This window comes from Hibiscus syriacus, unplaced genomic scaffold (assembly GCF_006381635.1).
Source record: "Hibiscus syriacus cultivar Baekdansim isolate YM2019G1 unplaced genomic scaffold, ASM638163v2 tig00110888_pilon, whole genome shotgun sequence".
NCBI classification, from domain to species: domain Eukaryota; kingdom Viridiplantae; phylum Streptophyta; class Magnoliopsida; order Malvales; family Malvaceae; genus Hibiscus; species Hibiscus syriacus.
This window is the reverse complement of record NW_024062898.1, coordinates 516,857-588,945: the sequence shown is the minus strand read 5'-3', so window position 1 is coordinate 588,945 and position 72,089 is coordinate 516,857. Positions and strand designations below refer to the sequence as shown.

At 34.5% G+C, this 72,089-nt stretch overlaps 3 protein-coding genes, 2 long non-coding RNA genes and 2 pseudogenes across 5 annotated transcripts; 1 reads left to right on the top strand and 6 right to left on the bottom strand.

The window, feature by feature from the left end:
* Nucleotides 1–17,728: 17,728 nt before the first annotated feature.
* On the bottom strand, nt 17,729–37,270 carry LOC120144316 (annotated as a pseudogene).
* Nucleotides 37,271–38,692: 1,422 nt separating this feature from the next.
* Nucleotides 38,693–42,902, top strand: LOC120144289 (annotated as a pseudogene).
* A 2,432-nt stretch (nt 42,903–45,334) lies between these two features.
* On the bottom strand, nt 45,335–46,077 carry LOC120144328. The gene is made up of 3 exons (XR_005518024.1): nt 45,980–46,077; nt 45,790–45,901; nt 45,335–45,598 (listed from the first exon to the last, which is right to left on the bottom strand). It is a non-coding gene; the product is annotated as an uncharacterized LOC120144328 (long non-coding RNA).
* Nucleotides 46,078–46,961: 884 nt separating this feature from the next.
* Nucleotides 46,962–59,682, bottom strand: LOC120144315 (altered inheritance of mitochondria protein 21-like). The gene is made up of 6 exons (XM_039158412.1): nt 59,021–59,682; nt 58,420–58,868; nt 48,698–48,983; nt 48,501–48,600; nt 47,173–48,418; nt 46,962–47,065 (listed from the first exon to the last, which is right to left on the bottom strand). The coding sequence occupies exons 1-5, from the start codon at nt 59,680–59,682 to the stop codon at nt 47,306–47,308; spliced, it is 2,610 nt and encodes an 869-aa protein (XP_039014343.1). The 3' UTR covers nt 46,962–47,065; nt 47,173–47,305.
* LOC120144294 (aspartic and glutamic acid-rich protein-like) lies at nt 59,677–62,288 on the bottom strand. Its single transcript, XM_039158399.1, has 6 exons — nt 61,708–62,288; nt 61,491–61,607; nt 61,302–61,409; nt 60,681–60,935; nt 60,499–60,597; nt 59,677–60,409 (listed from the first exon to the last, which is right to left on the bottom strand). The coding sequence occupies exons 1-6, from the start codon at nt 62,248–62,250 to the stop codon at nt 59,732–59,734; spliced, it is 1,800 nt and encodes a 599-aa protein (XP_039014330.1). The 5' UTR covers nt 62,251–62,288; the 3' UTR covers nt 59,677–59,731.
* Nucleotides 62,289–62,492: 204 nt separating this feature from the next.
* Nucleotides 62,493–63,527, bottom strand: LOC120144314 (iroquois-class homeodomain protein irx-3-like). Its single transcript, XM_039158411.1, has 2 exons — nt 63,401–63,527; nt 62,493–63,205 (listed from the first exon to the last, which is right to left on the bottom strand). The coding sequence occupies exons 1-2, from the start codon at nt 63,525–63,527 to the stop codon at nt 62,493–62,495; spliced, it is 840 nt and encodes a 279-aa protein (XP_039014342.1).
* Nucleotides 63,528–70,384: 6,857 nt separating this feature from the next.
* Nucleotides 70,385–70,754, bottom strand: LOC120144296. The gene is made up of 2 exons (XR_005518023.1): nt 70,672–70,754; nt 70,385–70,565 (listed from the first exon to the last, which is right to left on the bottom strand). It is a non-coding gene; the product is annotated as an uncharacterized LOC120144296 (long non-coding RNA).
* Nucleotides 70,755–72,089: the final 1,335 nt, after the last annotated feature.

Sequence of the window (72,089 nt, the reverse complement as noted above, 5' to 3'; positions counted from 1 at the left end):
GAGTTGGAAAGGAAGAATTTCAATACCATACTTGAAGTAGAGCAAGAAGTTGCTAGCACTTGGATGCAACGATGTAGAAACAAGAATGTCCAAATACAGAAGCTTAATCAAAAGACTCAAGAAGCACGAACAAAGCTTGAAGAGGATCTGGATCAGTCTAGAAACAAAAACTCAGAGTTTAATACTTACATTTTGCAACTTGAAGAATCCTTATTCCAAGAGAAGGTTCGTCTAGGACCTAGTGATCTTAACAAAAGTTATGAGGTGAACGCTTCACTACGAAGATGAATCCGAGATCTTGAAAAAACTCTGCACAGCTGTCAAGTCAGAATCACTGAACTAGATCAGACTCTCAAGGGAACTAATGAACAATGACAAAAATCTACTGATTTCCATGAAGAAAGAAATGAAGAAATAAGCAGTATGGTATTCGAGGCCATGGTACAAATGAGTGAAGTTGTCAGATATATTGGGGAGTTAGCTACTGAAGCAAAGATTATTGAGCATCACGTTGATCCAGTTTCTAAGTTCGGAAAGAAGATGTCATGGCTGATGAAAGAAATCATAGAGCTTAATAGGAAAGTTATGTCGTATCTGTAGTTATGAACTATTATAAAAACTTTTGTATGCCGATGAAAGTTGTTCTATGACAGTTAACTTTTTGGGATCAATACCTTTTGTATAAATTCCCATTCATACATTCATTATTCATTGCATTATTTTCTTTATAGTTTTTATTTTACATTAAGGTAAACATTCATTAATTAAAATTTGAAAAAATAATATCAAAAGGATTTTCAATCGCAGTTATTCTGGCCAAACAAGAAATTCAACATCACTACAGTACTAGACAAGCTACCAAGAAAATCATGGAGGATAAAATACAACGTCTCGAGGAACAATATAATAAAGAACAAACAGAAATGAGATTGATGTTAGAAAAGATTGAATCCAACATTGCAAATTCACAAGACAGTATGATTAGAAAAGATTGAATCCAACATTGCAAATTCACAAGACAGTATGATGCAGAAAATAGAAGAAATGCTTAGGAAGCAAGCTACCATTGGAAAAATTCATGAAAATCATGTACTTTTCGACCAGGAACCTATGTATCCTTTAGGTTTCACGCCGGAACCGGTTTATCATTCTGGTATCACACCTGTGCAAATCCATGCTCGTACTTCAGCACTTCAAGAAACCAAACCAAATGATAATCAACAAGTGGATCCCGCATCTTCAAGCAAAAATCCGCTTATATCAGATGTCAATATAGGGGATTTTAATGCTGAGCATCTAATCCTAGATTTGAATGAGCTGAATAAAAAAGAAAAAGTAAATGAAGAATTGACCAGACAGAAATGCTTAGAGGAACGAATAAAATCCGTAGAAGTAACTGAATCATTCTATGGGTTTGACGCTAGTGAATTGAGCTTGGTCTCAGACCTAATCCTCCCCATCAAGTTCAAAATTCCTGAATTTGATAGATATGACAGTACTACATGCCCTTTGTCCCATATTACCATGTTTTGCCGCAGAATGGTAGGTCATATGAAAGACGAGAAATTGTTAATTCATTGCTTTCAAGATAGTTTGACAGGACCAGCCTTAAAGTGGTAGACTCAACTGACCAAAGCCAACATTAGATCATGGAAGGATCTGGCAAAGGCGTTCCTAGAACAGTACTACCACGTGACAGATATGGTCCCAGATAGATGGACTCTCCAAAATCTGGAGAAAAAGAATAATGAAACATTCAGACAGTACGCTTAGAGATGGCGTGACATAGTGGCCCAAGTTCAACCACCTTTATCGGAAAAAGAAGCCACAGTAATGTTCGTCCACACTTTAAAGGCTCCCTATTTAAGTCATTTAATGGGAAACACAACCAGAAATTTTGCAGATCTGGTCATTTCTGGAGAACTCATTGAAAATTTCATGAAGAGTGGCAAAATTAAATTAAATGAGGGGTCTAGTTCCAAAGGACCCATGTACCGAAAAAAGGAGAACGAAGTTAACAATACGAATTCTTACAACAAGGATACCTCGAAAAGTGTTACGATAACCCAGCCAAGGGTTAAGAATGAAGAAACAAACACTAATAGAACGAAATCCATAGGATCTCGTAGGGAAAATGAGAGGTCTTCTTTTGCACCATTACCAGTACCCTATGCTGAGATCTATGATTCACTGTTAAAGGCAGACGTTATAAGGCCCTATCCTTTGATCCCCATGCAACCACCATTTCCTCCATGGTATGATATGAAAGCACACTGTGTTTATCATGACAGAATTACGTATCACTCCATTGAAAACTGTTTGGCATTCAAAAAGGTGGTCCAGAATTTGATTAATACTGGAAAACTGGAATTCAATTCACCAACTACATCAAATCATCCACTGCCAAATCATGGAGACAAAAACATGAATGCGATTCAGGAAGAGAATGGCAGAATGAAAGCCAAAATTGATGTTTTTGAGATTAAATCTCCCTTTGGGTGGATATTTCAACAACTCTCCCTATCTGGTATAATTCAATAACTATTTGAACCAAAGAATGATGAAGGCGACAATTATTACGAATATCATCAAGAAAAAGGACATAGAATTCAATTATTCCCTGAATTCAGGGATTTGGTGCAAAAACTGATGAATGAAAAAGAGATAGAGTTCTTTGAAGAAGAACCAGGAAAAAGAGAAGATGACGTTTGCGCATCAGAAGATTCTATGCCTAAACAGAGAACAAGTGATCCAGTGATCATCACTGTGAAATCATCTACAGTAAATCCTACTCCAACAAAGTCAAAAGTGGTCATCAAAACTCCTGTACCATTTTCATATAAGGATACCCGTAGGGTACCTTGGAATTATACCACCAAATTTTCAATGGTAGAAGGATCTGTTTCTCTGAAAAAAGCAGATGAGAAAGTACAGAATGTGGATTCGACATCAGAAGCAGTAAGTGAAGTCGGGTTCTTTACAAGAAGTGGGAGATGTTATTCTCCCGAGTCATCAAATACATCAGAACAGGCAAAGGAAAAAGGAAAAGCTATGGTAATACCCCAAAAGGTATTTAATGATGAATCCCTGCCAGCAGTCAATGAGCCTGTAACAGAGAAACAAGCTCAAGAATTTTTGAAATTTCTAAAACATAGTGAATATAGTATGGTTGAACAACTACATAAACAGCAAGCACGTATTTCAATTCTTGATCTATTGATGAATTCAGAAGTACACAAAAATGCTTTGATAAAAGTTCTTAATCAAACATTTATTCCTGAAGATATATCTCTCAACAAGCTTGACATGATTGTGGGGCACATAGCCGCTGATAATTACAACACGTTCACGGATGATGAAATACCTGAAGGCGGAATGGGATCAGTGAAAGCTCTGAACATTACCACACATTGTCATGGTCATGTATTACCAGGAGTACTAATTGATAATGGATCTGCTCTTAACTTAATGCCTTTGGTTACATTACAAAGGATGCCGGTGGATAAATCGCGCATGAAAAGTTATCAGAATATAGTGCGAGCTTTTGATGGCACTTAAAAAGAGGTGCTTGGAAAAATGGAAATACCTCTGCTGATCGGACCAATCGTATACAATATGACTTTGTGGTAATGGATATCCACCCTACATATAATTGTTTATTAGGGAGGTCTTGGATTCATTCTGCAGGAGCTGTTCCTTCTTCATTGCATCAGAAGCTGAAGTTCGTTGTTGACGGTCAACTGATATGTGTAGGAGCTGAGGAAGAAATCATTGCCTCTGTAATGAGTGATGCTCCGTATATTGAAACCAATGATGATGCTCTCGAATGCTCTTTCTGAGCTTTGGAATTTGTTAATGCAACCTTATTGCTGAGGGAAACAAAATTCCATATCCCAGATTTTCTGATTGCACCAAGATGACTGTACGTCAGACTTTAGGCATCGGAGCTAAAACCAGAAAAGGCTTGGGAAAGAATCTTCAAGGGAGTTCATTTCCCGTAAGTATGAAGATGAAGAAAGATCATTTTGGGCTTGGATTTAAGCCCAACTTTCAGTAAATGAACAAAGAGATGAAAAGAAGAGGCGAAAATAGAAAGACAAGATTAAAGGGAGAAGAAATTCCTTGGGAACACATGACTTTCCCTCATTTAAAGTCCAATTTCAAATCAGGAGGAATGGTTAATGTAGAACAACAGCTTGTTGATACTCTTAAAGAAGAAAAGTTGAAAAAGATCAAAGAAATATTGAAGAATCTATGAGAGGATTATTTATCAACATGATCACGAATGACAACAAGACTGGCAAATACTTGGCTGGGATTCGCCCTTGTCTTCCTAGTGAAACACTCAACAATTGGACCGCTAAAGATCTCCCTGTAGTTTTTAGTATTAACACAGAGTAATACTCAGAACTAATTGTTTATGCTTTAGCCCAGGAATATGAAAACTTTTTGTTATCTTGTAAGGAATATAAAAAGTTGATATGATGCCAATCAAAATGCAAGTATATGAAACTCCTGCACATTGCTATAGTGTGGAAGAAGAGGCAGATGGAAAACCATGATATTATGATATCTTGCAGTATATCAAGTATCAAAGCTATCCACAAAATGCATATGAGATTGATAAAAGAACCTTGAGAAGAATGGATGTTGGATACTTTCTTGATGGCAAGACTTTGTACAGAAGAAGTAATGATCAAATGCTATTGAGATGTGTAAATACGAGTGAAGCTAAAAGAATCATTGAGGAAGTACACAATGGGATATGTGGTACACATGCAAATGATCTTTTCATGGCTAGAAAAATAATGAGGTATGGATTATTGGGCTACCATGCACACAGATTGCATTAATTTTGCACAAAGATGTCATAAATGCCAAGTATATGCAGATAAGATTCATGTACCTCCATCGCCTTACATGTAATGACTACACCTTGACCATTTTCTATGTGGGGAATAGACGTCATTAGGGCAATCACACCAAAAGCATCAAATAGACATTGTTTCATCCTAGTGGCAATTGATTATTTTACCAAGTGGGTTGAAGCTGCTTCATATGCCAATATTAAGAGGTCTACAGTTTGCAAATTTATAAAGAAAGAAATAATCTGTCGGTATGGGCTACCAGAGAGAATCATTATAGATAATGCTTTGAACTTGAACAACAAAATGATGACTGAACTTTGTGCACAGTTTAAAATCAAGCATGCAAACTCAGTAGCGTATCGTCCAAAGATGAATGGGGCAGTTGAAGCAACAAATAAGAATATCAAAAGAATCATTACAAAGACTACTGAAACTTACAACGATTGGCATGAGAAGCTACCTTTTTCCTTATATGCATATCGAACTACTGTGCGAACATCTACTGGGGCAACACCTTTTCTTTAGTCTATGGGATGGAAGCACTCTTACCGATTGAAGTTGAGATCCCATCACTTCGAATCTTGAGAGAGGTAAAATTGGATGAGTTTGAATGGATCCAAGCTCGATTTGATCAGTTAAACCTTATTGATGAGAATATATTGAAAGATATTTTCCATGGACAGATGTATCAGAAACGGATGATGAAGTCTCATGACAATAAAGTACATCCAAGAGAATTCCAAGAGGGTGATCTAGTGCTAAAAAAGATCTTGCATATACATAAAGATTTCCGTGGGAAATTGATGCCTAATTGGGAAGGGTCATATGTTGTAAAAAATGCCTTTTCTGGAGGAGTGTTGATCTTGGCATAAATGGATGGAAAAGTTTTGAGAAACCCAATAAACTCAGATTCTGTCAAGAAATATTATGCTTGAAGAAAAAAAATGATGAAGAAAAAAAAGAAAAAAATGAAAATGAAAAATGATAAGGAGGGTCAAGATGAAAACCCGTAAAGGGCGTCTTGTTACTAAATGAAATATTTGAGTTAAAAACCTGAAAAGGCTGCTCAAATGCATGTTAATATTAGGCATCTGGCAATTAAACCCTCTTAAGAGCTTGATATTTTGGGAGGAACTTTACATCTACAAGCATTCTGGCAACGTTTGAGATATTCCAGACATAAGCTTACCTCAGTACTCTAAATTATATCAAGTTGATTAGTTTAGAAATACTTATGCTAATAATTTGTTGAGTCAGTTGAATTTTTATCATTCCTATGTTTAACATGACTTTGAATACATTTTATATATTATTTATTCCAAGATTATCTTTTTGAAATTCAATTTCTTTTGTTCGAAATTCAATTTATTTTTCACATAAACATCCTGTAAATAGATTAACATAATCTTAAAAACAAACAAAATATTTCTAACTATTACTTTATGTTAATACTTTTAAGTACATGGAATTTAAAGTAAGTCTTATTGACATTTGCAATCACTATTGAAAAGCAAGCAAGTTATGTCCATCATAGAGTCATTTGGAAGCGGAATAAGAGGATATATGTTCTCAATTGGCAGATTATGAATATAGCCCCTTTTTCCGTGCAGCAGCACAAAAATACTTCGAATCTACAAATTCTAGCTCTACATCGTATAAGTACCATGACATTTTGGTCCAAACACCAATTGGAGCAAGTTCCACGTTCTCATAGTAGAAATAAGGAGGCCTAATAGCATCTTCTGGAAGTGTTCTTTGAGTTATCTGATCTAGTTCGATAGGAACCCAAAACCAATCATTGGATTTAAAAGATGAACTGCATGATCGTCTTCATTAAAAAGCTTCTTTTCAAGCTTCCTCTACTTCTTCCTTTTCTAAGAAAAGCATAGCCCAAGTTTCGCCTTTTCTTGTAATTGGAGTCATTGCATAATGGTTTCTTATCTTCTACCGGAAGAAGTGCGTCAGCAGCTTTAGCCATTTGAGCAGCACATATAAAATCTGTCAACTTTGTAATTGATGAATCCAGACCATATCTCTCTATGACTATTGAAGAATCAGCATATGAGTACCCCATTTTCGTCAAGTATAATAGTTTACTCTCCTCATCAGAATCAGAATTCAGGATTTCCTCGGTATCAGAAGAACTATCAATATCTGTGAAATCATCCTGAAAGATCGCTTCATAATCAGATGAGTAGTTATCAGAATCAACATGTTGCATGAGTGCGGACTTTTCAAGAGCCTATACCATTGAGTTTTGTTCTCTAAGTGGTTTTGTGACATCATGCAAAAATTTAGGCATATCTACATCTACACTCTCCAAAGATGATAGATTCTCTTTTCAAAGAAAAAAGATTTATTGGTTTTCTACATAATTGAAGAAAGACCGAGTTCACCACTTTGAAATCAAATAAAGATGAACTTAACATTTATGCATCATATTTAGACATTTGCAAAATAGGTCCATTTTCATTCATTTTATCCATGTTATATATTTGACAGGAATTTCAAAGATTTTAGCAAATATTCGAATCCATCACTCAATAGATCAACTTTTCCAGAGAAAGTCCATAATGAGAAAAACTTATCTGAAGAGGAAGAAGAAGTTCATAATGAGAAGAGCTTGTTCAACCTTTTGCATGACTCTATCACAGAAGGAGATAGATCAACATCAACTTTAACAGAGAAAGTTCATAATGGGAAGAACTCATCTGTAGAATGAAGAAGAAGTTCATAATGAGAAGAACTCGTTTAACCTTTTGTTTGAATTCATTACTCAATGGATCAACTTTTCCAAAGAAAGTTCATAATGAGAAGAACTCATCTGAAGAAGGAAGAAGAAGTTCATAATAAGAAGAACTTGTTTAACCTTTTGTTTGAATTCATTACTCAATGGATCAACTTTTCCAGAGAAAGTTCGTAATGAGAAGAACTTATCTGAAGAGAAAGAAGAAGTTCATAATGAGAAGAATTTGTTCAACCTTTGTTTGATTCTATCACAGAAGGAGATAGATCAGTATCAGCATTTCCAAAAGAAGTTCATAATAAGAAGAACTCATCTGAAGAAGGAGAAGAATTTGTTCAACTTTTTGCTAGATTACATCACAGAAGGAGATAAATTGTCATCTCCAGTGAAAAAGTTCATAATGAGAAGAACTAATCCCAAAGAAGAATTTGTTCAACATTGTCATCATAATCAAGTGAAGTCAAATGAAAAAAAAAACTTATTATCTTTTCGTCTTTGCCCTATTCTTGTTAACACAAGAATAAACAAAAAGGGGCTGCTGAAGATACTCGTTTTTTTTTCATTTGATTATTATTTATATTATTATATATTATTATTATTATTATTAAAATATTATTTACAAATAGGCCCAAATTACATGACCCAATTACAAAACTCAGAGCCTAATGGAAACCCTAAACTACTTAGGGTTTGTATCATCCCATCCCAACTGCCTCAGCATCACAGTCGTTGGATCTGGCTTTGATCCAACGGCCCAGATGGTTCCAGACCAAACCCTAGGGTATGATACCCTAGGGCAACCACGCGGCGCTGCCTCAGTTATCTCCAAACTTCTAGCTACCACGCCTCTACCAAGTGATCCAACGGCATTGCCGACGGTCAGCCACCCCATGTTGATATCTCACTGCCACGAGCCTTTCTTGAAGCTTCCAGGATCGTCACACAGCCGCCCACGTCGAGCTTAATGGTGAGTCACCACCATAGCTATGACTCACCGAAATCCATTCCTTTAACCGGTCCGAGTGTCTCAGTGATGGCTATAAACTCCATCAACCACCTGCAAAAACGAAGGACGGAGAGAGAACCCAGCAATACAAAAGAAAACACGACCACCAAGAACCACCAACAACACGAAGCAAAACCCAAAACAGAAAGAGAAGAGTGAGAAACTTACCGGGGAAGACAACACCTTGATCTGAGCCACCACTGGACTCCAAGCGCCACTAAAAAAACCTTCGAAAATCGAGGGTACTTTTATAGATTTGCTTCAATCGAGAGCTTTTTAAGGAAAAACAACACTGAAATCGGCCTTAGCAGGTTCCCTCCGGTGAGGGAAGTGTTGAAAACATTTTGATATTTCGATATAACAAACTAAGTTTAAATGAATTTTAAGATTTTACAAATGATTTTCTAAGTATATTCGATTCAATTAAGCGAATATCAAATTATTACTCCAAGTCTTTCAAGATCATTTCAAACCTTACTAAATGTGTAAAATTATGTTTTATACTTAAACTATTTTTGAAACAATTTTCACAAAGTATTTTGAACCAAAATCAAGCCTAAAATCAAATTTTCAAAGTGATGCACCGATTCACCAATCCATGCATCGATGCACCATGGAATTAATTGAACATCGAATGCATTTTATTTATGCATAATGCACATACCATGCATCGATGCACTTAGTGCATTTGATGCATCGATGCACAAGACCATGCATCGATGCACTCAGGCTATTTCAAAACATCGAATGCATTTCATGCATTGATACACTCTTAGTGCACCGATGCACTGAGAGTCCAACGATCAAAATATTTGAATTTTACACTGATGCACCGATGCACCTAGGGTATGCATCGATGTACTGACGCTCCCATCTACTTTAATTAAATTTTTTCACACTTTAACTATTGACTCCACTAATCATCCCCAATATTCAAATCATTTGAAAGAGAAAGCATCAAACCTCAAGTTTGAGCATTTTCAGCATATTTTTCATTCAATATTCATTTTGCTTTCAAGAACACTACTTGTACTCAATTGTATTCATTTTTTAGTGTTCTTTTCTTTGTTCTAAAATTGTGCAAACAATCTACCTTGTGAGAATTTCCTTGTAAGTTTGCAAATTTGTAATCTTCTCTTTGAGAAAGAGTGTTCTCAAGAATTGGGGTATATTCTTGAGGGTGTTATAAGGTTATCTCTTTGGCCTCAAAAGAAAGAACAAATTAGTGAATTTGTTGGAAAATCCTTAGTGTGGATAGCTAAGGTAGTGGACGTAGACTTTGGTTGAGAAAGTCGAACCACTCTAAATCGTTGTGCAAATCTTTTCAATTTTCTGCAAAAGCTTCCACCGAAATTTTTAATTGCCAATTCACCCCCTCTTGGCCGATTCCGTCGATCGATTAACTCAACAATTGGTATCATAATCTCACTCATTTGAAGGTTTAATCGCCTTTTGAGTCGATTCGGGAAGAGTTACATCGATTGTCAAGTCATCAATGGCCTCTACTTCAAATGTCGACTCTGATCTTGATTCGATGCCCGTCAACAAGCCTCTTTTCTTCAATAGAGCTAACTATGCCTATTGGAAGAATAGGATGATGTATTTCATTCAAGAAAGTGACATGGGAGCATGGAATGTTGTAGAAGACGAATATATCAAGCCTCTCACTCATCCAAGATTGTGGAGTAAAAGAGAGACAAGAATGTTCCAGCTCAACTCCAAAGTAATCCATATCATATTTTGCTCTTGGACTAGATGAATATGGAAGAGTTCCATCTTGTACAACCGCCAAAGAAATATGGGATAAACTACAAGTCACTCATGAAGGCACTGACGAGGTAAAAGAATCTAAAATTAGTCTTCTAACACATAGCTATGAAAATTTTAGGATGAAACCAAATGAAGATATCAAAGCTATGACGGATAGATTCTCAACGATCAATGGTCTCAAATCATATGGAGAGATCATACCAAAGAAAAGCTTGTGAGGAAGTTAGTTTACTCACTTCCAAAATCATGGCAATCCAAGAAGACTGCAATCATCGAGGCTAAGAACCTAAAGTCCTTAACTCTTGAAGAGCTAATCGGTTCCCTCCTCACTCATGAAATGATGCTTGAAGATGAGGTGGACCTCGATAAGATTGACGAGACACCAAAAGAGAATGAGAAGAAGAAAAACATTGGAGTTGCTCTCAAATCCACAAAAGATGAGAGTGACTCGGATGAAGATGACGATGATGAGGAAATGGCATTGTTTGCCAAACGGTTCAGAAAAATGATGAGACCTTACCGAGGAAGAAAATTCAAACGAAATGAAGGCCTAAAAAATGAACCAAAAGAGAAGGACCCTATCATTTGCTATGAATGCAAAAAGCCGAGGCATGTCAAATATGATTGCCCACAATTGAAGAGAAAGAGTCAATAAAAAAATAAGCACAAGGCTCATGTGACTATATGGAGCAATGAAGAGGGTTCCGATGAAGAGAAACAAGAAGTAGCAAACTTGTGCTTGATGGCATTCGGGGAAGATTCTAAGGTAACCTCTAACTCATCTGAATTTGATGATTTATCTTATAATGAGCTATTATAGGAATATAAATGGGTTGGCTTCAGATGAGAAATTGTTTTTAAAATATAAAAATGATGTTTCAAAATTGAAAATTGAAAATAAACTCATATCCAAAACCATCACGATCTTGAAAGTAAAGTCAAAGATTTGCAAATCAAACTAGAAGAGTTTGAAAAGAAAATTTGGATTTGCAAAATTTACTTTCAAAGGTTAATGATGATCATCAAAAGAAAATTGATGATCTTAAAACTGCTTTTGATAAAGATGGAACAAAACGTTTTAAAAATGGAGAAAATTCAAAATCCAAATTTGTTAAAAAGTTTTAAAAACTAAATCATAGAGGTCCTCGAAGAACCTCTAATAGAAAAATCGTTAGAAGTATATGGGTTCCTAAATGACTCATTACTACTAAAGATAAAGATATCCTACACAATGGATACCTCAGGGGACTAGGATTTTGGAAACTAATGATATGGACCCAAAAGAATTTGGGTACCAAAATTAGAAATTAATCTATTTTGTAGGAAAAGGAGCATTGCTACAAGGCACAGGAATCAAATTCAAACTCATGGTACCTTGATAGTGGATGCTTAAGACACATGACCGGGGAAAAAAACTGGTTCATAGTGCTTAACGCCAAAAATGGAGGAGAAGTGACTTTTGGTGATAATTCAAAAGGTCACATCGAAGGTATAGATACTATAGGTAATACCTCTTTCATACAAATTAAAAATGCTTTATATAAATGGATTGAAGTATAATCTTTTGAGTATAGTCAATTATGTGATAAAGGATTCAATGTCATGTTTAAAACTAATGGTTGTAAAGTTATTGACATTGCATCTAATCGAATTATGCTTGTTGGTCATAGAATATGAAACATATACATGGTGCATTTAGACTCTATTGATATGACTAATTTATGCCTAGTTGCTAAGGATGAGCATGATAGTTGGTTATGGCATAGGAGACTAGGACATGCTAGTATGAGTGTTTTGCAACGGCTAATTCAATGAAATTTAGTTCGAGGGTTGCCTAAGCTTAAATTTGATAATGATAAAATCTGTGATGCTTGTGCTAAAGGAAAACAAAAGCGAATTTCTTTTAAATCCATTAATGATGTATCAACTAGTAGAGTATTACAATTGATCCATATAGATCTTTTTGGGCCAACTAGAACTACTAGCTTGGGTGAAAACAATATGCATTTGTCTTGGTAGATGACTATTCTATATATTCTTGGGTTCTATTTTTAAGTACTAAAGATGAAGCATTAGAAAAATTCATCACGTTTTCAAAAATAATCCAAAATGAAAAAGGTTACTCTATAACTAGTGTTAGGAGTGATCATGGAACTGAATTTGAAAATCTTGGATTTACTGATTTTTGTAATTCTAATGGTATTAGCCATAATTTTTCAGCACCTAGAACCCCTCAACAAAATGGAGTTATTGAAAGGAAAAATCGAACTTTAGAAGAAATGGCTCGAACCATGCTTTGTGAAAACAATTTGGCAAAATATTTTTGGGCGGAAGCCACAAATACCGCTTGTTATGTTATTAATCGAGTAATGATTAGGCCTATTTTAAAGAAAACTCCATATGAACTTTTCAAAGTAAAAAGCCTATCATTAGCTATTTTCATCCTTTTGGATGTAAATGTTTTGTTTTAAACAACGGTAAAGACAATCTTGGCAAATTTGATGCTAAAAGTGATGAAGGAATTTTTCTAGGTTATTCATTAAATTCTAAAGCTTATCGAGTATTTAATAAAAGAACTTTAGTTGTAGAAGAGTCTATACATGTTTTCGATGATAACCTCCTTCCGAGGAAGGATTCTTGTGAATGATGATGTAGGTGTTACAAATACAAATGACGTTAGACATGACGTTGGAGAACCATCATCAAGGAAGAAACGAAAAATGAGGAAACTCATGATCCTCTCGAGAATCCAACCATTGATGAAAGAGAAGTGTTTTATCCAAGAGAGTATAACTATGTCAAGGATAGTGAAATCATAGGTGATCCATCCAAAGGGGTAACAACTCGATCTTCTCTTAGAAATATATGTAATTATGTTGCATTTATCTCATGCATTGAGCCTAAAATTAAAGAAGAATTAAATGATGAACATTGGATTATGACTATGCAAGAAGAGTTAAATCAATTTGAGAGAAGTAAAGTATGGACATTAGTTGAAAGGCCTAGTAATAAATCTACTGTAGGTACTAGATGGGTGTTTAGGAATAAGCTTGATGAAAGTGGTAATATAGTGAGAAACAAGGCTAGACTTGTTGCTCAAGGCTATACTCAAGAAGAGGGTTATGATGAAACATACGCTCCCGTAGCTAGGATGGAAGCAATTAGTTATTAGCATTTGCATGTTTTCATGAATTTAAATTATTGACATCTTAGTTGCATTATGACCAATTTACCATTTCACATTTGATTTGAATATTGATTATGAACACTAATGGCTAACCTCTCTTTTGATCTTTGATCTTAGCAGCTTAAGCTATATTCAATTAAAATGTTTAATCAATTGGCTATGTTTTTCAAAGCCTTCTTTCACTCAGTTTTTGAGTCTTTTTGATTTAACAAAAAGGGGGAGAAGTGTTAAGTGTTAAAAGTTTTAAAGGGGAGAAGTGTTATAGTAAGGGGGAGTAATTTCAAAATTGATTTCAAACTTATTTTCAAAGAAATCTTAAAATTACTCAAGAGTTTTGTTATATCAAAAAGGAGGAGATTGTTGAAAACATTTTGATATTTCGATATAACAAACTAAGTTTAAATGAATTTTAAGATTTTACAAATGATTTTATAAAGTATATTCGATTCAATTAATCGAATATCAAATTATTACTCCAAGTCTTTCAAGATCATTTCAAACCTTACTAAATGTGTAAAATTGTGTTTTATACTTAAACTATTTTTGAAACAATTTTCATAAAGTATTTTGAACCAAAATCAAGCCTAAAATCAAATTTTCAAAGTGATGCACCGATGCACCAATCCATGCATCGATGCACCATGGAATTAATTGAACATCGAATGCATTTTATGAATCGATGCACATACCATGCATCGATGCACTTAGTGCATTTGATGCATCGATGCACAAGACCATGCATTGATGCACTCAAGCTATTTCAAAACATCGAATGCATTTCATGCATCGATGCACTCTTAGTGCACCGATGCACTGAGAGTCCAACGGTCAAAATATTTGAATTTTACACTGGTGCACCGATGCACCTAGGGTATGCATCGATGCACTGACGCTCCCAATTACTTTAATTAATTATTTTCACACTTAAACGGCTCTATTGACTCCACTAATCATCCCCAATGTTCAGAATCATTTGAAGGTATATTTAAACAAGCTTAGAAGCCATTGATCAATAACAAGAAACAAGAATCAACAAGAATTAAGAGAGAATCAAAGAGAAAGCATCAAACCTCAAGTTTGAGCATTTCAAGCCTATTTTTCATTCAATATTCATTTTGCTTTCAAGAACACTACTTGTACTCAATTGTATTCATTTTTTAGTGTTCTTTTCTTTGTTCTATAATTGTGCAAACAATCTACCTTGTGAGGATTTCCTTGTAAGTTTGCAAATTTGTAATCTTCTCTTTGAGAAAGAGTGTTCTCAAGAATTGGGGTATATTCTTGAGGGTGTTGTAAGGTTATCTCTTAGGCCTCAAAAAAAGAACAAATTAGTGAATTTGTTGGAAATCCTTAGTGTGGATAGATAAGGTAGTGGACGTAGACTTTGGTTGAGAAAATCGAACCACTCTAAATCGCTGTGCAAATCTTTTCAATTTTCTGCAAAAGTTTCCACCAAAATTTTAATTGCCAATTCACCCCCCTCTTGGCCGATTTCGTCGATCGATTAACTCAACAGGAAACTAGAGAAGCGAGAGAATTTTAATTCTCTCTCAGTTAGAGAGAGAAAGTGAAAGAAGAGAATGAGAAATTGGCCTTAAGGCCGTGTAATTGAGGCTTAAATACCCCTCCCCGAACGACGTCGTTTTGGGAGGGGTCTGTGTGTAATTATTAAAAGTTAAACCTTGTCTGCAGTCCATTAATTTTGTAATTTACATTATAGTCACTGGAATCAAATTCATAATTATTTTAATTCGACCTCTTAATTTGTTTATTTTATAATTTAGTCATTAAAATTACTTTCATATAATTTTAGGGAAAATAACTGAAATAACTATTATAATTTTGTTAGATAATATTCTAGTCCCTAAATCATGTTTTAATTTATGTTAATTTGATATTCGAATTTAATATAATTTTATTTTAATCACTAAATTAAGTAATATGTAAAATAACATGGTTAAACCCTGTAATTTTAAATAATTAATTACGAATTAGAATATTTAATTTTAACATGTTCTAATTTAGTCATTAATTTTAATTACTAGTTTTATTATTATTTTTATTTTCATTTATTTTAGTTATTGTTTTAATTTTTATGTTTATTTCCAATATGTTTAATTATTATTATTAATATGAAATATAAAAATAATATTATTTATTTATTTTTCTTTCTATTAAAATCCTATTTATAAATTTAATTTTATATAAAAAATAATCATAATTTAATTTCTTTTTCAGTATTAAGAAATGGCAGTCTTAAAGCAACTGGATGTCTATTTTTGATATTTTTAATAAATATTTTAAATTATATATTTTAATTATTTTTAGATAAATATTTTATTAATATTTATTTTTTTTTAATATTAAGAAAGGAGCTGTCTTAAATCACCTAGAAGTCCTTTTCTGATATTTCTAAATAATAAATATCTTATTTATATTTAAATTAATATATTTTCATAAAATTATAAATTTGAAATAACAAGATTATAAATTAAATATATCTTTGAATTTTTAAATTTCTGATAATAGAGACAATTTATAATTAATAAAGTATCGATTTTGGGCGTTGTGGGGGTGTTAATCCTTCCCCAAACGTAATCGACCATGAATCCTTTTTTATTATTAAAAAGAACGAATTTTTAGTTAAAACGCAAACCAGTTTATCTTTTAACTGATGTTTTCTTAAAAACTCTTTTAAAAGATAATTTTTAGGTATTCGACCTACCTAACCCAAAAGGCCGATGGCGACTCCCAAAACATTTTAAAAACCATTTATTCATATCACTTTTTACCGCTAAGTAAAAAATTTCGTGCCCGGACGAAAACCGGTTACGACACCCTCTTTTCTAAATTCTAGATTACTAATACACTTGCTGGTTAACTTGGCTTCAGATTAAATTAAGTTTGTCTTTTTCTAATTAGAATTGTTTAGGTTTTGAAGGTCAACTGGTCTTCCATCGGTGATCACTGAAACTCAAGGATAAACAATGCAAACATTTATCTTCTGCAGCACTTTTATAACTTAAAAAGGAAAATCCCAATGCATTGAACTAAATGCTTTTTTCAAATCAACATTTCGGTGTCAAATGCTTCCTCCCATAACCATTGTCGATCCCTTGAGCTAAAACCACATCCTCCACAAGACTTCTCCCCTACCAAAAAAAAAAAACTCTGATTTTTCTTTAAACATAATTTTAAAAAGTATCTCTCACGATTGATTAAATAAATATTTTAGATCTCACTGAACCCCACAATTATGTAATGAACAGACCAATTTATTAATCTACACGGATTAACAGTTTTGAAATTGACACGGCTGAACTTCAGAAAGGATTAAGAAAATAGAGAGAATTTTGAAGACAACACTGATATTTCATTCATAAAATTCTGAACATTACATATATATGATTCTATTTTTTCCCTTGTACTAATTTAATTATTTATGTCAGCTGTGCGTCCTTGTTGTGGTTGCCTGGTGAGTGCCTATAGAAGGATGATGCAACTACAGTCTTACTGGGTCATAGAGAATGATGGCACCATCCGAGTTCTTTGACTTCAGGTTAACTCCCACGTCCTCACCAGGTAACTTCAGCTTCCCCATTTTAACTTCAATTTCGTAAACCTTAACTCTTCCCCATTTCGACCTCAACCCCCAATTCCTTTGCTGCAATCCCCAGTTCTTCTCCCAAATTAGCCCAACTTTCCCATTTCAACCTCAATTCCCGTAATCACCGACTCTTCCCCCATTTTGACCTCAATTCTCAATTCCTTTCCTGCTATCTCTAGTTCTTCCCCCAAATTGCCAATTCCCTTTTCTGCAACCCTAAAGCCCCTTCCTGGGTCGTAACACATGGATAATCCTATCGATTCAATTTCATTAATTCCCCCAAGTTAGGGGGTCTTCTGTGCTATAAAAAAATCCGACTTCATGTACTTTGTAATAACACCAGATCCATCCGTCGTTAATATTTAGGTAAGATTGCCCTTTAAGTAAACTAATTAACAAATTAAGCAGGTAATCTCTAACCAATTCACAAAACCTGCATGTCATAAACAACCATCGAATCAATATATCAACTTTGAACTTCCCTAAAAGACTAATAATATTGCTATCTTTCTCCAAAAATATTTAACGAAATTTACCACCAAAGCTTTCATGGAGCTGCTAGAAAGTAATCCTTTATGGTTTTCCGTTTCAATGAGGAAGGAGGGCTTAAAACCGAAGATGGGCTGTTCTTCATCAAAGCTTCAGGCGTTTTCTCAAAGGCTGTTTCGTTTGAATCCGAAATTGAAAACAGCTTTCTCTTGTGGGTTTCTGGAGTTGATGGTGGGTTGTTTTGGATAAGGTGCAATGATTCATCTGAAGAATTTGAGCTGCCTGGCTTTTCATTATAATTCATCACTAATTTTCTACTCTCTGTGCTTGGAATTGCCTGGACTCTTCTTCGGATGGAAGATGGTGATCTTGAGCTTGAACAATGGTTGGCTTGAATGTTCCATATCCTAACTGTGAAATCATCTGCAGTGGTTGCCATCTTCCCGATCTCAGATGGGCACCTGCGAAAGTACGACAAGAATTTTAAAGATTGACATTTTAAACCTAGCTAATAGCAGTAAGCAATGAGAAGAATAATGGAAATTATGGCCGCAATAAAATGAAAGTTACCAATCTACTGCAGTAAGTTCACCATGGTGATTCTTCAAGATGATAGGTGTAGACATCATTTTTTTCATTTAAATTTATTATTATTATTAAATTTATTATTATTATTATTATTAAATATTATTATTAGTATTATTATTATAATAATAATAATAATTATTATTATTATTTATTATTATTATTAATATTATATATTATTATTATTTAATAAATAATTACAAAACTGGAAGCCCATTTACAAGCCCAAATACCAAGCCCAACCAGAACCGACCCATACCCAAATGGAAACCCTAAACTGATTTAGGGTTTCAGCTAGGGTTTTCAAACCCTAGCCCCCAGCCGCCGTCAACATCATCAGCCGTTGGATCTGGCAAGATCCAACGGCCCAAAAGAGTTCCAGATAGGAAACCCTAGGGTTTCTAGCCCTAGCAGCCAGCCGTTTCTAGATGCTTCCAGCCGTCTCCGATGAGTCCAGGTGGTCCAACAGCTGCTGCCGACACTCCAGAACGTCACGAAGCTACCCACGTTGAGCCCTATGGTGAGTCACCACCATAGCTATGGTGACTCACCGGGCCTTTCATCTCTGGAACCGGTCCAACGAGAGCCTCGGTGGTGGCTATAAAAGCCACCCCACCTGCAAGAAAGAGAGGGGACAGCCACAGAGAGACAGAGAACAGAAAAAAAAAAAAGAAAACCAAGAGGAACACAACAGCAACAAAGATCGAGAGCAACCACAGTAAAGTCAAAAAACACAACAACCAGTATCAAAAATAAAAGAAAAGAGAAGAGAGTGGAGCAGCTTACACTTGTAGGAGTCTCCAAACTGCCGTTCAAACCACCAAAAACCGAAGGTAAAAGCCTAGATCTAGGCCGAATAAAAGACTTTTAGGAATAAAAAGGCTCAAAATCGGAATAAGGAGAGTGAGACTTTTATTTTTGTGTATTTTGATATTTTCCGGCCACCATAGTCGGTGGCCGGCGGCGGCCAACGACGCCGGAACAAGGTGGCAAACGGTGGTCGGTTTCCCTCAGGCGAGGGAAACTTAGAGAGAAACGAGAGAAAAAAAATTTCTCTCGTTTGAGAGAGAGAAGGGAGAAAGAAGAATGAAAGTGCTGGCCCTTCGGGCCAGCCGTTTGGGGTTAAATGCCCTCTCCCAAACGACGCCGTTTTGGGAGAGGGGTATTTCTGTAATTACCCTCAAGGGTAAACCCTTTCCGCAACCCTCTATATTTGTAACTTTGCAATTTAGTCACTGAAATTAATTTTTTAATCATTTCAATTCGGTTTTATAATTTTATTTAATTTATAATTTAATCCTTGCCTGCTTATATAATATTTAGGGTAAATACCCATTTTAGTCCTTACCAGTATTAAATAATATATTTAGGTAAATATCAAATTTAGTCCCTTATAGTTTAGTATTTTTTATTTTAATCCTGTATTAATTAATTAGGTTAAATTACACTATTAACCATTATCTTTCATAATATTTCAAATTATTATCTTTATTTTTGATACTTTATATTTAGTTTTATAATTTTAATTTCTTTTATTTTGATCATTATTTAATTACAATATTATTTTGTTATCACTTTTATATTTTAATTATGGCTTTAATTATTATTTTATTATTATCTTAATCTTATAAATATATTTATATTAAATATTATAAAAATTATAATTTATCTAAATCATTTTTATGAAAAATTATTATATTTTTAATATTTATTTATTAATATCGAAGAAAAGAACTGTCTTAAAACACCTAGAAGTTCTTTTCTGATATTCTTAAATAAATAATTATCTTGTTTTTTTATAAATTATAAATTAATTATTTTTTTAAAAAAATGTTTTTTTTAGTTATTTATTTATTAATATCGAAGAAAAGAGCTGTCTTAAAGCACCTAGAAGCCATTTTCTGATATTTCTAAATAAATAAATAATTTATACATATTAACATATTTTCTATAAATTATTTAAAATAACATAATTATGAATTAAATATATTTTGAATTTTTAAATTTTTAATGATAGAGACAATTTATAATTAAAAAGTACCAATTTTGGGCGTTGTAGGGGTGCTAATCCTTCCCTAAACGTAACCGACACGAATCCCTTTTTATTATTAAAAAGAACGAATTTTTGGTTATAAACGCAGATCAGATCATTTTTTAATTGATGTTTTTTTAAAACTCTTTTAAAAAAATAATTTTTAGGTATTCGACTTACCTGACCCAAAAGGCCGATGGCAACTCTCAAATTATTTTCAAAACCATTTATTCACATCAATTTTCCCGCCAAATAAATTTTTCGTGCCCGGACGAAAACCGGTTACGACAGCTTGGCGACTCCGCTGGGGACCGTCAAACTTTAAAAATCAATTGTCTCTATTAATTAAAAATTAAAAATTTATATATTTATTTTTTAATTCTTTCTTGTCAAATTTTTTATTTATTTATTATTTTTATAATATTTATATGTTTTATTTTATTTGCAAGTATTTTATTTCATTATTTATTTTTTTTCTGTTAGAGGTTTGAATATTTCTCCTCACACACAACACTTGCATTGCATAACATAAAGCTCTATAATTGAGTTTGTCCCTTTTAAGTGGGAGTGAAAGCGACGTCTTCGTGAGAATTTATTCTCCGTGTCAGACCTAGCAAGTAACTTTCGGGGTTCATATGCTCTATGTCTTCGTGAGAATTTATTCTCCGTGTCAGTCATAGAGAAATGTATCCCCTCGAATTGAACTCGATCCGTTTAAGTCTGTAATGGACTAGGATTGAGGGTTGACAGCCCAAGGGGGCACTAACAAGGATAATTCGAGTACCTTACTCCTAGAACTAAAACCCTACATGTAATAAAACTTAGAACTCCTCCTGATCTAAGACAGTACTGAACCTCTGTTCTTAGGTGTACACAAAGGAGAAATAAAGCTTTAGCTTTTAATTTTTTAATATTTTATTTTTTCTGAATAAATGCCTACGAACTAAAAATCATGCGGTTAGGTTAAATTTTCCAAACAAAGCATGGAACTAGAAAGCATGAGGTTAAGATTTATACCTTGATAGATAGATTTTTTTCATTAGTTAGTACTAACTATTTTATTTTTTCTCATTTCTTTTGTTTGCATTGCATGAAGCATAACCAAAAGGTGTTTACTTGAAAGACTGTTCATCATATTGGAAAGAAATCGTAAATGGACAAAAAGTTTTATGATCAAACAAAATATGATGCGGCCAAAGAAAGACATTCTGAGGAAACTCCGAGGATAGAAGCAAGCTATGCACCCAAAGATCGTATGACCATTAAGGAGCAAGAGGAGATACGAGAAATAAGAGAGCAGATGACCAAGATGATGGATAGAATATATGTGTTGGCCAAAGGAGAAGAGATTCCTGCATAGAAAGAGAGAGAGCTCAATGAACCTAACCCTGCAGTTTCAGATACACAAGGGACTTCGATTCTTAACCAATTTGAGAAATTACAGACAGTCATCATTCGTATTCACAAATCGTCTGGAGATACCAAAGAAATGGTGACGACTGTACAAGTTCCCAGAAAAGAGAAGAAATCATGTAATCAGAAATCATCAAAGTTTGGTCTGTTCCCGACATCTAAAACTCAGGTTCAATCCAAGACAAAAGGCGGTTCTCATCTTGATACTATCCCCATATCATATAAAGAGTTGTATGAGAAGCTACTTGAAGCACGAGAAGTGGATCCATATTATATAAAACCGTTCCAACCTCCGTATCCAAATTGGTATGACATCAACGTTCATTGTGAATATCATGCCGGAGCTCAAGGACATACCATCGAGAATTGTCTTGCCTTCAAACGCCGAGTCCAAAGTCTTTTGGATCATGGAACTTTACAATTTATGGTAAGTAATCGACCTAGTTTGGTAACCGAGGGTCCTGATAGATTAATACCAAAAGTCTTCAAAGGTAAGAATATCAGTAGGGGCGTCCAGAGAGAAGACGATTTGCTGAGGTTTGAAGCTCAAATACGTCATTTGAAGATTAAAAACGATAAATTGAGCACCAAAATGGAAACCATACATGAAGACTTCCAGAAGGTCAGTCAAGCCTTTCAAAATGCTGGTATAGGAAACACCCCAGAAGAGTGGATAGCAGGGGTCACTAAACTGAAAAAGAGTTGCAGCATACATGAAGATCTTCTCCAAAAACTTTTTGAACACAAATGTTCTCTCGCAAAGGAAAATGATCAACTCCAAGAATTAACATAGGAGATGAAAGAACCCCAGAATGTCATGAAAGAAGCTGCAGTCCAGACAAGCAATATGGCCCATAAGCTGATAATCTAACTTGGTTTTAGAGAAGAAAATGGGAAAGTTATTCCCTATATGTAAAGTTTTGTTGAAGTTAGGATTAAAAGTTGTCCCCTACATGTAAAAGTTTTGTTTGATGTACTGAAGCTTTTGTGTTCAATGAAATCTGTTCTAAGATGATCACTCTTAAGTAACACCTTTTCATACATGCATTTACATTTTGTATCTGTGCATTTTCATTTTGTATTTTTACTTTTTATATATTTGAATTGCACATTTTGCATTCTTATTTTTCCATTTATGCATTTTTCACATTTTTATTTAAGTACTGTTATGTACTTTAATTACAAAAACATGTAAATAATTCATGAAAGGTTTTGTAACAGTAAAAACCAAGATCATTCATTCATCTTACTGTACCATCATCATGAAAACAATGGAGCAATCTTATAAGGGACTACAAGATCAGTGGCTAGAACAATTGACAAGGTTACCTCAGGATATAAGGAAAGAAACATCAGATTCAGTACCAGAGGGATCAAATCAAATTATTCAGTATGTGACATCTGATAAAGAAGAGATAATTTATAAAGAGCAACCATGCTGTCAGATTGAAGAGTCAAAAATGGTAAAACCCTCTGGGGCATCCCAATTGAACCCAAAGAATAGCATTGTTCATTATTCGCAATATGAGGAAAGATTCAAGAAGATGGATGAAGCAATCAAAAATATGAAATGTGTTGATACTTCCCACAAAGAATTAGAAGCAAGAGAGCTTAGCTTGGTTCCAGATTTGATTATTCCCCATAAATTCAAAATGCCTGATTTTGAGAAATATGATGGCACAAGTTGTCCTCTAATCCACCTGAGAATGTTTTGCAGAAAAATGGGAGGATATTTAAATTCTGATGACTTGTTAATTCACTCTTTCCACGATAGCCTTGTTAACCCAGCAGTAGTCTGGTACAATCAGTTGACCCAAGAACAGATCAAGAAATGGGTAGATTTAGCTGATGCATTTTTGGGACAATATCGGTATGTTAAAGGCTTAGCTCTAACACGTATGGATCTTCGAAGAGTAAAGAAGAAAACCAATGAAAGATTTCAAGAATATGCCTTAAGATGGAGAAGAGTGGCAGCACAAGTTCAACCTCCCATGTTAGAAGAAGAGATATCACGTATGTTTCGTGATTCCCTTCCAGCGCCTTTCTTCGAGTTAATGCAGGCAAATCCTACAAAGTAATTCGAGAATCTTCTGACAAGTGGAGATTTAATTGAGAATATAATCAATGAAGAAAACTCAAAAGTCACATCCAAGAGCCCAACGGATCAAAAAGCAAAAGCTGATGATGTGAATGTATGTCGCATCCAGAATCCCCGCAACTGCAAAAGAAAAAGAGTAAGTAACTGTTCGAATCGACCAAAGAAAGTCATGCGATCAAGAAAAACTTTAGAAGTGTTCCAAACTTCTATTTCAAACTTATACCCTCATTTGGTTAAAGGTCAATACATCACACCAAGACCAACTAAAGTGACATCAAACCCTTCTGCTCATAGCTATGATCAAGATAGTGTTTGTAATTTCCACTTGGGGGTAAAGGGACATTCTACAGGCGATTGTAGGCCACTGTTAAAAGAAATTGAGATGCTTGTTGACAAAGGGGTTTTGACACAAGAAATGATCAAGAAATGGGAGGTAAATGAAGACAATGATTCTGATCTTATTACACAACTGACATTAAAGGAGTGATGATGCATGAACAAGTGGAAGTGTTATCTACCACTATAGTACCTTTTTATTTTCAGCATCTTGTTTGAACTTGTTTTTTGTTCCTTTCTCCGCTTTTTGTGCAATAAATAAATGTGTGTTGCTTATTAAGGTTATGAGCAAGGAATCAAATTTTAATCTTTAGATTATTGAGTATCAAGTAGATTAAATGTTCTTTTAATTTTTCAATAGTTATAGATCTATTGGCAAGTGGTAAAATTATATCTTTAATATCCCATCCAATGCCAATTACTCAAACCAAATCCTGACACTACAAAGATTCTGAAGTAATGTCTCCACCTGTTTTTGAGACACCAACTCTAGATGTTTACCTTCTCGGGTAGAATTGATTGATGATACTACATTCCACCATATATACGACTTCAAAAGTCACACATTTGTCCTTTCAAAACCATCATAAACCAAAAGACCTTAAAAGAACCAAACTTTCAACTATTCGTGAATATTACTGCAAGAAGAGACGAGATGAGGCATCATGGACCAACTCATTGATGATAATTTCGAGTGATTAGGGCATACTCAAAGAAGAAGGGGAAAGTGATTGATTGAAATAAATATATCATGCATTAATTACATTTTTCATGTAAATAAAGTTAATCTTGAATATTCATCCCTCTGTGGATACCTCTTTTTACAAAGGTTTCTGTGTATGAGATGACGAACGGCATTGTTTCATTTATCATTTTATATATATAGAGATATATCATTTGTTGTCCCCACTTGAGCCTGAATAATTTTTCTTCTGATTCAACCCTAACCAAGGATCACCCTCCACATTAGGGGGCAAGGTGAAGGATATTTGCTCACAAGAATGAAGATTGTCAATACAGTTTTATTACGAAGACAAGTTTCCATGAAGTCAAGAAAGTTTTGAAATTACAAAGTATGTCAAATACAGAGTGCTTGAAGATCAATCCAATCAAGAATAATGGAAAACCTCCAAAATGCAAAAGGAAAAGGAGGTGCTCAAAGCAATTGAAGTATTATACTCATCCAACAAAGAAAGAAGAAAAGAAAAAAGAAAAAAAAAAGGGGAAAATTGAATCAAGATGGGTGATTTATTGAGTCTCAAGTTACAAAGTTGATCAAGTACAAACAAGAAGAGCAGGAAATGCTGAAGATATGAGAAATTGGAAATGAATCCAAAATTTGGCAGTCTTGAGTGATCCAATTGATGGAAAAATCCCCAACAAAGCAGATCCAAGTTAAGCAAGGCAAGATTGATGGCATCAGAATGAATTGATCCTTGGTTTGATTACCCTTAAACACTTATTTGTGCCTTTTTATTCTTTTCTTTCGTAACCATAAGCCATGACCTACGTTACGTACCTGAAAAGTCCATTTTAATCATACATGGATTTCTAAGTAAAAGAGAATATCTTTAGAATTCATTCCGCCTCTCAAGATTGATTTTTATTTGCAAAAATTGGTTTTTAAAATCTTTAATACATGATATGAAAAATGATAAAAGGGGGGTTCAAGATGTAAATTTTTAAATAACATCTTAGAACCAAAGGAGGATTTGAGTTGAAAACCTGAAAAGGCGGCTCGAATATTGAATGGTGCAACAACGACATAAGAGACGATTTTAAGCTCTTAATAAAGCACCGCACATCCCAAAGACGTTCCTGAGATTCTGGAATCAAGAAGTATCTCTACAAGATGAGCATAACAACTATTTCTTCAAGTTAGTGGAAGCCCGAAGCGACATACTAAACCAACTTGAAAGAATCTACTTTACCAAAATCTACCCACACCTCAAATCAGTCAATAATTTTGACACTTGCCATAGGACTATTATTTTTGAATGATTTAAAAGTGTAGTTGATTTATTTGATATTTATTAAACTCATTGTTTATGATCTGATTCTATTGTGAACCTAAGAAGGGCAATACTTTGTAAAAGTCTTTCAGTCTTCAATAAACAAAGGAGAAAAAAACATTTTCAAACAGGACAGTCTCAAATGAGGAAGGTCCTTGAAGCAATTGTTGCTTATTTTACCTCTGTAGTAGAAAAAGAATGAACGAGGCCAGAATAATGAAGCACTTCACATTTTTGAAGGCAAGTGGTCCAAGAAGCCAGAAAGTCTGGATAATTGAACTTGTGACACTCCCCTATGACATTATTATCAACTCATCAAAAGATTATCTCATGCTGAGGGCGATAAGCATCACCAGACAGATTATTTTCCAAACCATCAATTTATGTTCTCTAGAAGATCACATTATAACCATGAACAAGTCACTACCTGCACTCTGGTTATACTATGACGCTGGCTCAAGTCTTGATACATCATTGATACTTCTTCTATGCCGATCACTTTCTTTGTGAAGAGGATACCCATTATGTCCTTCAGAAGATTGCTGAATTTGAATTTGAGGACTTATGGCACAGAATAAGACATTGGAACAAATTCTACATTTGTATGCCGTACAGGGTTCCAAAAGTTGAGATAACCAATTTTACCATCAAATAAACCTTTCCATGGTTAGGGAAGAGTGGGATAAGACAGTGTGTATTTTGGAGCAGCAGAAGAGACAGTCATTGTGGTAGTCATTGCAAGAAAATGCACCAGCAAAAATCTTCTATTTTATCCTGATGATGTTTATTTCTTCCAGTAAGGTTGTTACACTGGATGTCACCGACAACAAGGTCGAATTCGACAAATCTACTCATCAATTGCTCCAACCGATCATCATTCAGTTCTTGCACATTGTTTTCAAAATATGTCAAGACAGTAGAAGACGCCTCTGCATATTGATCCCAGAAGAAAAAAAAGAGACAGGACATTGATATCACTAGAGAACATGTCTCTAGCAGCTCCTTATATATGGTTTTTAGGGAAACCTAGAAGCATTTCTACCTCATCAGGTTCAAGTGGAACAACTTTATTTCTTCCAACCCATACCAGATTCCATTTTCGGCACTCATCAAGAACATACTTCTGGACACTCGAAGGTAGCTCATCGTCATAAAGCTTAAGAGCCTTACAGATCCTTTCTGTCAATCTGGAACTTCTTGTACATGTTTGTAAGCAGTTCAACTTTGTTCTTGGATCCCATGAAGACTATCATTTCTTTGTCAATGGAAAAATATCATGTATAGTGCATTGAGAAAACAAGATAAGAGGAAATCTGTTCTCAATTGGCAGATTATGAATATAGCCTATTTTCAGTATAACAGCATGAAAATGCTTCGAATTTACAAATTTTGGCTATACATCGAATAAATACTGTGATATTCCAGTCCAAACATTAACTGGAGCAAGTGCCACGTTCTCATAGTAGAAATAATGTGCCCATAGCATCTTCTGGAAGTGTTCTTTGAGTTATCTGATCTGGTTTGGTATGAACCACAGAACCAGTTATTGAATTTGGAAGAGGAATGTGCTCATAGCATCTTCTGGAAGTGTTCTTTGAGTTATCTGATCTGGTTTGGTATGAACCACAGAACCAATCATTGAATTTGGAAGACAATGTGCTCATAGCATCTTCTGGAAGTGTTCTTTGAATTATCTGATATGATTTGGTATGAACCCCAAAACCAATCATTGAATTTAAAAGATAATTTGCTCATAGTAGAAATAAGGAGACCCAATAGCATCTTCTGGAAGTGTTCTTTGAGTTATCTGATCTGATTCGGTAGGAACCCCAGAACCGATCATTGGAATTGAAAGATGAACTGCATGATCATCTTCATTAAGAAGCTTCTTTTCAAGCTTCCTCTGCTTCTTCCTTTTCCACAAATCATAGCCCAAGTTTCGCCTTTGCTTGTAATTGGGATCATTGCATAATGGCTTCCTATCTTCTACCATAAGTGCATCAGTAACCTTAGCCATTTGATCAGCACATATAAATCTGTCAATTCTGCATTGATGAATCTGAACCACATCTCTCTCCCTGGTTATTGAAGCCTCAACCTCTGAGAATCCCATTTTTGTCAAGTATACAATTTACTCTCCTCATCAGAATCAGAATTCATGATTTCCTCGATATCAGAAGAACTATCAATATATGTGAAATCATCCTGAAAGATCGCTTCATAATCAGATGATTTGTTATCAGAATCACATGTTGCATGGGTACGATTTTTGATGAGCTTGTACCATTGTATATGTAGTCTTGCCATTGCATCAGATTGTTTGCATAAATTGGTTTCTCTCCCACAGAAAAGTATATTTCAGATATGGCCTTCACTGAAAGATGATAAGCCACTGTGTCAACCTGGAATGAATGGTTGAATACTTCTTAAGTTTATGACAACATAAAGAGAATTCTCCAGTTACTTGACAACATTGTTGTTCAGTAACACCAGAATGAGAGTATTCAATAAACAGATTTGGGCATGAATAAGATAAACAGATTTGGGGCATGAATAAAGCCACAAGTACAACAGTGTATTGTCAAAATTAGACCTCGCGGGGATCATGATATTCAAGTCAAACAGACATTGAGAGTAAACCAGAAGCAGAATATTGGGGCATCTCGACAGCCCATTTCAGATAGAAATATTTCATGTGGGACATCTTGAGGCTCATTTCCACCAACAATATGAATATTTGGGCATTCTTGGAGGCTCATCTCAACAAGAAGTAATGTTGAGCATACTTTTAGCATCTGCATCAGCAAATGTTGGGGCATTTTAAAGATTCCTTCAGACAGATCCATGTGGGGCATTTTGAAGGCTCATATTAACAAGAAGCAAATGTTGGTGCATGCTGAAAGCCATTTCAATCAGAATCAGAACTGTTGAGGCATTTTGAACACTTGTATTAGCCAATGTTGGGGCATGCTGAAGTCCCACAACATCTTGTGTCAAGATCATTGACTTGAACAAATATTTCCAATGAGACAGAAAGGTGTGAAGAATGAAAATGGTGAAACAGTGATAATCGAGCTGACTATACATAATTGCTTCGTTCATCAAGCAGTTATATTATGATCATGTTGTTGAACAAATATCTACTCAGCAAGTATGGTTTCAAGTACCCAATCTTCTTAACCATGTATCACATGACAGCGTGTTCTTTGTTAAGCTACATCATGGTTGCATGAATAAAGATGGTCCCCATACAGACTATTTGATCCAGGGTTCAGTTCCTCGAGATCTCAGCTTTGAATTTTGTATTCTCTGTGTCGGTAACAATTGAAAATATTTCTTTAAGATTTCCTGGCAGTTAGTTTCATACCATACTGTTGGAATTACGAAGCTGTTTTTCACAATAGTTTTCGCTTAATCGATGACATTGGAAAGGAGACTCGATTCACTTATATTACTGTTATTCCCGTTGTTACTGGGGTTTTTATTGCCAGCCAGGAATGAACTGAATTTTTATCTATTTTGGGTTTTATTATGTGCGTTTCATCCCCAGCGGCAAGAATTCCACAGATATCTTTCTGTACATGGATCCTATAGCTGAAGTACTTCTACTTTCTACAAAGCTCATTACAGAAGAAAACGTGATCAGTATTACATTTGTCTTTGCCCGAGATGATATCAAGATTAGTTAATGTCTCCTATTCAATTCAACACCAGCATATCTTGTGAATTTGACCAACTTTTTGGTCATACCAACATTACACTTGAATCCCCACTGAGTTTTGTTCTCAAGTGGTCTTGTGACGTTATTCAAAAGCTTTGAACATTAGGCAAGAGCTTACATGATTGAGAAATCTTGGCAGAAGCCACAGTAAAAGATGAATGTGTTGTCAAATGTTTTACGAACATCTGAGCAGAAACCACAAGAAAAGATGAATGTATTGTCAAATGTTTTACGAACCAGTGATTATGGTGCTGAACCAATGTTGGAATCATACGGTTTCCATTTATTGATCCAAGATGAAATATGTCTTCTTCAACCCCAAGATTAGAAGTCAGATATAATGAGATTTCTTTCCAAGGAAAGTTGAAATTTTAAACAAGAAACTAATGGGGTCAACTAAGGTTGAACTACAGGTTGTTGTTAAGCATCTCAACATGATATTGGTCCAAGTTGCCTTATTCAAGATCTGATTATATGTGACATGAAAGGAATTGGAATAAATCTCTTTGTGATGTTTCAAGAGTCAAATCAGAACAGACTCTACTCCCTAATTAATCCCCTGAGTCACATATCTACATCTACACTCTTCAAAGATAGGTTCTCTTTTAAAGATGATAGATTCTCTTTTCAAAAATGAAAGCTTTATGGAATTTCTACACAATCCAAGCAAAGAAAATTGGTTTTATCCAAGACAAAATGGACATCAAGGTCATAGTTCTGACTACAGCAAGAGTTCCACAAATGAAACATTTCTTCTGAGACCTTCATGAAGCAAAGAAGACAGTAAAGATACAAGTTGATCAGATGATTCTGCAGAAATGCAAGCTTGATAGCATAAGTTGCTACATTGATATCCAGAGGTAACCCTGGCAATAAATGATGAACTAGAGGAAGACCAAGTTCACCACTTTGAAGTCAAATGAAGATTGCATCAACATTCATTCATAAAATATCATTTACACAATAGACAATGCATTACATTGATACATCTGAGTACATTCAAACATGAAGTTTTACAGATCTTCGGAAGAACGAGAAGATTCATGGTAAGAAATACCTTACAAGAAAGGTATTCAAAACCGCAAATACAGGAATCACGTAAACATCTGAAGAAGATGAACGTAATCCACAAAATGAGCATTATTTTGAGATTGGGGCATGTTACCCATCAACATGTTATTTTGAAAATAATGAGAAAACGATTTCCATAGTTTCTCATTCAATCTTTTCTGAAAATGAAATTGTTGAATAGTAAGAAAACAATTTCCATGTTTCTTACTTAGTAAACTATTTCCCACATCTGTAAGTCCTTCAGTGCATGATGTTTCCAAAAAGCCTTCGGGAGCTTTTTGATGTTTTCAAATCCTTCGGGTCATCTGTAAGCCCTTCAGTGCATGATGTTCCAAAAAGCCTTCGGGAGCTTTTGATGTTTTCAAATCCTTCGGTCATCTGTAAGCCTTCAGTGCATGATGTTTCCAAAAAGCCTTCGGGAGCTTTTTGATGTTTTCAAAGCCTTCGGGTCATCTGTAAGTCCTTCAGTGCATGATGTTTCCAAAAAGCCTTCGGGAGCTTTTTGATGTTTTCAAAGCCTTCGGGTCATCTGTAAGTCCTTCAGTGCATGATGTTTCCAAAAAGCCTTCGGGAGCTTTTTGATGTTTTCAAAGCCTTCGGGTCATCTGTAAGCCCTTCAGTGATTTTCAAACATTCCATCCTACTCAAAGAAGCCAAATGAAAAAATATTGTCTTTTTCGTCTTTACTCTATTCTTGTTACACAAGGATGAGCAAAGAGGGGCAACTGTAGACATCATTTTTTCATTTAAATTTATTATTATTAAATTTATTATTATTATTATTATTAAATATTATTATTAGTATTATTATTATTAAATAATAATTATTATTATTATTTATATTATTATTATATTTATTATTATTATTTAATAAATAATTACAAAACTGGAAGCCCATTTACAAGCCCAAATACCAAGCCCAACCAGAACCGACCCATACCCAAATGGAAACCCTAAACTGATTTAGGGTTTCAGCTAGGGTTTTCAAACCCTAGCCCCCAGCCGCCGTCAACATCATCAGCCGTTGGATCTGGCAAGATCCAACGGCCCAAAAGAGTTCCAGATAGGAAACCCTAGGGTTTCTAACCCTAGCAGCCAGCCGTTTCTAGATGCTTCCAGCCGTCTCCGATGAGTCCAGGTGTCCAACAGCTGCTGCCGACACTCCAGAACGTCACAAAGCTACCCACGTTGAGCCCTATGGTGAGTCACCACCATAGCTATGGTGACTCACCGGGCCTTTCATCTCTGGAACCGGTCCAACGAGAGCCTCGGTGGTGGCTATAAAAGCCACCCCACCTGCAAGAAGAGGGACAGCCACAGAGAGACAGAACAGAAAAAAAAAAAACCAAGAGGAACACAACAGCAACAAAGATCGAAGCAACCACAGTAAGTCAAAAACACAACAACCAGTATCAAAATAAAAGAAAAGAGAAGAGAGTGGAGCAGCTTACCCTTGTAGGAGTCTCCAACCGCCGTTCAAACCACCAAAAACCGAAGGTAAAGCCTAGATCTAGGCCGAATAAAAGACTTTTAGGAATAAAAAGGCTCAAAATCGGAATAAGAGAGTGAGACTTTTATTTTTTTGTATTTTGATATTCCGGCCACCATAGTCGGTGGCCGGCGGCGGCCAACGACGCCGGAACAAGGTGGCAAACGGTGGCCGGTTTCCCTCAGGCGAGGGAAACTTAGAGAGAAACGAGAGAAAAAAAATTTCTCTCGTTTGAGAGAGAGAAGGGAAAGAAGAATGAAAGTGCTGGCCCTTCGGGCCAGCCGTTTGGGGTTAAATGCCCTCTCCCAACGACGCCGTTTTGGGAGAGGGGTATTTCTGTAATTACCCTCAGGGTAAACCCTTTCCGCAACCCTCTATATTTGTAACTTTGCAATTTAGTCACTGAAATTAATTTTTTAATCATTTCAATTCGGTTTTATAATTTTATTTAATTTATAATTTAATCCTTGCCTGCTTATATAATATTTAGGGTAAATACCCATTTTAGTCCTTACAGTATTAAATAATATATTTAGTAAAATATCAATTTAGTCCCTTATAGTTTAGTATTTTTATTTTAATCCTGTATTAATTAATTAGGTTAAATTACACTATTAACCATTATCTTTCATAATATTCAAATTATTATCTTTATTTTTGATACTTTATTTAGTTTTAAATTTTAATTTCTTTTATTTTGATCATTATTTAATTACAATATTATTTTGTTATCACTTTTATATTTTAATTATGGCTTTAATTATTATTTTATTATTATCTTAATCTTATAAATATATTTATATTAAATATTATAAAAATTATAATTTATCTAAATCATTTTTATGAAAAATTATATATTTTTAATATTTATTTATTAATATCGAAGAAAAGAACTGTCTTAAAACACCTAGAAGTTCTTTTCTGATATTCTTAAATAAATAATTATCTTGTTTTTTTATAAATTAATAATTATTTTTTAAAAAATGTTTTTTTTAGTTATTATTTATTATCGAAGAAAGAGCTGTCTTAAAGCACCTAGAAGCCCTTTTCTGATATTTCTAAATAATAAATAATTTATACATATTAACATATTTTCTCTAAATTATTTAAATAAACATAATTATGAATTAAATATATTTTAAATTTTTAAAATTTTAATGATAGAGACAATTTATAATTAAAAAGTACCAATTTTGGGCGTTGTAGGGGTACTAATCCTTCCCTAAACGTAACCGACACGAATCCCTTTTTATTATTAAAAAGAACGAATTTTTGGTTATAAACGCAGATCAGATCATTTTTTAATTGATGTTTTTTTAAAACTCTTTTAAAAAAATAATTTTTAGGTATTCGACTTACCTAACCCAAAAGGCCGATGGCGACTCTCAAATTATTTTCAAAACCATTTATTCACATCAATTTTCCCGCCAAATAAATTTTTCGTGCCCGAACGAAAACCGGTTACGACAATAGGCTCCGCTTGAGGCTTGTTTACCTGGTGTCCATTACTAACTAAATCATGTTCATGTAACAACACAGAACAAGAACCGCTTATTTTTAAGAATAAAACCAACCTTCCAAATATGAGCATTTCCATTGCTGGAACCACTTAGTATGTAGTCTGCGTCTGGACTGATTGCTGACTGAAATAGCATATATGTTCAAGTTTAGGAGAGATTATCAATCTAACAAAACTAGTTGTGAGTTGGATGGTGAGTATTGGATATAAGAATGTCTAATACAATTTTGTTCAATTTTTTTCATGTATCTAGAAAGCTCTTACAGGATCATATACTCACAATACACACAATATATACATACGAAAAGGAAAACAAGAATACTAGCAATCACATTTATAATACTTAAAGAATGAAGAGGACATAAAACAGAATATAACTTCACATAAAAAGACTCTATTTGGCATCCAGAGAAAGTTTGCACCGGGCCCTTATCAAGCTGAAGTATATTATACAAGTATATCCTAGTAAAAAAAAGATGGGAATTACACACTCGGCAGTAGTAATTAATGAAACGTTTTTCTTCGGTGCACAAAAAGTTAAGCTCGTTAATACCTGTTGTCCATGCATGATGCTGTTAGAAACACTCCTTTTGAGTCCTGGGACAAGCTAGATATACCCTGAAATCAAGGATAGAATGTTTGAAAAAAGGACCACGGGACATCCTTGATATATATGTTGCACAGATTATCATTTTTAAAATGTGTTTGATACTCGCGTCTGACACATTCAGATATGGTATCAGAATCTGATTATCCAAGAACCCTCCAACTGCGTGTAAAACTTAAAAAAATATGAGCATACCCATGTGGAATATACAGCTATATCTGACACCAACACCTGAATCTGAGTAACTTAGCTTGATACATCAAACTATAACTAAAGCTACGGATCTCTATCAATACTCTTGCAATCATCACTGGACTATTGGCAATAGATTGTGGCTTCAACAGAATATTCAATTATCTAACATGGATTTTATTTCCTAGTAATGACATGGTAAAATAATCATTTCAACATATATAGCAGGAGAGAAAGAGAACCGTTTTAGATGCAGCCTCTGGTTGGGGACATGCCTGAGTGACATGGGATTTCAGATTCCTTGTATCCCAGAACTTCACAACGCTGAAATAACAAGGATTAGCAGGAGAGGGGATTAAGTCATCATGTATTTAGCTTAAGTACTCAAAACTTAGGACCTCACAGGGAATTCTAACTTGCCTGTTTGCAGCTCCAGACGTAGCAATGGAAATGTCATCTTTGAGATAAAGAACTGAAGTAATGCTTGCAACAGCAGGCTGAAAAGATTATAGTATTAAAAAAAATGGATACAAAATATTGAAGAAACTTCAGCAGTGAACAAACCTTGCCACGTCTACCCCGCCTTTCTTGAGATGAAGGTTGAGCTCCTTTGACCAGAGTAGTTGGCCTGAATGAAGTGAGAATAACAGTAATGAATGGAGTGGCAATTTATTACCAATGTTGAAAATATACAGACCAGAGTAGTTGGCCTGAATGAAGTGAGAATAACAGTAATGAATGAGTGGCAATTTATTACCAATGTTGAAAATAACAAGGCCAAAATATATATATATATAACTTACGCAAGGCAACTTCATCACTTCTACTTCGGAAGTTGATCTTGCATCTTAATCCCAAACAGCAAAGGACCCATCTCGAACCAGAAACAACTAGATCTGTTGGAAATTATACTTAGAGGTCATCTCTTTTTCTTTCTTTTTTGGGGGAGGGGGAATGGTTTCAGGAAACCTTACCAGAATTAGTAGGATGAGAACTCAAACATTTTACACTTCCTGTGTGCAACATTAAGACTCCAGTGCATTTCTTTTTCCTGAGCACCCATACCTTTATCTGCAGAATGTCCAAGAGAACAATCAATTTTTTGCATTCACTGTTGCTTTCTCATGAGTTGAATATCAAAGCAACACTTTTTTGAAAGAAAAAGTGAACAGCCAAAAAGTTATTTTTAAAAAATAAAAAATTAGGACAATGCAAAATGTAAAAGAACCAACTGGACAAAGCCTTATACAAACTGTTTTCATGCATGGCTACTTACAGTTTGATCCCCTGAAGCTGTTAAAATGTGTCTATCATCCTGCCAAAAAATATTTACAAACATTAAGAGAAAAAAGAAAGGCACGGGGCTTAAATCATTGACTAGAATTGCATGGCAAGGATATAAATTGTATGTAACTCATTTTTTATTCAATATCATGCTAGTTCATCAATATTCTTATATAAATAACTGATCTTTTCAAAATATCATGGTAATCAAAATCTAGTGGCTTGATTTAAACTTAAGAGAAAAAAATGGTTAAATAGAGCTATTTTATCCAATCATTTCTCTAACAATGATCTCTTTCTCTTCAAGTCACTTCCAGTAAAACCAAAAACTGCAAAATGTTAACAAGAATTTCCTCAATTCATTAATGATCTATCACTGTTAAATAATGCTTTCCCAACCACGCACTCTTTTCAAGCATCCACACAAAGCTAAAGCCTTTATACAAACTCAAAAAACATTTGAAGGATGAGCGCTTGTGCTAAGAGACGTAGACATGTCCACCATCTCCATTGGAGATTTCAATTTGTAGCTATTGACTTAAGCTCATTCAAAAGATTTTTTCTGCACAAAATTTTTTGATTATATAACATCAACTGCGATAAAATTGAAAGATTAAAGTTGGTACTTTTGGAAGATAAAACAAAATAGATTTTGACGAAATTAAACCAACTAACCAGTATTGTCCTGGTGGATGCAGCGGAAGAAATCTTCCTGCGAGAATCAAATAAGCTTACATATCCCAATTCATCAGATACCGCGAAAACATGGGAGTTTTTATTGCCTGTAATTTGGGATTTCATAAATGAAAAGTAGACCAAACAGTCTGTGTGAATTTTTAAAAGATGTATGCGAATATTGAATGTAAATATCTAATCAGATGTAAAACCCAATCAGTCTTTAACCATTAAAAGAACTATAAACTACTAATCTAACCTTAGAAAGAAGAATCATACTCACATCGTATGGTTAAAAAAGAGTACCTTGCAAAAGAAACGGCCAAAGGAGGTGACGGTTCAGCATCGTGTTCAATGGCAACAGCACCGACTTCAGTAAAATCCGAAGCTATTCATCATAAAATTTTTTTTCTAACTGAAAAATAAACAAAAATAGCTTAGATACAGAAAAAAAAACGCAGATAAAAGACGAGAGGGATAATGTAAGTTACCTCGAAATCTACTGAGTTCTCTGGAACGGATGCCATGGAAGCAAGATTTGGATTTGAACGAATCCATTTGCATTTCTCAAAGAGGGTTTGGAAACCGAAAGAGTAAAATTGAAGAAAAAAAAATGAGATGCTTTTCAGATGGAAGCCATTTATATATCATTTGGTTGGGCGCCTCAATTTTCTTCTTTAGCCTGTAACCAGCGGGAATTTTTTTTTTCATTAAGCAAAAGTACATCAATTATAGATTTAGTCCTGCATCATGTTAGTTTTTATATTAATTCTTTACTTTATTTTTATATAATTTGATTCATCTATTCTTTAATGTTATTATGGTTTAAACTATAATAACAATTAATGGATATACCAATTTAAACAAGGATGGCAATGACAATAGAATGGAGCAGGGACAAATTTGTTAGATATATATAAGCAGTTTCAGTGGTAATGAATTAATTTCATTTTTTAGGTTTCGAATTTGAACATCGTGAATATCAATAATATGAACGTTCAATGTCAAATGATTGAGAGTTATATTTGAACGAATACTACCTTATACTTACTCCTTATTAATAAAAATATATATAATAATCTATTAGTAGTACGTTTTGTCTAAACATTTATTCTATTTTGTTTCATCTCGTTTTAATTTAATTTTAAAAAATGTATAAATTTTATTATTTTGTTATAAATAACACATCATATAAATAATCCATATACAAAAAAATAATTATTTTATATGTTTACCCTTTGAACAATTATATATAAGTGTAAAATAATAATTTTACATGTGAAGAGTGGAATAAAATAAGTAAATACCAAAGATCACTTTATGTTCTCTTCTTGAAAAAAATTATTTCACTCCACTATTCAAAATATAACAAAAGAATCACTCCATTAAAAATATATTAATAAAAAATCGTAAAACAATTCGAATCTTTTCATTTCTAATTGTACATACTAATAACAATGAGAAGATAAAATTATAAAAATGTTGAAATCATATGTAACTGTTGATACGATCATTTTATGACGCGAGCTTAGCTCTTTTACATCTTTTTATCCTTGTTTACGGTTGAAAACTCGAAATAATCAAATAATATAATTCTAAATTATTTATAGGTTTTTAATAATTTTGTTTAAGAATTCAAGAATAAGAAGTTATAGAAGTAAGATTGGAGAATGAAAGAAGGGGAAAAACAAAATTAGATGTGAAGATGTCATAAGATGCCGTCAACAAAATAGTGAATAAAAAATTTAATGATTATATAACTTTTAAAGTTTAATGACAAAATTAAAAGAAGCCTAAAACTTTAGGGACACATGTTTTAGTTCACCCTTAAAACAGTTTGGGTCACATAATCACAATCCGTTTGCAAATAAACCTAAGCCCATGAAACGAGAATCCGACCCGGATCGCCGTCATCGTTCTTAAATTCCTATATTAAGACAAGCTTTAAACCCTAAAAGTTTTCTTCTTTTTTGGCCTCTCCGTTTTTTCCGCCTTCTCAGTTCTCTGATTCTCACTTCTCCTTACAATGGGGAAACCAAAGCACTACCGTCCTCGGCAAGTTATTCTTAAACTTTAACATTTAATTAACAATTTAATTTTTCAATAATTACACTTGTTCGATGGATTTATTTTTCTCACAAGTTATGGCGAAATTTTCCAGGGAAAGAAAAAGGAAGGTAATGCTGCGAGATATGTGACGAGGTCACAAGCTATTAAGATCCTTCAAGTTAGCCTATCGGATTTCAGGTTCATATCTTGTTTTCCTCTTCTTATATTTTTCAGCTTCCTCTATTTCATTCTATAATCACACGAGACATTTATGGAATAAGAGAAGATCTGGAGTTGTTTGTGGGCTGAATTATTTTGCGTTTGAATATAGTTTGCTTCGTTCTGTTTTGATAGATTCAATATTGCAGGAAGTTATGCATTCACAAAGGAGTCTTCCCTAGGGAGCCAAGAAGAAGGTGAAAGGAAATCATATTACTATCACTTGAAGGATGTCATGTACATTCTTCATGATCCGTTACTGGAGAAGTTTAGAGAAATAAGGCATATAAAAGAAGATAAAGAAAGCTAAGGCTAAAAAGAATGACGAACTAGCAAAGCTTCTTACATCTCGTGCACCTTCTTACAAGCTTGACATGGTCATCCGCGATAGGTTTTCAAAATATTTGAGCTTTTTATTTCCCATCATTCGTAAATATTCTGGAGTATCTAACATATGCTGGTATTTTAGGTATCCCACATTTGATGCACTTAGAGATTTGGATGATCCTCTTACATGTGCACCTGTTTGCAATGTTGCCTGCCATTGATCTTCTGTAATCTTACCAGTTGCATCCTGTGTCTTGCTATTCTTGCCTTGTCAGGTTGTGTCATGAATGGCAAGCATACATTTCTCGTACCCATAAATTACGGAAGGTTTTTGTGGCTGTAAGGGTATATATTACCAGGTACTACACCATTATGTTGCTAATTATGTTTCTGTTTGGATATAAGACTTTCTCTCTACTGTTGCTATTAGCATGTTCTTAAGATTACCCTCTTTCCTGTGCAGGCTGAGGTTGATGGTCAAAAAATCACATGGTAGCGCCGCATGCACGTCAACAAGTATTGACTGATGAGATCGACTTCAATGTCATGTTAACATTTTTGGAATTTTATGAGGTTCGATCTCTCTCTCTCTCTCCCCCCCATCCAAGTTTGTATCGAAACCGATACAGGGTCTTTTGTTATTGATTTATGGCCAGAAAGGTGGAAGTGTGTCATAATGTACGAGAAACCAGGGTAAAATAAACTTTAGACAAGCATGACATGATAGAGGAGCTGTTCCTTTTTTATTATTTTTAAGTCTTCCTCCAGTATTACCTTGCTACCAGGGTTTCAAATCGCGGCCGCAGTCGCGTTTTCGGTCATTTCAGATTTACTGTGATTGCAGCCGTCGCGGGCGCTATTGCGCCGTAGCGGTAACTCGGACGCGGCGAAACGTAAATATCGCGGTCGCGGACCGTTTTTTGAAACCTGCTGCTACTTTCATATTAAGGTTTTGTAAATTGTTTCAAGCTGCTTTATCCTCAAATATGTTATCTCTGACTGCTAGTTTCTTCCTTGATGGCATTTATTTATTTTGGGTGCAGACAGTTCTTGGCTTTGTCAATTTTCAACTTTATCATTCCATAAATGTGAAGTATCCTCCTATTCTGGATCCTCGGTTGGAAGCTCTGCTGCAGGTTTGCTTTATTGCTTAATGTTTTGTAATGAAAGTATGAAACCTGCACGTCTTTCAAAATTATGCATTTTTTAGTGGTGACTGAATAATTCTTGTAAAATTTTCCTCCTGGCTGTCAATGATAGTATATCTGTTTCTGATGCAGATCTCTATGCATTATCAAGGTATTTTGATGCTAACTACAGAGCTTCTTTCGAGAACCTCAAGTTGCTGGTTCATCTAGATTGGAGCAAGAGCAGGAAGAGTCTAACTTAAGACTTGCACAACTTCAGCATCAACTGCCTGCCAATGAACCTGGTGCACTGATGCACCTTGTTCAAGATGCATCCGGTGGAATTGAAGAAGATGAAGCTACAGGGACTGCAAAATCTTTTCGAAACAAGAAATTTTCTTGAGTCGTGAGGTTTGTTTAATTCTTCCTTGTTAAAATTTTATATCAATTACAAGATTTGCTTCCATTTTGTTAATCAGTTTGATGAACATGAGAATAGAAGTACAATGTGTGGTTTCCATTTCTTTATAATAGTTTTGTGTGTTGGAATAGTTCCTAATGGACTGCAAAATCTTTTCGAAACAAGAAATTTTCTTGAGTCGTGAGGTTTGTTTAATTCTTCCTTGTTAAATTTATAGCAATACAAGATTTGCTTCCATTTTGTTAATCAGTTTGATGAACATGAGAATAGAAGTACAATGTGTGGTTTCCATTTCTTTATAATAGTCATTTGTGTTGGAATAGTTCCTAATGTCTCCATGTTTAGGTTCCGAGAGTCCTTGCTTTTAGTCATTCCTGCTTTTGGAGGTTTTTTCTTGGGAAGGAGATGGAGCCCCGTTTTCTGAAATGATGGTAGCATTATCTCAGGTGTGCTAATAAACAGACTATATGTGACATTTGTAGCTACTTGGGAATTTTGGTTTTGGAGATTTCAATTTTTACTTGTTGCTTTTGTCTGTAGATTGTGGACAGACCAACACAAGGACATGTATACCTTCAAGAGAATGTTCAACCACAGTGGGTTTTGACTGTGTAAATGCACGGTCATCTTGCCAACTGAACCATATATGGTTGGGAGGTAAATTTGGGGAACAAACTCATGAATATATGTTTCATTACGAGTGTTTTACTTCTTTGCTTTTGTAATGATTCAACGAATGACTCCCGCTTTCATTTCTAATTTGGTTCTTCATTTGATATGATTAATAGTGTGGATGCCCGGTACCCCTTAAATCATTATGATCATTAATTGCAATTGAAGTTGGAATATTGTCTTGATGATGTCAAATGTTATCAGTGTTTGATATTGCTGTCTTCCGCAAATAGAGACCTGCCCCACATCTTTCCTTTTGTCGATGAGGAGGCTGAAGGTTATGTTCCTGATTATGCCAAACCATTAACAACTACAGGCTGCTGTGAAAAGTGATGTTAAACCTTTGCCTGGTACGGGAAATGATGACTTGAATAGCTCTCAAAATTGTTGGCTGAAGGATTTATCAATAGAACAGAGGCTATGGAAGCTGCGAGAGAAGCGACAGGTGGAGTTACGGGAACCTGATACACAATAGAGATTTAAAAAATGTATTGTTTACATGGGAATTCCTATGAAGTTCATGTTTGCCCCTACTGACCAAGTTTTTCATTGGTTGCAGATGATGCTAGAGAAGCAGTATCATGATTGAAAATGGAACTTCAAGGTGTCTCAAGTATAATAAGCAGAACACCGAGTCTAGGAACAACTCTTCCTGATGTAGAACCAATTGCCGAGGATCCATCGAGACTCATGATGTCACGTAGAAAGAGGGGGCTTGCTAAAGCCATCGAGGTAACTTCAGTGGCCTTTATAATAGATTTTTTGTCACAACTCACTAGCACCTGACATTCACTCTTATCTTAGTTTATTATGGTTTACCTTTTGATTTGAAAGTCGGCCAGCAGAGATTTATTTAATATTGATTCCATCATAGTAGTTCCCAGTAAACAACAGTTAACACTTTCTAGAGTTCTCTAATTTGGAGAAAAGAATAAGGTAAGGATGAGAGGGTGTGATGGTTAAAGTTCGTGTTATTGAATCAGACTAGTGTTGGATATGTTATGGCATCTAACGGGTAACATAGGTTAAAGTTGTGTTGAATGCGTACTTTAAGAGAACAATAAGAGTCCGGGTAACATAGGTTAAAGTTGCTGTATAACACCTAAAATATGATGTCTTTTTCGTTTTGACTTGATCGCATTTCTTTTTTATCAGATTGGCAAGCAAAGGAAGAAGGATCATGTTGAGAAACTCGCGGAGCGGAAGAGGAATATTGAAGCAGCTCAGAAATCAGAGAAGAAGCATAAAAAGCTCAACTTTCTTGAGTATTTTTCAATCTGTAATATTGCTTGATTACAAAGTTATTTAAAATTATTAGTGATTCTAAGTTGAACATTGCCTGCTATTGTTGTAATTTGGCAAGTTATGGTTTGAGATGATTAAAAAAACAAACAAACTAGGTCCCATTTTTCCTTGTTCTGAAGCAGCCAGAGAACCAAAATGTTGAAGGAGCCTATCGTGATGAAAAAAATGTTAAAAAATTCGCTATAGGGAACTTGTTTTCCTTTTAATTGTTTCATTTCAATATCCCTAATTCAAACATAGAGTAAGAGTGCTTTTTGTACTGGGAAGTCGAGCTTTGGCTCGAAACAATTCTGAATCTGGTTCAAGTCGTTTTGACCCCATTCTCTGGTGATAACATAATTATATTTTTCATTGAAGGGGAAGCGATCTGATCTGGTTGTAAATTTGATGGAGCTTTCGGTACGTCGAACTGTGAAATTTCATGAAACCTGCGTTTACACTCCAAAAATCCACCAATGGCAAACATAACTAATATGAGAAACGTGAAAAGGCGCAACATGTGCCAAAACTCTTTCTAAAACATAACAGAAAGGACTTAAATTGGACATTAATGTACCTGCAACACTGTTGGCAGAACCTCTTTGCCCCTAACCGAAACAAAAGCAGCCTTGACGTCTGACTCGTAGATTCTGTGTCGCGATGACATTCCTTTGCATCTTTCAAATCGACACCACCTCCGTCGCTAGTATCTATAAACTAGCCTGCAGAGTTTGAGTAGTGTATGAAAGTCGTACTCTCAAATCTCTCACGAGGCACAACCCTTATTATCTCTCTCTTTGCTCCTCATCTTCACTATCTCTCTCATTTTTCCTCCGTGAATCCCATGTCATCTTCTTCAACCTATCAAACGATTATTTCAGAGATGGTGGGGTCTGTGAAAAAAATGAAAATTAGAAAGTTTAGGTAAATTAAATATAAAATCTTTGTTCAAATATCTATTTCATGTTTCAAAGTAGTTTAAAGGTAAAATTTAATATTCTCTCATCTCATAAAAAATATCCCTTATTGATTTTGAAGTCACTTTTTTAAACTTTCACCATGATTATTTTAAATATTTTAAATAATTAAATTTTATAAAATATATATTTAAAAACTACTTAATTGGGGTTTATAAAATATATTTTACATATTTATCAATAATAACTAAATAATTAGTAAAAGTTTTAAAAAAAATTGACAAAAAAAATCAATAGTGGACATATTTTATGGGACAAAGGAAGTATTAATATTTTTGTTAACGATGTCACATCATCAATTTAACGGGATTGACGATTAAGTAATTTTATTATAAATCAATAATGTTGGTGACTAATTTATTACTTTTAAAATTTTAATGAAGAAAAAAAATTTATTCAAGTATTGATAATTTACCCTCTTTTTAGTTAATTTTTTTTATGAATTTTGATTTCAATAAAATTTAGATTTAAGGTCGAACTTGAATACAAACTGAGGTACAATTGAGTTAAATTAAAGTTGTCGATAATTATTATGATTTCACAAAATAAGAAAAATTTATAAAATGAATTCTCTTCTAATATAGATTTAAGCTACTGCGAAAGTCTAATATTTGAGAAATTTTATTATACGAAAACTTAATTTAAAATTAAAGAATGATAGAAAATAGACACAATAAAAAATTAAATAAAAATATAATATTTTTGATTGAACGTAACTTAAAATGTTAACTTTTTAACATATTCAGTTAAATAAAAAATATTATAAAAAAAATGTGCAACTAAAAAATGTTGAAAAAAGTTAACATTTCAGAACACATCAAATCAAAAATATTATATATTTATAACATTTTCAGTCGCACTCTTTCTCTAATACTTTAACCTTAAATTAAGTTATTATCCCTGATATAATCCCTTAATATTTTTTTTGAATTGGGCTCGACTAAACCTAAAAAAGAAGCCGAACGGTAAAACCTAATATCCAACCTAAAATTTCAGTTTTCATATATAAAACTCCTAATTTTAATTAGACATAATGCAATAGAAATAACCCTAACGTTCGAAAGTATTGTCAAACTTATCTATATTTTTTTAACATTTGACCACTAAACGTTTAGTTTTGAGTCAAAAACAACCAATAATACCGTCAGTTAACTGACGGTCAACGTCAGATGTTGACAGAGCATGCACACGTGAAGGGAAAAATTGACGTGGATGTCCAGTTCATGGTTATTGAGTGCCACGTCAAATTTAAAAAAAAAAATTGTTATTTTTAATTATATTTAATTATTTCTTACCAATCAGATAGTGACACTATCACTCTTGGATTGGTTGTTGTTTAATGGAACTATGAAAAGATGAAATGTATGGGAGGGAAATCAAACTCGGGTCTAAAGGATGAAATGGGATCACTTTGCCACCAGATCAAGCTGGTTACTTGGTTACTTGAAGAAGAAGAAAATCCTATTTAATAGATGATTAAGTTTGAATTTAATGAAAAATAATTCCTGGTGTGATGGGAGATCACTTTTGCTTCTCAGGTGGTTCTTCATTGCTTACCTTTAGTTCCCTTTCTTCAATAAACATTTTTAGTCCCTTGTATTGTTTCTCTTGTGGATCTTGGAGTAGGTCATACAATGATAGCTTAGCAGAATCTGCTGATTCTGAACATATCTCTTGAAAAGTACCAGGTTCCAAATCTCCAACTAAAGCTTTGTCTGCGGTTCCAAAAGCTTCATTCTGCTGTTCTGTCAGAAACTGTTGCTTGCCAGTTGAATTTATTGTCTTTTGCACTCAATGGGGTCTCTTCCCTGGAATCTGTTCGTCAATGTTACATTAGTATGTTAGTAATGACTATGTTTAGACCCATTAATGGACGTTGAAAAGATCAAGGGACCAGGTGATAAAGACTTCTTTTTAAGCTATCTAATGTAGATTAAGCTTCAAGTTGTTTCAATGCCTTCTAATCGTAATGTGATCTCATTTTTCGTACTAGATTGTCTTCTTACCTCTTCTCTATACTGGGGCTTCATTCATGTCATCCTTCACAGTTTTGTCTTCAGCAACGGACTCTCTCCGGATGTTGTCGTTTGCATCGTCCTTTTGAGTTTCCGCAGAGGGCTGTTTGAAAATTATGATTCAATATTAAAAGATAGAGGCAAGAAAAGAACAAGAAGATTACAGATGTCTGGAACTAACCTTATTTTGGATTTCATATGTTGAGATTTTAAAGGTTTCATTTGTCTTATCTCCAGCATGTTAATCTTCGTGGCTTCTATCTTCAAAATGAGAAACTGGGTCCTCCTTAAACTGTCATGTTCTCCGATAGTTAGCCGTTGTTGAGTTCATAAAATATACTATTAGGTTTAAAACAGTACTAGCCTTTGTTTGTGGAGCCTAAATAACTATAGTTTATTGCACAAGAGTCTTTGGCTCCTTGTTTTCTTCCTTTTCCAATCTCACCTCCGGTCTTTGTGTCAGAAGTACTTTTATCTCGGGTTTCCACTTTCTTCAGTCTTCTTCTTCCACTGGAGCTGGAGATTTTTCTCCAGTTTCCCTGCTTGTAGAATACTGGAAGCATTAGTTTCGTCTTTTTGTATCTCTTCCGATCATGTCTTGAGCCACTTCTTCGCCTGAACAGTTTGCTGCTATTTTCCTCTGCATTCAATCCTCCTGGGGTAGATCTCTTTGACATCTCTGACTTCAGCCTTTTGCGAGGACCGTGCAACTTTCCCGCAAATCTACTGGAACATGCTCCTTTGTAATCAAAGTTGTTATCCCCGTGTTCTCAATGTGATCTAATTCCTTGGAATCTGCTTATCAGATGCTGTCTTTGTTGTTTCCCGGTCTGCTGAATGTATTTGAGTATTTGCTTGCCTTCCGCCACCGATAATTCTGTGCTTGATTCCTGATTAAAGATGAAACAAAGATCTGTTCAGATTTATGAAATCAGACCAAACTGTTTTATTTCCCTATCATAGGTTCGTTTGCATATAATATTAGAAGTTTTGAAAGGAGGGTTCATAAAGTAACAACTGAAGCTTGGCCTTGTTCACCATACTTTGGTTTTTATTCATCTCATTTTCACTTGTTTTGAGCTTCCACAATGACCTGTTTCCAAACAAAGCTTCAATATATTTGGAAATCAAGAACAAAAAGATGAACAAGTTAGTTGCGGTTTTGACCTCTTCATTTGTCTTGTCTTCAATTCGTTCATCCTTAACTGCATTCTTGGGAGGCATATTTTGTTAGCTCTTCTGAATGGGAAGCCGAATAAGATACGATCTGTCAATTTTTCCCAATTAGTTAGCAGTTGTCAAAGTCGATAAAAAAACAACAGAATGAATGGGAGATGCCTGCAATTTTTACGTTTTCGAGCTAGTATTGATTACCTCTCCTTTTGAAACTTCATTCAGCATGATCTCATTTCCTTCATTTGTTTTCTCTTGCAGATTTTCCTCTCCTCTTGATGCATCAATTGCTTTGACAATATTCTCTTTGATTGCAGCATCATCTGTTTCATTGTCAGAAGTCTTTCATGTATCTCTGCGTTGAAATTCGAGGCTTCCTCGGTCTTCCTGTTTGTTCTGGAATTTTCTTTGGACTCTCATTTTCATTCGATTCTGTTTTATTTGTTTCATCCCCTTGGACATCAGAAGGCAATGCAGAGGTTGTAATACGAAGGCGACTAATTTCACCTTCTGACATGGCTGCAGCCCCCTTTGTCTCATCCTTTTCTGTGCTTAACTCTTCTACTGTCTTTTCTCCATCGAAGTCTCTGCTTTTCATTTCTTCTTTCTTCATATGCTCTTCTTCAGGTTTGTCAACTTCATTGACGGTTTCGTTTTTACGCTTCTCTGATGACAATGTGACTACGGGATTTGGAATTTGTTCCTCGGATTTCTCTGTTGGGATAGTCTGTAAAGAAGCGTTATTTTCTACTGCAAGAGCTTCATCTCCCTGTAGCTGTTTCTTTTGCAAGGTCACATCTTCATTATCATCTTGTAAAAATTTTACTTGCTCCATTTTCTCACTTTCGATCTCCTCAGCTATACTTGCTCTTACACATTGCTCTTCCTTTGAATGCGGTGCAGAGGTTGGATTCTGCATTTGCCCTTCTGATTTCTTTGCGGTGAGAGTCTGACCCGAAGTCTTTTCATCTTCTGTGGCAGCTTCTAGTTTAACAGAGGTCTCTATTTGTGAGCATATCTCTACTGTTGTCCTTGTATCTGATGCATCTTCTACAGTCTTGTCTTTTACGATTTCCACTTTGCTCATTATCTCGTCTGCCGTCTCCTTGAAGCTTTCAACATCATCACATGAGGATACCGTAGTTGAATCTTCCACCGGTTTATTTACTGTTTTTCCTACACCATGTTCAACTACTTCCGGATAAATCTCTTTGACGTCTCTGACTTCAGCTTTTTGTGAGCATTCCACAACTCTTTCATGTAAATCTATCAGAACATGTTCCTCGACAACTGAACTTGTTATCCCCTTGTTCTCAATGTGATCTTCTGTTACTGTTGTGGTTTCAGCCCTGACAACCGATTCTTGGCCTGGATTCTTAACAGCTCCATCTTCGATCTGCTTTTCAGTTATCTCGTTCTCACTTGTCTTTTGAGCTTCCACATTTAGCTGTTATTGATCAGAGCTCCAATATAGATATAGAAAAACAAGGATAAATACAATGAACAAAGTTTAGTTTCTGTTTCCTGACCTCTTCATACGTTTTTTCTTCAATAAGTTTATCCTTAAGTGCATCTTCTCCTTCTTTGGTTGGCTCTTCCAATTGGTAAGTTGAATGAGATGCAACCTGTTGATTTTACCAACTCGGTTAACAGTTAAGACAATACAAAGGAGAATGAATACAAAATACACGCAGTTATTAAGGTTTGAGGTAGTATTGCTTACCTCTCTTTTGAAACTTCATTCGGTATGATTTCATTTCCTTCATTTATTTTCTCAAACTGATTTGCTTCACCACCTGATCCAGCAATTGCTTTGCCTAGGTTCTCTTTGATTGCAGCATCTTCTGTTTCATGGAGTAATTCACTGTTGAGAGCCTTTTCATGTATCTCCATGTTGATATCTGAGGATTCTTCAATCTCTCCTGTTTGTTCTCGTATCTTCACGAGACTCTCATCTTCTTTCAACACTGCTACAGCCTCCTCTGTCTGATCTTGTTCCGTGCTTAGCTCTTCTATAATAAAATAAAATAAATAATTATAATTTTAAATAATAAAATAAATAATAATAAAATAAAATGGAAAATAAAAATAATAAATAATAGTAGTAAAGATAAAAAGAATTTTTAAAAATTGTTTTTAAAATAAAAGATAAAAATTAAATAAAGAAAGTAATTAAATAAATAATCCAAGAGATTGAGATAAAGAGAAACTTATAGTGAAAACAGCTCAGACTTCAGCTTTGCCTCAAATTCCTCAAATCATCGAAACATATTTTTACTTCAAGATTCACGTCGACTTACAAGGACAATTCTTCGCTGCCAACTCGGATTGTGTCGTTTCAACAATAACTGATTTTGATCTCAGTTTCCTCTTAGCAAACAATTTTGCTAAGTGTGTTCTCGAGAACTTAAATATGATTCAATAAGCAAATCCTTCTTCAAACATTAACCATAACAATATCCGAACCAATGTCGAAATTGTTTTGATTTGAAAAGTAAGCTCAGAAAACAGAGAGAAATTCCAAAACGATTTAAGTATCTTACAATTCTCACGTTTGGAATTGAGCCTTCACTTTAGTATTCGGCTTGAAAGAAAATTACCTAACCATGGCCAAAGACATACTTAGCATAATTGAAAAGCATGCGAAAAATAGACAGAAAGCTATAGAGAAAAAGAAGATTTATTCTCATATGAGAGAGATATGTCTCTAGGCTTACCCTGAGAGGGTATTATAGCATTCAAATTCCTAAAAACAAGCTAAAACATCTTAAATCCTAATTTAAACTATTTAAACTAAAATACAAAATATTATTTAAAATAATATTCTAAATTCTAATTAAAATACTAAAACCTATTTAAACTAAAATACATAAAACAAAGATAAAATATAAAAATAATATCCTAAAACTTAATTAAAATACTAAAACATATTTAAACTAAAATACAAAGATAAAATATAATGTTTAAAATATTATCCTAAACTTAAGATTAATTCAAATCCGAATTCCAGCCAGCTTTAATTCCGAAAATAAAAAAACTGCAGAATTCTGTTCTTTTTGTGCAATTTCCAAAATCTAACGTCCTGCACAGAAAATGAATGAAAACGAACAATTAAGCCACAAAAACCAATTATTAAGGAGTAATTTAAAAGCAAAATATTAACTAAATTAAACACTTATCAAATTCTCCCTCACTTATTTAATACTTGTTCTCAAGCATTCATCAATTAACATGTCAAAATCATAAGTTGTCATCTTCAATTTTAATTTATTCCTCAAACTTCCAATCGAACTAAGTCTATGATATTTGTCGAATTCAAGTTACAATCAAACAAACATACAACAAAGAAAATTTAAAGTAAGCAAGATATCACAATTAATTGCCAACTTCAATTAAACATGACTTAATATCTCACAAAGATTCACACATATCCTCTCAAAGTGTTTGGGGTAAATGAAATAGCTCAAACCGAAACTAACCAAAATATTACCATAGCCTTAGAATCCAATCAAGTCTCCACTACGAAAAATGAACATAATGCAATAATCCAGGGGTCTTTAAACAATGTGTAACGGGGCTTAGGTTAGGGTGGGGAAAGGTCGAAAGAAAAGTTTAAAATACCAAAACAAGAGATCAAAATAATTAAGAACAATCCACGAATTAATATGAAGCACAATGAAGAACAAAACAAGAAAAAATAATAGATGAAAGACAATTTAAGCGATCGATTTTTCCTTTCTTTTTTTCCCGAACAAACGGTCTTTTTTTCTTTTCTTTTTTTTGCTGTTTGAAACAGTGAACAACTTATTTTTTGTTCGATTTTTTTGAAACATTGATTTTTTCTTTATTTGTGGAACAAGAGTGATACAAGATCTTAAGTCTCGGTAAGGGTGTGAAAAGAGAGAAAAAATAAAAAGAAACGTTTCGGGTTTAATTATGAGGTGTAAAACAAAGAAAGGGAAATATGTTCAAATTTAGTTCACTAGTGGATATATAAACGGGTAGGCTTTTTGGGAAAAGTGTGTTTATCCTAGGTGCCCTTATCACATTAAAACATTACGTTCAACATGTAGTCTCGATATGCATTGTGATTACAAGTTATAGAATATCCTAATTAGTTCGGCACACACAAGTCAAACAATGAGCTAGAAAGAAAATGTATTATCGTTAGACTCAAATCTTACAAGAAAAGTTTATATACATTGAGTCAAGTTCATCTCTATTGACAAAAGCATGAAATATCAATACTCAACAAAAAATTTAATAACTATATCAATCACCAATCATGCAAATTAAATTCGATATAAAACATGGTCATAATCCAAAAGGAAGCAAGAGTATAAAGTGAAATTCAAGACTAGCAACAAACGATCCAAACATATCAACATAACTCAATTTCAAACAATTAAACAAGTCAAGAAAAAATTTGAAATATGTTTATCATTTCCCCCTCACTTAATCCGTTTTGTCCCAAAACGTATGTCGAATTTAAAAACAAATAGAGGGAAAAGGAATACTTCCCAATTTAGTGGCGATCGCGGCCAGGTAGAGACGAGCTGTTGTACAATATAATGTCCGATATTGCATTGTTCTGTTCGAACTTTTCTGCACAATTTGAACCAAATCTGTTTTTTTTTTTGCACTGCATTGTTAGAATCTACTGTGTATTTTTTTGAACTGTTCGAACCAAATCAGTTTTTTCTGCACTGTTCTGTTCGATTTTTCTGCACAATTCAAACCAAGTCAGTTTTTATGTACTGTTAAATATTCAATCGGAATTCGGATCTGTTCAAAGAAAAATAAAATAAAATAAATAGAATGAAAATAAAGTTTACTAAAAAAGTAAAATGAAAATGAAATGAAAATAAAATGTAATAAAAAAAATAAAAAATAGAACGAAATGGGTTGCCTCCCATCAAACGCTTTTGTTTAACGTCGTTAGCTCGACGACATGATTTTTTAAAGTGTGGGTTCCTCTAAATTGATTTCTTCGATTAGACCAACCGAAGTATTTTCATAATACGACTTCAATCTTTGACCGTTAACTTTAAATCGAACTCCTAAGTTATCTTCAACTTTAACGACACCGTGAGGAAATACATAAGTTACTGTAAACGATCCGAGCCATTTTGATTTGAGCTTTCCTGCAAAAAGTTGAAATTTGGAGTTAAATAATAAAACATTTTGACTGACAGAAAAAGTTTTAAAAGAAATTCTACTATCGTAAAATTCTTTTGTTTTTTCTTTAAATATTCGAGCATTATCATAGGCATTTCTTAGGATTTCCTCAAGTTCTTGAATGTATAATTTACCGAGCTTCACCAATTGCATCCATGTCCATGTTACATTGTTTAACGATCCAATAAGTACGATGTTCTAACTCAACTGGTAAATGACACGGTTTATCGAAAATAAGACGGTATGGTGACATCCCAATGAGACCTTTATAAGCAATTCGATATGCCCAAAGTGCATCGGTTAATTTTAAACTCCAATCCTTTATGTCCGGTTTAACAATTTTCTCAAGAATTGTTTTAATTTCCCGATTTGATACTTCTGTCTGTCTATTTGTTTGTGGATGGTAAGCGGTAGTAATTCTTTGAGTTACTCCAAATTTCTTCATTAGCAGCTCGATCACTCGGTTTATGAAATATGTTCCTCTGTCGCTTATTATAGCCTGTGGCGTGCCAAACTTGAAAAAAATATTTTTCAAAAAATTAACTATAGTTTTAGCATCATTATTCTGAGTAGCCTTAGTTTCCACCCATTTAGAAACATAATCTACAACTAAAATAATATAAGTATTTCCAAATGAAGAAGTAAAATGACACATATAGTTGATTCCCCAAACACAAAAAATTTCACAAACTTGTATAGAATTAAGCGGCATTTCATTCTTACGGCTTAAATTACATGTACGTTGACATCTTTCACAAGTTTTACAAAATAGATAAGAATCCCGAAAGATGTTAGTCCAATAGAAACCGGATTCAAGAATTTTATGGGTTGTACGTTTTGGCCCAAAATGATCACCGCAAGAGTAAGAATGACAAAATTGCAAAATTGAATTTACCTCACTTTCGACAATACATCATCGAATTACTTGATCCGGGCAATGCTTCCATAAATAAGGATCATCTCAAATATAGTATCGGGATTCTCACTTAATTCGATTGATTTCAGCTCTCGGCAAATCTAATGGTAACTTTCCTGTGGCCAATAATTAACCATGTTCGCAAACCATGGAGTTATGCTTTACGCCGCCATCAATTTTTCTTCAGGAAATTCTTCTATAAGTGATGAGTCGGATGTGGAAAGGGGAATTCGACTCAAGTGATCTGCTACCAGATTTTCACATCCTTTTTTGTCTTTAATTTCCATTTTAAACTCTTGTAAAAGCAGGATCCATCAGATAAGCCTCGGGTTTGCCTCCTTTTTGCTCATTAAATACCTTATAGCTGCATGATCAGAAAAAATAGTAATTTTAGTGCCAAGCAAATAGGATCTAAATTTTTCTAAAGCAAAAATTATAACAAAAAGTTCTTTTTTCGTAGTCGAATAATTTTTCTGAGCCGAGTCCAAAGTTCGGGATGCATAGGCTATGACATGTGGCTCTTTCCCTATTTTTTGGCCAAGAACAGCTCCAACGCTAGTATCCAATGCATCACACATAAGTTCAAAGGGATGATTCCAATCTGGCGGCTGAACAATTGGAGCTGAAATAAGTTTTTCCTTTAATGAATAGAAAGACTTCTTGCATTTTTAATTAAAGTCAAAGTCTTGATCCTTTTGAAGTAGATTGCATAAAGGTCGTGTTATATTCGAAAATTCCTTAATAAACCTGTGGTAAAATCTTGTATGGCCAAGAAAAAAAATGAATTTCCCTCACAGTTGTGGGGTGAAGAAGTGAGCGTATAACATCTGTTTTAACTTTATCAACCGCAATCCCTTTTGAGGAAACAATATGACCTAAAATTAACCATTTATCAACCATAAAATGATATTTTTCATAGTTTAAAACAAGGTTATATTCTAAGCATCTTTTAATCACATTAGTTAAATTATAAAAACATTCATTAAAAGAATTACCATAAATCGTGAAGTAATCCATAAAGACTTCGATGCCCTTCTCCACATAGTAGGAAAATATACTTAACATGTATCTTTAGAAGGTGGATGATGCATTACAAAGACCAAAGGGCATTCGACTATATGCAAATGTACCGAATGGACAAGTAAAAGTCATTTTTTTCTTGATCCTTTGGTGTTACTGGGATTTGAAAAAAACCTGAAAAACCATCAAGACAACAATAATGAGTTTCCCAGCTAATCTTTCAATCATTTGATCTATAAAAGGAAGAGGAAAAGATCTTTTCGAGTAAGAGAGTCTAACTTCATGTAATCAATACAAACTCACCATCCATTTTGAATTCTTGTGGGCACTAACTCCCTTCTTGATTTTCGACCACTGTGACTCTCGTTTTCTTGGGAACCATATGAATCGGACTTACCCAATTACTATCCGATATCATATAGATTACGTAAGCATCAAGGAGTTTCTGAATTTTTTTCTCTAATACTTCCATTATCGGTGGATTTAATCGGCGTTGTCCTTCTCGTGATGCTTTTGCTCATTCTTCGACTTTGATCTTGTGCATGCAAGTTGAGGGACTTAATTCTTTAATATCGGCAATGGTCCATCCTATGGCTTCTTTGTGAGAGTGCAACACTGCTATCAAAGCTTCCTCTTCTCCTTCAGATTTACTTGAGATGATCACAAGCAAAGTTTCATTTTCGCCCAAAAAGACATATTTCAAATGCTCTGGTAATTGCCCAAAAAGACAGAAGGTAAAATTTTAGTTTTAGAGGAAAATAAAAATAAATCAGAATTGATTGAATTAATATTTTCAAACTCCTTTTCTTCCTTTTCGTGGCAAAGTTTAGGATCCTTAAAAAGATCATGAGAAAAAATAGATTCAATATATTCATCAATTAAATGATCTATAATATCAACAGAATTAATTCTTTCAACATGATCAGGGCATTTCATTACTTTGTAAACATCAAATTCAACGATCTCACCGTCAAATTCCATTATCAGTATACCACTTCTAACATCGATCTTTGTATGTGCGGTGCTTAGGAAGGGTCAGCCTAAAAGTACCTCAAAATAAGTATCTGACATGTCATGTTCCATGTTAATGACATAGAAATCTGCAGGAAAAATAATAGATCAACCTTTACTAAGACGTTTTCCATTACTCCTACTGGATAGATCATAGATCGATCAGCCAACTGTATGGTTATTCCTATTTCCTTCAAAGGCTCGTTAGTAATCATTTTATATATAGAAAATGACATAACATTAATTGAAGCTCCTAAGTCACACATTGCACGTTTAATTTTAAAATCACCTATTTTGCAAGGTATAGTGAACATACCTTGATCATTAATCTTTGGTAGGAGCTTTCGTTAAAAAATTGCAGAGATATGTTCTCCCAAATTTACCTTTTCATGCCCCATTAATTTCCTCTTTGTAGTGCAAAGTTCTTTTAAAAATCGAGCATACCTTGGTACTTGTCAAATTACTTTAAGAAGATGTATGTTGACTTGAACTTTTTGGAACACCTCTAAGATCTCCTTTTCTTCAGCTCTTTTACCACGCTTCATCAATCTTGATGGGAAGGGTGGTGACGTGATTTCATGAGAAGAAAGAGAATGATGGGTGTTAGATGTACCTTGTATTTCTGAAAGTGGCATGTTATCTTGTTTTTTATGATGTGCGTCTTTTTCTGCTAGAACTTCGGGTGGGATAACTTTTCCACTTCGGAGTGTGATAGAACTAACATTCTTTCTCGGATTTAACTCCATTTGAGAAGGTAGTCTTCCTTGTGATTCCAATTTCCCATAGTTTGAGCTAGTCGGCTTACTTGGTTATCTAACTCTTGAAGATGTATTTTGGTTCGGCTCTGGAATTTTTCCTGGGATGCAATGAACTTTTCTTGTGAAATTGCTAACTTTCCTATGAGTTCCTCCAATGATGGTCTTTGATTTGCCGCGTAGCTGAAGTTTGGGTGGTCTCGCCATCCTGGATTATAAGTATTACTGTATGGGTTGTATTGTCTTTGTGGAGGATCTAGAAAGTTCCCTACTGCATTAATTTTTGCATCGCCTCCTTCTTGTATTAGTGGGCAGCAATCTGTCGGATGGTATAGCTTTGTGCATATCCCACATGCTCTTATTGCTCTAGATTTTCATGTAACAAGTGAATTAACTACTTCAGTTAATTTATCTACCTTATTTTCAAGGGAAAATGTATTTATCTCGTGAACCCGTCGGTTGGGTTCACTTGAAAACTGTTGAGAGTTGGCTGCCATGGTTGAAATCAATTCCCTTGTTGTTGACGGGGTCATGTTGACTAATGCTCATCCACTGGCGACATCCATCATTTTTATCTCCATTGGTAAAAGGCCTTCATAAACGTATTGAAGTAATATTTGCTCACTTAATCCGTGTTGTGGACAACGTGCACAAAGTTTTTTAAATCGTTCCCAATAGTCATAAAGACTTTCTTCAGTCTTTTATTGAATGGAAAGAATGCTCATTCGTAATTCGCTTGCTTTAGCCGCTGGAAAGAACCTGTCAAGAAAAATTCGATTCATGCCAGCCCATGAATTAACTAAATTTGGAGGTAAATAAAATAACCAATCTTTAGCCAAATCGGCTAAAGAGAAAGGGAAAACCCTTAATTTAATTTAATCCTCAGTAATTCCCTGTGGTTTCATGCTAGTGCAAACCATGTTGAATTCCAACAAGTGTTTGTTCGGATCTTTAGTGAGAAAGCCGTGGAAGGTGGGAAGAAGATGAATGTGTCCCGTCTTTAATTGAAACGAAGTCCCGCCACTAGGAAAATTAATGCATAATGGTGTCTAAGTGATAGGAGCTGTGGCTAGCTCTCGGATCGTTTGTTCTTCTTCTGGCATCGGGATGTTGTATGTGTCTTCTTTAGAGTATGTCTCCGGATCTTGATCTACTAATTCACCTGGGTTCCTTCTGGTTATAAATCAAAAACTAGAAAAATAAATCAGTACTTGCCGTTAGTCCCCAGCAACAGCGCCAATTTGATAACCGTCGTTTTTCTATCAAAATAATTTTGGCTTCTTAAATAGAAAGGAAAATGTAGTATAGAGAAACAGAGTCGATCCACATGGACTATGATTTTTTGTGATTTAGTAAAACTCTTTGATTTAGAGGAGTATAAAATTCCAGATGAAGTTGAAAAGATATAATAAAATAAATAATTAAAATTTAAAAAGAAAAAATAATAAAATAAATAATAATAAATAAAAAGGGAAATAATAAAATAATAATAGTAAAGATAAAAAGGGGTTTTAAAAGTTATTTTTAAAATAAAAGATAAAAATTAAATAAAAGAAAATAATTAAATAAATAATCTAAGAGATTGAGATAAAAAGAAACTTATAATGAAAGTAGCCTCAGACTTCAGCTTTGCCTTAAATTCCTCGGATCATCGAAACAAAATTTTACTTCAAGATTCACGTCGACTTACAAGGACAATTCTTCGCTGCCAACTCGGATTGTATTATTTCAACAATAACCGATTCCGATCTCAGTTTCCTCTTAGCAAACAATTTTGCTAAGTGTGTTCTCGGAAAGTTAAATATGCTTCAATAAGCAAATCCTTATTCAAACGTTAACCATAACAATATCCGAACCAATGTCGAAATCGTTTTGATTTGAAAAGTATGCTAAGAAAACAGAGAGAAAATCCGAAACGATTTAAGTACCTTACAATTCTCACGTTTTGATTTGAACCTTCACTTTAGTCTTCGGCTTGAAAGAAAATTAGCTAAGCATGACTAAAGTCATACCTAACATAATTGAAAAGCATGCTAAAAATAGAGAGAAAACTAGAGAGAAAAAGAAGATTTATTTTTAAATGAGAGAGATATTTCTCTAGGCTTACCATGAGAAGGTATTTATAGCCTTCAAATTCCTAAAAATAAGCTAAAACATCTTAAATCCTAATTAAAATACTTAAAACTATTTAAACTAAAATACCTAAAAAATAATATTTAAAATAATATTCTAAATCTTAATACTAAAACTTATTTAAACTAAAATACCTAAAACAAATATAAAATATAAAATAATATCTTAAAACTTAATTAAAATACTAAAACCTATTTAAACTAAAATACAAAGATAAAATATAATGTTAAAAAATTATTCTAAAATTGAGTTTTATTTAAATTCAAATTTCAGCCAACTTTTATTTTGAAAATAAAAAAAACTACAAAATTCTATTTTTTAATGTAATTTTTAAAATTTAACGTCCTACATAGAAAAAATAAAATAAATAATTAAATCACAAAAATTAATAATTAATGAATATTCTAAAAATAAAATACTAACTAAATGAATAACTTATTCTTTTCTCTTCTTCAGTTTTGTCAACTTCATTAATGGTTTCTTGCTCATGGTCCTCTGATGGCAATGTGACAACCAGATTTCGTATTTTCTCCTCAGGTTTCTCTTTTGGGATAGTCTGTGAAGAAGCATTATTTTCTAGCACAAGAGTTTCATCACCCTGAAGCAGTTCCTTTTGCAAGGTTGCATCTTCTCCACTATCATCTCGCAAGAATTCTGCTTCCTTTATTTTCTTGCTTTCTATCTTCTCAGCTTTGTGATTTCCACTATCAGCAGTCATTTCATCTTCTGCAACAGCTTCTACCTCGACAGAGCTGCCCTTCTGTGAGCATATCTCCACTGTTGTCTTTGCATCTGAAGCATATTCTTCTATCTCATACTTTATGATTTCCCCTTCGCTTGTTTGCTCATCTTCTTTCTCCTTCGTTTCATGCTCCGATTCTTCACTAGTTATAGCAGAGGCTGAAAAAATATGAAGTTGATCTTCTGAGAAAGCTAGACAAGACGTAGTTTCTTCTTTTGTAAGTAAATGAAACTCGTTTAGCTCTTTTGTTTCTCCAGCTAATGAGTCTTCACAACTCTCTTTTTCAACCTTTACTGCTTCTTTCCTTTTTTTCTAGCTTCCTCAGTTATTGCCCGAGCAACAATGGTTTCTTGATTGATAACAGCTTCAGACTCCTGAGGTCCTTCCTTTTCAAGAATTTCCACTTCCTTCACCTCTTCTTCAGTATTGGCCTCAGTTCTATGCTTTAGGTTCTCAACAGGCAATTCTGAAGTAAAAAATTGTTCATTTGATTCCTCCATTTGGAGAGCCTGAGTGTTATTCTTAGCATCATTAAGCTCCTTAATTGCTTCATTTTCAAAAAATGTCTCTGCTGACTTCTTTTCATCAATTTTTTTTTCTGAAATCTTCTCTGGAATTTCAGCATCACTCAATTTCTCCTCTTCTATCTTCTCAACAGAGCTTACATCTTCTTCCTTCTCCAGGGAAACCAATGGAGAGCTCGTAATCTCCTCCAGTTCATTAGTCTCATGAGTCTGCTTACCAGTTATTTCAGCTCCCGTAACGACATCTAGATTTATGGTTACGTATTCCTTTGTTTTTACATATTCTACCTCCTCACTTATGTCTCCAGCTCCATGCTCCCTTTCTGCAGAAGGCAACGTCGAAGATGTAGTTGGAATTTTCTCCTCTGGTTCATCATTTGGAATAACCTCGTTAGCAATAGTTTCTTCTTTTGGAACTGTTTTGTTCTTCATTTGGAAAGGAAAGCAATGTGTAGGGAGACCTTTGAAGTTGCTCCTCTGGTTACTCTTCCTGAAAAGTATTAGTTGAAGTACTATCATCTTTGGGAATAGTTTCAACTCTGGGGGGTACGCTATCAGACAACGGTTCAGGTACTCCTTCAATTTCAACTTTATCACCTTCCAGTTTTTCTGTTGTGTCATTATTAGCTTCTTCAATCTGATATTCGGACATGTAAAACATATCTGGATCTCTCTTGATTACCTCTTCTTCATTATTGTTGTTAGTTGGGACTTCGGGTGCCAAGTCGGAGGATCTTTCTTCTAGCTGCACCTTCTCCACTTCTTCAGTCTCTTGATTAGCATCACTCTCAATATTTTTTAGACTCATCTTGGCTGAGCTGATATTTGATGTGTTTACGAGCTCCTTGTTCACCTGTGTGTCGTTTAAGCTTGTCTCTGCTGTTTCTTCTGTCACAGCTTCACTATGACTCTTGTCATGATTGAGTTTCAAGTCGTCGACAATCTCAACTTTTTCTTCTGCTTCTCTATTTTCACCGTGCACATTTACAGGATCTCCGGATTCTTCATCCTGTCTCCTTTCGTCTAGTTCTTCCGTAATGTGTGATCCTTCTTTGTTGTTGGTTGAATTTTCTTCATCCTCCGAGTTTCCTGCTTGTATCCGCTCTTCAGACTCAGCTGCCTCGATACGTTCAATTGAGACTGAGCTGCAGTTTTCAACCTGTGAATACATAGTTAAAATGTTTGAGAATTTGATATATAAAATGATCTATTTGAATAAAATTATCCATTTTGAATCATTAATATAACCTCATTAGTTGTTTCATCTCCTTTTGGTGCTGGATGAAGTTCATTTGTGCTACTTTCTTCCTCAATGACATGTTCTTTAATATCTTCGCTACCATCAACCTGTTAATATTAATATTTTTCAATTAACATAAGAAATCTCCTTATATAATTATATAGGTAAAATATTTTCAAGTTTTCTTTACCTCTTCAGACAAGATTACAGCCTTGGTAACATCATTCTTGTTTTGTTCTCCATTGATACTGCCTTCAGCCTCCACTTTGTCTTTCAGTTCCTCTTTTATCTGTTCTTCAGTCTCTTGATTCTGAACATTAGTTGTGGTTTCGTCATCTTTGCTTTTAGTGTGTTCAGGGAGTGTTTCATTGCTTTGGTCTTCAACCACAGGTTCCAAGTCAGATTCGGGCTTTTCTTCAAAACCTGGTGGTTCCAGCTCAACATTCTGTTTAAAATTAATACATTAGTCGATGGCTTGAGAATCCTGCTACTTAAATGAAGAGAAACAACTGAATGGCAATTTGAACATCTGAACAAGGTTAGACATTATATACAACTTTGTTTTCCATTATGGTGTACAGATATATGTACATATATGCATATAAAGTTTTAGCTTCTGCCTATTTTTAGTAATATGATTTCATGAGGTCCTTCAATTAGTTAACCATGCTAAAACCTGGAATCACTTTCTTCATTCGAAGTAATTTCGTACAGATTCCTGAAATTCCTCTAGGCTGTTGCAGTTCCTATTATATTTACATTTGCAAAAACGTTATACTAAGTTTGAAAGTAGGGTGCAGAGTAGTCCAACCTCTTCTGTTACTGCTATAGTTTCAATCCTGGAAATTGAAGCATGACAATTTTCGATTTGGTATTCAATTATCTCATTTTCACTGGTCTTTTGAACTTCCACAATGAGCTGTTATAAATCAGAGCTTCAATACAGATATTAAGAGTAAGAACATGTAAGATGAACAAAGTTTAGTTTTCATTTCCTGACCTTGTTGTCTTGAATCAGTTTATCCTTTAGCTCAATTTCTCCAGAGCCATCTTCGATCACCTCTTCCAAATGGGAAGTTGAATAAGATGTTTCAGTAACTTCCTTGTCCTCCATGACCTGTTCGTTTGGCCCCTAATTTAATTGTTATCAAGATGATAGATTTTTAATTGCAAGGAAATACATGAAATTATTAAGGGTTTGAGCTGGGTTTGCTTACCTCTTCTTTCAAAACTTCGATCACTGCGATGTAATTTGTTATGACAATTTTCTTTCCGTTTGCAGCATCCTCTGTTTCAGTGAGTAGATCATTGTCAGAAGCCCTTCCACATGTCTCGTTGAAATTTGAGACTTCCTTGATATCTCTTGTTTGTTCTCGAATCTTCTCCAGACTCTCAGCTTCTTTCAGTTCTGTTTCCTCTGTTTCATTTCCTTTGACCTCAGAAGGCATCGTAGAGGGTACAGTATGTAGGTTAACTGCTGAAGTCTCACCAGGGAGAATATGAACCGCCACTGCTCCATCTTCCAAGACACCTTGAAGCTCTCTTGTGCACTCTGATTGTGTGCTTTTTTCATCTTCAAATGATTCTTCTTCTTTTATTTTCTTTTCTTCTGTAGCAGTTCTGTGCTCCTCCGATTCCTCGGGTGTAACCTGACAAGAATTTGTTTCACCTTCCAACGTTTCTTCAGGCTCCCTCGTCTCATCATTTTCTGTGATTTTCTCTTCTACAGCCTCATCTCCATGGGAGTCTCCATTTTTCATTTCTTCAGTTTTGTCAACTTCATTGATTGTTTCGTGCTTATGCTCCTCGGACAGTAATGTGACAGCAGGATTTTGAATTTTCTCCTCGGGCTTCTCCGACTGGATATTTGGAGCAGAAGCATTGTCAATGTTATCTTATGCAAGAGCTTCATCCTCCTGATGCAGTACCTCTTCTGTTGTCTTTGTGTCTAAAGAATCTTCTTCGATATTGTGTTTTGTTCCAGCATCATTCTGTATCTCTTCTATCTTCTCAATTGGGGGTGCAGTTCTGATCTCTTCATCCTCGGAAAAAATGTGCGGATAGAACTTTGAAGTTTATCCGATTTGTCTTCCGTAAAAGTATTAATTAAACTGTCATCATCTTTGAGAAGAGTTTCAACTCTTTGAGATGTGTGATCGGACAATGTTTCAGGTACTGCTTCAGTTTCTTCAACTTCTTTAGCTCCCAGTTCTGCTGTTAGGCCATTATCAGCTTCAGCAGTCTGATCTTTAGCTGTGTAGACCTTATCACCATCTCTCTTGATTACCTCTACTTCATCATTGTTGTTAGTTGGGATTTCGGGTGCCAAGTTGGAGGATATTTCTGCTAGCTGCACCTTCTCCACTTCTTCAGTCTCTTGATTAGCATCACTCTCGATATTTTCTAGACTCATCTCGGCTGAGCTGATATATGATGTGTTTACAAGCTCCTTGTTCACCTCCGTGTCGTTTAAGGTTGTCTCCGCTCTTTCTTCTGTCATAGCTTCACTATAACTCTCGCCATGACCTAGTTTCAAGTTGTCGACAATCTCGACCTCTTCTTGTGCTTCTCTATCTTCACTCTGCACATTTACAGGGTCTACAGACTTATCATCCTGTTTCCTTTCATCCAATTCTTTCGTAATGTGTGATCCTTCTTTGTCACTGGTTGAATTTTCTTCGACCTCTGAGTTTTCTGCTCTTTGGATTCGGCTTCCTGGACAAATTCAGTTGAGACTGCACCGTAGTCTTCCACAATGTTAAAATAATTGAGCATTTGACATAAATTTGAATATAACTATAAATTATGAACTACTATTATGACCGCGTTAGTTGCTTCATCTCTGTTCGATAGTGGATGAATTTATTTGTGCTACTTTCTCCGTGAAATTTTCTTTAATGTCTTCGCTACCATCAGCTGTCTCAACTTCCTTATCAACCTTCTCTGTTAATACTGCCTTCATCCTCCTGTTTGTCTTTCGGTTCCTCTTTGATCTGTTCTTCAGTTTCTTGATTCGGAGCATCGAGGCTAGTTTCATTGGCTCTTGGCGTTTTCAGGGATTATTTCCTAGCGTTGGTCTTCAATCACCGGTTCTGTTTCGGATTTTGGCTTTTCTTCGAAACCTGCTTTTGCTACATTCTGTTTGAAATTGATACATTATTTGAGGGATCAAGAAATACGCTACTTAAATGAGGAGAAACGATTGAATGGTGATATGGACATTTGGACAAGGTTAGACATTATTTACAACTTTTTTTTTTCTATTACGGTGTATACATATACATATATATAGAGTTTTTGTTTTGTCCTTCTTTTAATAATTTGACATCATGTGGTCATTAAGTAAGTGAACCATGTTGTATACTAAACCTGTAATCTCTTTCATCATTCGAACAGATTCATGAAATCAAAAGGACAGTTGTGAACTTCCTATTTATAGTTGCAGTGGAATAAACTATGTAGACCGTAGATAAGTTTTGTTTTATTTTGTAAATAGCTTGCTAGTTTGTTTAGGATACATTTCCTAGTTTATCTCTAATTTAAATTTTAAATAGAATTTGAATAAGGTTAAACTACTTGTACAAGGTCTTTTTAAAAGAATGAGGACCTTCTTTTCTGCAACTCAAGTTAAGAAATAAAATCAGAATTCTATTTCTCCAGAAACTGCTTTCCTGTGAAAAATCAGAATTCTATTTCTCCCGAAACTACATGGTATCAGCTTGGTATGTTCCTACTTAAAAAAAAAAAAACCCTTCACGATGGCTGCCACTTCTTCGGAAGTAACCACTGCTTTGACTGAGTCTCTTCCTCGGTCAATGCATCCGGCTTCAGTAGCTGTTTCTTTAGCATCCTGAAGCTTTCAACAGTCGCGTCATTATGATCCATTGAAGCTTGTTTCTCAAGTTGTTCACCGCCGTCAACTGTGTCACCCTTTTCAATTCCAGCATCTTCCTCGTTCAGAACCGCCATCTTTACTTCCATCCTCTGGTATCTTCTCTGCTTTAAATGGAGTGCCAACAACCTCAATGTGATCCCACACTCCACAGGTTTCATTGCCAATCTTGGAAATCTCAGGTGACATTAAAAAACTTCACCCTCGGTGATTCCTTGATAGCCTTCAGCGACAAAATCTGGCGTTTCGACGCCATTATTACTCGCCGATGCTTCCAGGGCTTGCTCTCCTCTCCTGTTTTCTGCATGAAAAAAAAGAGAGTTTATTTTCTTCTAATTGTTGATAATAAAAAGATTTATTTTCATTTACTCGTATGGTAGAAACCTGTTATTTTTATTCTCCGGAAGAATGAAATTTGGTAACATCATTAAATCTGGTAAGCTTATCCATTTCTCGGATTTTTTTCCTTTTCCATTTGAACTTCTTCAAAGGGTAACATGTCAAAAACAAAAAACAAAAACATGATATGAACACGAATCTAATATGAACCGTTAGTGTTAGGTACCTATATTGATCTAGTTCTGCAAAGTAAAATAAAATTATCAGACTCGACTTGAGTTATACGTTGAATACGGATTTGTGTCGTGTTAAATTTTTATTCCATGCTCTCCTTGTGACCAACTAATTTGATACAAAAGAGAGATCTTGTTCACGCCTTTGGAGATTATAATTGTTGAAAAGCCAGCAAAACTGGCTGGCCACTTTGTTGCAAATGGGTGCTTTTGGTGTAAAATTAATGGCATCGAAAATTAATAACATTTGTTGAATTTTGTTAAAGGGTAAATTACACAATTTAGTCATTGTACTTTAGGATATTTATAAGATTAGTCCTTAAGCTTCAAAAATAAATACCCTAACTCATTTAACTTCAAAATCATCTCAAATCATTATAGTTTTCTCTCAATACTAGAGAATTTAGAGAGTTTCTTGACAGTTATTTTCTTTTTTATCAAGAGAGAATTATCATTGTTTTCTCCTTGGTAGATCGAGAGAGATTGTAATTCTTATTTTCTCATAGTGAAATTATTTTACCGTTGCCCTTGATTTTTACCCTGTATTATTTAGGGATTTTTCACGTAAATTTTTGTATCTTCTTTATCTTTATTTTTATTTTCTCAAATTGTCAGTTGCGATTTTGCTTTATCCGATAGCCGTCTTCCGCAACAATTGGTATTCGAGCCATATTTGAGTGTGTAATATCTACTTATTGTCGTTGTGGTTGCCACTAAAAAGTGGATCCTCCAACATAATAAAATAAAAATGTATTACACATTCTTTAAAGGTTCCAGAGAACTATTTACGATAGTGAAATAGTGGGAGATATCCGAAATAGAAGCTATGGCAACGAAATTTGATATTGAAAAATTCAATGGGAGAAATTTCTCATTGTGGAAATTGAAGATGAAAGTCATCTTAAGGAAAGACGGTTATCTAGCAGCTATTAGTGAAAGGTCGGTAGATTTCACAGATGATAACAAATGGATCGAAATGGACGGGAATGCTATGGCAAACTTTCATCTAGCATTAGCAGATGAAGTATTGTCAAGCATCGAGGAGAAGAAGACATCTAAGGAGATATGAGATCATCTCACCAAACTGTACGAGGCCACATCGCTGCACAATAAAATTTTCCTTAAGAGAAAATTGTATACTCTTCGTATGCCAGAATCTACTTCAGTGACAGAGCACTTAAATACACTGAACACATTATTTTCTCAGCTTACATCCTTAAGATGTACAATAAGAGAACAAGAACGTGCTGAACTTCTACTTCAAAGTCTACCTGATTCGTATGATCAACTCATCATCAACTTGACAAATAGTAATGTCACCAGTCTAGTCTTCGATGACGTTGCAGCTGTTGTTCTCCAAGAAGAAAATCGGCGCAAGAACAAGGAAGACAGACAAGTAAATCTGCAACAAGCAGAAGTGTTGACAACGATGAGAGAGAGATCAACGGAACGTGACCAAAGTAGCAGTCACATACATTGTAGATCAAAGTCGAGAAGAAAGAAGAATTTAAAGTGTTATAACTGTGGAAAGAAGGGTCACTTGAAGAAGGATTGTTGGAGTTTAAATAAAAACTCCAATCCACAAGGTAATACCGCAAACACTTCAGATGATGGAGATGCTCTATGCTGTGAAGCGTCAACCACCGTGGAAGATAGAAAGAGATATGCATATATATGACTCATTGATTCGGGAGCAACATATCACATGACCTCGAGAAGAGAATGGTTCCATTATTATGAACCTATCTCAGGAGGATCTGTGTATAGTTACAATGATCATGCCTTAGAGATCGTTGGCGTGTGAACCATCAAATTGAAGATGTATGATGAAACAATTAAAGTTGTTCGAGATGTGCGGCACGTGGAAGGCCTGAAGAAAAATTTATTATCCTACGGATTGTTGAATAATAATGCAAGCAAGATTGAAACACGGAAAGGAATCATGAAGGTGTTCTGTGGAGCGCTTGTGGTGCTGAAAGGCAAAAATATAGCAACAAACTTGTACATGCTGAAGGGAGAAACTGTGCTAGAAGCATAAGCCTCTGTTGCCTCATGTAGTTCAGATTCTGCAATGTTATGACATCAGAAACTTGGACACATGTTAGAAAAATAAATGAAAGTCTTTGTGGAGCAAAAGCTACTTCCAGGTTTAACAAATGTATCACATACTTTGTGTGAGCATTGCATAATAAGTAAGCAACACCGATTGAAATTCAACACATCAAATTCTAGAGACAAAAGTGTTCTAGAATTGGTTCACTCTAACGTATGGCAAGCACCAGTTACATCCCTAGGCGGAGCAAAATACTTTGTCTCATTTATTGATGACTACTCCAGGAGATGTTGGGTGTATCCTATTAAGAAGAAGTCAGACGTGTTTTCAACTTTCAAAAATTTCAAAGTGCGGGTGGAACTTGATTCTGGAAATAAGATCAACTGTTTCAGAACAGATAATGGAGGAGAATACACAAGTGAAGAATTTGATGATTTTTGCAGGAAAGAAGGCACCAAAAGACATTTCACAATAGCGAACACTCCTCAACAAAATGGAGTGGTAGAGAGGATGAACAGAGCCTTGTTAGAAAGAACAAGAGCAATGTTGAGGAATGCAGGCCTAGAAAAATCATTCTGGGAAGAAGCAGTCAATACCGCCTGTTATTTGATGAATCGAGCTCCATCAACTGCAATAGAGCTGAAGGCACCAATGAAGATGTGGACTGGTAAACCAGATGATTATTCAAACCTCCATGTATTTGGAAGTTTTGTGTACGTGATGTACAACTCCCAAGAAATCTTAAAGCTGGATTCAAAATCCAGGAAATGCAAATTCTTGGGATATGCTGATGGAGTAAAGGGGTATCGCTTGTGGGATCCTATTGCCTGCAAAGTGATCATTAGTAGGGATATCTTCGTAGAAGATAAACTACAAAGAAAAGAAGGCGATGATAACGCTGAAAAGTCAGAGACTACACAGATACATGTGGACAAGGAGGTTGAACAATGAGATTTTTCTGAAGCAGAACCAGAGATATCTAAAGCTCCAACAACTCGTCAATCAGATCGTGTGAGAAGACGTCCCAATTGACACTCAGATTATTTTATAGAAGGAAAAGTTGCATACTACCTTTTAACAGAGGATAGTGAGCCATCAACATACCAGGAGGCAATAAACAGCTCAGATGCTTCACTATGGATGATGGCGATGCAAGCAGAAATTGAAGCCCTTCATAAAAATAATACATGGGACCTGGTGCCACTACCACAAGGAAGGAAGCCAATTGGTAACAAATGATTTTTCAAAATCAAGCGAAATGATGACGATCAAGTGGAGATGTATCGTGCAAGACTGGTGGTCAAAGGATATGCTCAAAAAGAAGGTATTGATTTCAATGAAATCTTTTCTCCTATGGTTCGACTAACAACAGTTCGAGTAGTCTTGGAATGTGTGCTACATTGAACTTACATCTAGAGCAGCTAGATGTTAAAACAGATTTTCTTCATAGAAATCTTGAAGAAGAGATTTATATGCTCCAGCCTTAAGGTTTTGAAGAAAACGAAAAGAATAACTTGGTTTGCAGGTTGAACAAATCTCTGTACGGTCTAAAGCAGGCGCCTAGGTGTTCGTATAATAGATTTGATTCATTCATTATGTGTCTTGGATACAACAGACTTAATGCAGACCCTTGTGCTTATTTCAAGAGGTCTGGTGATAACGATTTTGTTATATTGCTGTTGTATGTGGATGGCATGTTAGTTGCAGGACCCAACAAAGATCATATTGAAGACTTGAAGGCACAACTGGCTAGGGAATTTGAAATGAAGGACTTGGGATCAGCAAACAAGATTCTGGGGATGCAAATTCACCGAGACAGAAGTAATGAGAAGATTTGGCATTCACAAAAGAATTACTTGAAGAATATATTGTCAAGATTCAACATGCAAGATTGTAAGCCAATTTCTACCCCTCTTCCTATTAACTTCAAATTATCCTCCAGTATGAGTCCTAGCAGTGAAGAAGAGAGGATGAAGATGTCTCGAGTACCGTATGCATCAGTAGTGGGAAGTTTAATGTTCGCTATGATATGCACAAGACCAGACATTGCACAAGCAGTGAGAGTAGTTAGTCGGTACATGACGAATCCATGCAAAGAGCATTGGAATATAGTAAAGAGGATCCTTAGATACATCAAAGGGGCCTCCAATGTTGCATCATGTTACGGAGGATCAAACTTATTGATCAATGAGTATGTATATTCTGACTATGCAGTGGATTTAGATAAAAGCAAATCTACTACATGATATGTGTTCAAAGTTGCTGGTGGAGCTATAAGCTAGGTTTCAAAATTGCAGTTAGTTGTGGCTACATCCACAACAAAAACAAAATATGTAGCAGCTACACAAGCTAGTAAAGAAGCAATTTGGTTGAAGATGCTATTGGAGGAGCTTGGACACAATCAAGAGTATGTCTCTCTGTTTTGTGACAGTCAAAGCGCCTTGCATCTAGCAAGGAATCCAACATTTCATTCAAGGAAAAAACACATACGAGTTCAATACCATTTCATTCGTGAAAAGGTGGAAGAATGAACGGTAGATATGCAGAAGATCCATACCAAAGATAACATAGCAGATTTCATGATGAAGGCGATCAACGCTGATAAATTTACTTGATGTCGATCCTCTTGTGACCTGTCAGAAACGTAAGCAACATGATGGTAAAAGGTAGAAAGAATGGTGTGAAGATATGATTGTTCCAATCAAATCTTCAAGTGAGAGATTGTTGAAAAGTCAGCAAAAGTGGCTGGCCACTTTGGTGCAAATGGGTGCTTTTGGTGCAAAATTAATGGCACCAAAAATTAGCAGCATTTGTTGAATTTTGGTAAAGGTAAATTACACAATTTAGTCATTGTACTTTAGGGTATTTATAAGACTAGTCCTTAAGCTTCAACTATAAATACCCTAGCTCATTTAACTTCAAAATCATCCCAAATCATTCTAGCTTTATCCCAATACTAGAGAATTTAGAGAGTTTCTTGAGTGTTGTTTTCTCCTTTTTTTTATCAAGAGGGAATTATCATTGTTTTCTCCTTGGTAGATCGAGAGGTTGTAATTCCTATTTTCTCATAGTGAGATTCTTCTATCGTTGCCCATGATTTTTATCCTATATTATTTAGGGATTTTTCACGTAAATTTTTGTGTCTTCTTTATCTTTATTTTCTCAAATTGTCAGTTGCAATTTTGCTTTATCCGGTAGCCGTGTTCTGCAACAATAATACCTCGTAGTGACTGCGCGGATCTAAATAGTCTTTTATGTTGATTAAAGAAGAGAGAGTATATGCTTCATCAATCAACATAAAATGGATAATGAAAGATCTCAAGGATCATCCAGTTTTAAGATTTTCAAGAACGTCGAAAACTTGGAAAAAAATGTGATTTTAAATATCAAACTTGATGCATGATCATCAATCAACAATTACTGAAAGACTATGCAGTTGCAAGTTATGAATTATTTATAAATGGAGAATAAACGTTAAGCAAATTATGTAAGATGAAAGAAGCATACCACCATGGAAATGGGTTCTTGAATGATCTTTGTTTCGGTTGCGATTTTTTCCTGCAGAAGTAATCGAATTCGAGTTGAAGAACACTAAAAAAAACTCTGCCTGCGATTTCTAAACATTCATATACTTTGAACCATAGAAGATAAAGAAAAACTTTACCGCCATGGAAACGGGTTCTTGAATGATCACAGCTTCAGTTGCCATTTTTTCCTGCAGAAGAATAATCGAATTCGAGTTTGAGGATACTGAAAAACACTACATATGAATTATGATCTTTAAGCATTCATAACCATGAATTGCTGGATGATTTCTTATATGTATACATGTACATACATGTATACGCATATATATTGATCTGATGATGAGTTATATTGTTCAAAGTAAAGGCTTATAAGCTGACAAATGCAACTTGGTATTTGCTGATATAGATGCTGAGTTGGCCATTGGACCTACTGATTGCTCACTCACATGGCTTGCGAGGGCTGCTGATACAGCTTTGTTGATAACGCAAAAATATATTCTCTTTCGGATTAAGATCAAATTTGATTTTAGAATGTGAGAATTTTGTTGACATGTTTCCAGTTTCGGACAAAACCTTTTAACAGTTTCTCTCTTGTCTTAAGGCTTTATGTTATCAGTGCTGTCTTTTGGGGGGTTTCATCACCTTTTCCTTCTTAATTAACCTTTAATTTGTGATCTTTAGGTTCTCTTAAAAGTCATTTTTGCCTTGCAAACTTTGACCATGCAACCCAAAAAATAGGCCTTTTAGAATATTAAAACTAGACTAAAAATTACGAACAATTAGTCAATCTCGCAGAATGAATCATTAAATCTTTCGATTAAATTTAAAAGTTTAAATCTTGACATTATAAACGTCACAAATTAGAATGAAAATATCATTTTCAATATCTGTAATCATGACATTATGAACAGATAAGATACTAATAGTTAATCCATAAAAATTAGTTGAAACTCAAAAGTAATATATTTTACGTTAATCCATATATTTTATTATGTTATAATCGTATTTGAAGTTTATAATATTCTAAAATGGATTGCCTCAACATTAAGCATAATATTGAAATGAAGGTTTATCCTAATTTACCTACCAGAAACAATGAAAGGTGTCAATTTCAGGGGCAACTTTAATTCAATACCTCAATTATTATCATTATTTTTTAGTTTTTATGTGAATTATTTTCCTTATTTTTGTTTTTTTTTTCTTTTAGACACGAAATATAAGAGTAGACTTAAACGAAAAAACTGGTCTCTAAACTGTATATTTTTATATTAAAAAAATAAATTATTATTTTAGTTAAAATAAATGTTGAAATTGTTTTTTCATAATTATTTTAAGTTAACCTATTAATTTTTTTTATAAAAAAAAATATTTGATCAATAATATGTTGATATCTCATATCAAATAATTTAATTTAAATTTTAAAAATATTGGTTCTGATTGATAATTTTGCTGCAATTTGTGTTTCGTAAATTTTCCGCTTTCAAAATGATTTTAGCTAAAACATATTTTTCGGACGAAGAAGATTACAAATACGAATGGATATTTCATCTAATCT

What these genes read in the sequence shown, in the direction of transcription:
- LOC120144315 (XM_039158412.1), bottom strand. Translation starts at nt 59,682, where the DNA reads ATGAAGAACAAAACAGTTCCAAAAGAAGAAACTATTGCTAACGAGGTT. An exon ending in TGAAGAAGAGAAAAGAATAA is followed by an intron (nt 48,984 to 58,419) that starts GTTATTCATTTA and finishes ATTTTATTATAG; the next exon opens with AAGAGCTAAGCACGGAACAA. An exon ending in CCGAATGAAGTTTCAAAAGA is followed by an intron (nt 48,601 to 48,697) that starts GAGGTAAGCAAT and finishes TTGGTAAAATCA; the next exon opens with ACAGGTTGCATCTCATTCAA.
- LOC120144294 (XM_039158399.1), bottom strand. Translation starts at nt 62,250, where the DNA reads ATGAAAAATGGAGACTCCCATGGAGATGAGGCTGTAGAAGAGAAAATC. An exon ending in AACTGATTCAAGACAACAAG is followed by an intron (nt 61,410 to 61,490) that starts GTCAGGAAATGA and finishes GATTTATAACAG; the next exon opens with CTCATTGTGGAAGTTCAAAA. An exon ending in CTATAGCAGTAACAGAAGAG is followed by an intron (nt 60,936 to 61,301) that starts GTTGGACTACTC and finishes AATTTTAAACAG; the next exon opens with AATGTTGAGCTGGAACCACC.
- LOC120144314 (XM_039158411.1), bottom strand. Translation starts at nt 63,527, where the DNA reads ATGAAACTAGCCTCGATGCTCCGAATCAAGAAACTGAAGAACAGATCA. An exon ending in GGAAGTTGAGACAGCTGATG is followed by an intron (nt 63,206 to 63,400) that starts GTAGCGAAGACA and finishes GAATTTGTCCAG; the next exon opens with GAAGCCGAATCCAAAGAGCA.